The sequence below is a fragment of the Gymnodraco acuticeps genome, unplaced genomic scaffold (genome assembly GCF_902827175.1).
Source record: "Gymnodraco acuticeps unplaced genomic scaffold, fGymAcu1.1, whole genome shotgun sequence".
NCBI lineage: Eukaryota > Metazoa > Chordata > Actinopteri > Perciformes > Bathydraconidae > Gymnodraco > Gymnodraco acuticeps.
This window is the reverse complement of record NW_022991403.1, coordinates 162,249-234,337: the sequence shown is the minus strand read 5'-3', so window position 1 is coordinate 234,337 and position 72,089 is coordinate 162,249. Positions and strand designations below refer to the sequence as shown.

General features: G+C 43.1%; 2 protein-coding genes across 2 annotated transcripts in view; both read right to left on the bottom strand.

Annotated features, from left to right (window-relative positions):
• znrf1 (zinc and ring finger 1) overlaps nt 1-12,259 on the bottom strand; it is a 138,531-nt gene extending 126,272 nt beyond the window's left edge. Inside the window, exon 1 of the mRNA XM_034195737.1 lies at nt 11,153-12,259. Coding sequence (XP_034051628.1) covers nt 11,153-11,543 — 391 coding nt within the window. The 5' untranslated portion in view covers nt 11,544-12,259. The remainder of the gene's footprint in view (nt 1-11,152) is intronic.
• A 10,471-nt stretch (nt 12,260-22,730) lies between these two features.
• ldhd (lactate dehydrogenase D) lies at nt 22,731-70,369 on the bottom strand. Its single transcript, XM_034195753.1, has 11 exons — nt 70,177-70,369; nt 50,671-50,783; nt 50,188-50,329; nt 49,630-49,771; nt 48,952-49,111; nt 48,658-48,857; nt 46,714-46,842; nt 45,654-45,781; nt 45,283-45,373; nt 24,926-25,037; nt 22,731-24,316 (listed from the first exon to the last, which is right to left on the bottom strand). Exons 1-11 carry the CDS (start codon nt 70,267-70,269, stop codon nt 24,148-24,150), a joined length of 1,479 nt encoding a protein of 492 aa, XP_034051644.1. The 5' UTR covers nt 70,270-70,369; the 3' UTR covers nt 22,731-24,147.
• Nucleotides 70,370-72,089: the final 1,720 nt, after the last annotated feature.

The following is a 72,089-nucleotide window of genomic DNA, read 5'->3' as shown; positions in this document are numbered from 1 at the left end:
TCACAGATGTTCCCCCGATCCTTCTTTTTCAAAGTGAAATCCAGCCACAACACGACGGTGTGTGTTCAGCCGCTCTGACGCCGTGTTTTTATTTGTTTTTGTGTGCTGCAGCAGTGTGTGTGTGTGTGTGTGTGTGTGTATGTGTGTGTGTGTGTGTGTGTGTGTGTGTGTGTGTGTGTGTGTGTGTGTGTGTGTGTGTGTGTGTGTGTGTGTGTGTGTGTGTGTGTGTGTGAGGATCTGTGCTTAAGGAAGCCCTGTAATGATTTTTGCCCTGACATGTCAATAATCTGTATCTGATAGGATGGTTCCCTTTATTCCTCCAAGTCCTGAACCTGATGATTCAGGCAGAGGAGGAGCAGCAGAGAGTTATTTCAGGCCAAAGACCTTTAATCATTCTGTCTGTAGCAAAGGGAACTGGGATGTTTGTCCTTACGCTCATCCAGTAGGACATACAGCAGATATACTGTATATATATACTTTATTAAAGCTGTCAACTTTAACGTGTTAATGTCGCAAAAAAAAAAAAAAACCTAAACAAATATTTCTTTATTTTATGAAACGCCTCCATTGGACTCCTTTGTTTACTTCAGTAATGTAGTGACATCACTATAACATCCACGCTTCTATTGGCTAGCACTCCAACACATTGTACGTGATAGGCCAAGAGGCGGGACATCTCTTAGCGGTTGACCAATCACAACCGAGTCGGTCAGCTAACCAATCAGAGCAGACTGAGCTCTGGTTTCAGACAGAGGGTGAAAAGAGGTGCTGCAGCACAGGCAGTATGACATTAAAGCACGGAGACATGTCGAGGCACTAAATCAGGGGTCTCCAACCTTTTTCGGATGAGAGCTACTTTCAACAAATAAAACAAGTTGTGAGCTCCTCTTTTTTCTTTTTTTCTTTTTTTTTTTGCAGTGTATATATTTATCACATTGTAACATTATTATATGCTGACCTTTAACCTCTGTGTGCTGTTTGGGTCTGTGGGACCCGTTTGCAGTGTTTACTAAAAGAACATGTATGCAATTTAATTATTTTAACCTGCTTTATTTGGGGGTGGACCTCACATCCTCTAGGGGGGGACCTCACCTCCTCTAGGGGGGGGACCTCACCTCCTCTAGGGGGGGGACCTCACCTCCTCTAGGGGGGGACCTCACCTCCTCTAGGGGGGGACCTCACATCCTCTAGGGAGGGACCTCACCTCCTCTAGGGGGGGGACCTCACCTCCTCTAGGGGGGGCCTCACCTCCTCTAGTCTAAATGTTTAAGTGAAAAGCATCAATCTGGTGCACTTTGAGCACAACATGAATGTATGGATACAGCTCTCAACACTCAGATGAAAGGGAGCTGTATACTTTTCAATAATCCAAACATCTTTAGAATATGATCACAACCAATAACAAATCATTTAAACATTTGTATTCTTATCTTATGTTACCTATAGTTAGTATTCCTTCTTTTTATTTATGCATATTTTACTAATCACTCCCCTTGTAAACTGTATTTTGTGTTACTGTCCTATAGAACAATAATAATAAACATATTTGTAAAGTGGGGGACGCAAACGGGATTTCGAAAAGTGGGGGGGACATGTCTCCCCTGTCCCCAGTGGAAATTACGCCATGCGTGTGTGTGCATCAAGTGCAATAAATATATATGCAAGTTGCAACACACAGAGTAAAACTGCCCCTCATGTGCTGTATAGGCTGGCACGACTAGGCTGTTCAATGGGGCTGATGTGTTGTGTAGATTCTGCCAGAAGGGAAATCACGGTCAAACTCCTTATGAAGTGGTGAGGTGCCACATTGCTTTTCTTCCCGACTGCAACGCTGGTCCCGCAAATTAAGCAAGAACGTGATTGGTCGATATTCATTGTGGGGGGTGGGGGGGTGTTAGATAGATATAGAGTTGTAGTAAGTAGATAGAGTTCGCTATGATGTAGGTTTCGTTCATGCATAGGGTAGATTATTTTAATTACCTTTCCTTTTTTTTGGTTTATATCTTTTACATTTTGGATTTGTTTGGCGAGCTACTTATTGAGGGCTTGCGAGCTACCGGTAGCTCGTGATCGACGTGTTGGAGACCCCTGCACTAAATACTGTTATGAACCTGTACATGAGTATAGGAGGGCCCCTTTAAGTTTGATCCCAAGTTTCTCCTGTAATTCCATCGCGGATGATTACCATTAATCCCATGGCAGTAAAAAAACAAAGAAAGCGGAGGAATCGTCAAAAGCTTCATCTAATGCACCAACTGTAGACCACTGGACGTCAGTAAGAACCATCCCTACCTCTGTAACGGAACACCTGATCCATCACTAATGTTCTGGTTCTCTAGGTGAGGTGGAAACAGAGTGAGCATTTACAACATGTTTTATGGGAATGTGACAGTGTCCTGTCTGTCCCGTTACATCTGTTAAAGAGGAGTGGGGACGCTTCAGAGAGAAACTAGTGTAGTTTCTCTTTGCAGTAGTAGAGCCGATGCTCTGTTTTGAATATTTTCAGTGTGTGGCCGGAGGTGAATTAACATTTATGCACACTTTTATGCTCGCTCAGGTCTCATTGTCAATCTCTTCGCCCAATTTGGTCTCTCTACAGAAATGCACACGTGTTATGTCTTTGTAAATGTGTTGATGTTTTCAGAACCAAATAAAATAGATAAAAGAGAAGGGAACTGGCCAATAACTTCATAAAACGTTTAAAGATTAAAATGACAGCAAACCTTTACATTAAAGGTCACCTATCGTGCTATTTTTAGGCAATAGCATAGGTCTCAGATATATACAAATATATAAAAAACATGTCTATGAAGTGTTTTGCTCAAAATACCAAACAGATCCCCCGTTTTAGCCATGCCTCATATCCCTCTAATTTACCCCTGTGACTAAAGCGATGATTCGGGGTATAAAGCTTTAAAAAAAAGAAATTGAAAATAAAAGAAAAAAGAAGGGGCGGAGCTTATGCCTGCTCATGCGGACCCGGCAGATACTGTCTAAATGCTGCGGGGATGAAACGCCAAAACCACCTCAAGGATTATTTCATTATGGAGCTCGAATGCTTATTCTCTTGCCGGTTATACCACAAGGTGAGTTCCTTTTTATATTCTGCTTTTTTACACATATTCTCTCCATTACTTGTCACTTGTTATACGCTTTTATCCAAAGCGACTTACATACTCAATAGTGTGGCTAATCCCCACAGGAGCAATTTCGGGTGAAGTGTCTCAGGGACACAACGACATGCTGACTGCAGTGGGGTTTGAACCTGTGCAACCCTGATCCGAACACCAACGCACAGTCCACTACACCACACGCCACCCTCCAGTACAGCTTAGCTCTGAGTGCTAGCGATGCTTGCTAATGCAAACAGATCACCAACGGAGACGAGGCGGCGTACAGAGAGGAGGTCGGAAACCTGACATCTTGGTGCCAGGATAACAACCATCTCCACGTCAGCAAAACCAAGGAGCTGATTGTGGATTACAGGAAGCAGCAGAGAGAGGGTCGCGCCACCATCACCATCAATGGGACTACGGTGGAGAGAGTCAGCAGCTTCAGGTTCTTCAGTGTCCACATCACTGAGGACCTGACATGGACTCATCACTGAGGACCTGACATGGACTCTTCACACCAACACCATCACCAAAAAAGCTAGACAGTGGCTCTTCTTCCTCCGCAGGCTGAGGAGGTTCAACATGGACTCCAGGATACTCTGCAACTTCTACAGGTGCACCATAGAGAGGATCCTGACCTTCTACAGGAGCACCATAGAGAGCATCCTGACCTTTTACAGGTGCACCATACAGAGGATCCTGACCTTCTACAGGTGCACCATAGAGAGCATCCTGACCTTCTACAGGTGCACCATAGAGAGTATCCTGACCTTCTACAGGAGCACCATAGAGAGGATCCTGACCTTCTACAGGAGCACCATAGAGAGTATCCTGACCTTCTACAGGAGCACCATATCAGAGGATCCTGACCTTCTACAGGTGCACCATAGAGAGCATCCTGACCTTCTACAGGTGCACCATAGAGAGGATCCTGACCTTCTACAGGTGCACCATAGAGAGGATCCTGACCTTCTACAGGTGCACCGTAGAGAGCATCCTGACCTTCTACAGGTGCACCGTAGAGAGGATCCTGACCTTCTACAGGTGCACCGTAGAGAGGATCCTGACCTTCTACAGGTGCACCGTAGAGAGGATCCTGACCTTCTACAGGTGCACCGTAGAGAGGATCCTGACTGGCTGCATCACGGCCTGGTACGGCAGCTGCACCGCCCTCAACCGTAAGGCTCTACAGAGGGTGGTTAAAACTGCACAGCACATCACCAGGACGGAGCTGCCATCCATGGAGGACATCTACTCCCAGCGGCTCAGGAAGAAAGCCCTCAGGATTATCAAAGACCCCCATCACCCCAGCCACAAACTGTTCAGTCTGCTGCCGTCTGGCAGGCGTTACCGTAGCATCCGGACTAAAACCACCAGACTCAGGGAAAATGTTATCCCACAGGCCATAAGACTATTAAACACCTGAACTAAGAACTTCCATAACATTCACCTTTTTGCAACTTACAAATTATGTATCACTTGTATATAGAGTCTTATGGCACTACTTCTATTCTATTCTATTTTATTGTATGTATTTGCACTATTGTATCTGTTTTGTTGTGTTGCACTGTTTGAGGAGCCTGGGACCTAAGATTTTCATCGACATAACTACACTGTAGCTATGTACGAATGTCAATAAAAGCCTTGAATCTTGAAAAAAAACTTTTTGAGTAAGCTCATGAACTCTAGCCATGATGCTACTGTCATTGGACTGCTCTTCCTCCCTGACAGGTCTGATTCACACAGAGGCAGTGGTATGGTATCTCAGCAGAGATATAGTGTGATAGAGACAGGACCCAAAATAAAGCTGTAGTAAAAACAAGAATTAAAGCTAAATCCTCAACCTCGACAAGCCGCAGCCATTTAATGCGCCCCGGCAAGGATGGTTTGACCTCTACCTGCACCGGACGGAAGATGGATGAGAGGAGGAGGCAACCTGACTGTGTGTGTCTGTGTTTGTGTTGTGTTGTGGTGTGTGTGTGTGTGTGTGTGTGGCCTAGCATTACTATACTTGTGGGGACCTACATCTGTTTTCACAGTCACGTGTGGGGACTCGCCTCACTTATGGGGACAAAATGGAGGTCCCCATGAGGGGCATCATTAATTTTAGGGTGAAGACTTGGTTTAGGGTAAGGTTAAGGGTTAGGGTTAGGCATGTGTTGGTTATGGTTAAGGTTAGGATAAGTCTCCAGGAGATGCATGTAAGTCAATGTAATGTCCCCTGAAGTGATGTATACATGGTATGTGTGTGTGTCAGGGTAGGATTTTCACCGGCGGCCTCGGTCTGGCCGTGAAGCCCCGAAAATAATTGTAGGTCCTACGGCCACCATGGCATGTGTGCCCCTCATACGGCCCGTCCACACAGCAGCGTGCGTTGGCGCTTGCCAGCAGGCGTGTCTGAAACTCGACCAACAACCAATCACATGAATCTCCCGCCCCTGACACACAAGCAGCGGTTTGATTGGCTAGAGCTTGTACTGGCATATGATTCGATTGGCTGACGCTTCTGCCGAGGCGTCAAAAGTTGAACATTGCTCAACTTTTGCAGTGAGCCACGCCAGCAACGCTCCGCGTCGCTTCCCACGATGCAGTTCGGTGCAAAGTGACGTCACCCCATTCAAAGTGAATGGTGAAGCGTCAACGCACGCCGCTGTGTGAACGGGCCGATACTGTTAAAATCTCGAAGTTGCTTTAAAAGCGTCAGTACAGTGGTTTCTGAACTGCATTATGCTGCGTTCACAACGGACGCGATGCGAATATACTCATCGCTCTAACCGCTGAAGGTTCACCGCAGCTTTCAGCTGTGTTTACTCCTGTCATTCAAACAGGATGCGCTGGAGAGGGGGCGGGGCTTATATCCATGTAAATATAGGTTAATAATAACGAAAATACTGATAACGGTTAGTAAAAACCATGCTTTGACAAGTGTGCAGACAAGACGGCAGGCGAAACACTTTTAAAATGCGTGTTCTCTGAATGGAGCGATCTCCATTCGATCAGATCAGGCTAAACTAACCTGTGTCTGCTCCGTCCAAACTCACAACCACGTCCTAAAGACAGAATTAAAGCAGCGACTGTATTCGCCACGACACAGACAGTCTGTGGTTTGTACATGTTTAACTTTTGTCTAGTTTCTGAACAGATATGAGGAGCTGTGAGGAGTTGATTAAAGAGACTCTCACACACACACACACACACACACTTTCTGTTTCTTCTGCTCTGAAATGGAATATATTTGTTACATATTAATATCATTTTAGATTTTTTGATTTGATTTTCGATTTGTGAATAGGAGAAGTAGTAGATGTAAAAAATACCAAACACTAATTATTCAAAGTAGTGTATTTAATTTGATATACGGTAATACTAAGGAGGCCTATATGATGATATAATGCTTGACATTATTGATATTAAAAAAGTGATTTGTGTGTTTTTCTTATCAGAAAGTGAAGTTATTTATTCGTAAGCTCCAAATCCAAATGTTTCCCTCAATGGCCTTTGTGCCCTGAAAAAATGTGTGACACCAAAGGCGTGTGTGTGTGTGTGTGTGTGTGTGTGTGTGTGTGTGTGTGTGTGTGTGTGTGTGTGTGTGTGTGTGTGTGTGTGTGTGTGTGTGTGTGTGTGTGTGTGTGTGTGTGTGTGTGTGTGTGTGTGTGTGTGTGTGTGTGTGTGTGTGTGTGTGTGTGTGTGTGTGTGTGTGAGTGAGAGAGGAAGCAAGGATCAAGGTGAGGCCATGTGAGGCTACATTACAAACGCAATTGCAGGATTCTTACTGGTTTATGTTGTGATTAACATTAACCTTCTAAATGCATCTCTGAGTGGATGACCGTTAACACACACACACATATTTATGTATCACCACTGGCCTTTGTCTTGATATTTAAAAAGCAACAATCTGTTTTTATGTTTTTCTTCCATGGGAAGATAATTTTGAGTTTTGTAAACACACACACACACCAACGTCCCAAGGGCAAACAGTGTGAGAGGCACCTGCGGCCTGTCTGATTAACAGCCATTACATAGAGAGGCTAAAGTGTTTTCAGAACAGCAGCGTCAAGTGTCTTCTGAGAATCCATCTAAGACTGATAAGTGTGTGTGTGTGTGTGTGTGTGTGTGTGTGTGTGTGTGTGTGTGTGTGTGTGTGTGTGACTACATGTCAACCATAGTCTCTCCTTAAATTATCAGCAACTGCTTTGTGATGATAGAATTTGATGGTCAAGGTCTAATGACACGCACTCGTCATTTAAAAAAATACCTTTTTCTCAACATGGATTCTGGTAAACATGGCCCATTACCTGTGACATGCTGGAGCAGCAACATTCCTGTCATAAGAAATTATGAACTTTTTGTATGTCAGTAACACTACACAGCAAACTTGAAAAGAACAAGTATTCAAACTACATAGTACCATGTTATTGACAGGCCATACCAGTGGTGGCTGCTTTTTGGTGGTGCATAATGCCTAACAAATGTTAAATTACAAAAGGGCAACTCATGTGACACATATGATAGTGAGGCTGGTCTGTGGAGTGGGATACTCTTTGTAATCCAGCCTTGGTCCTCATGGATATTAATGGATTCACTTTGTTTTTAGAGATAAACATTATACTGTGTACATTTCATAACAACACATATTCCCTGAATGCATTATTTATCTCCCTTACTTAAAGTAAGACAGTCTTTGGAAAAAAATAGTTTATCAATCAGATATCATTTACCAGGTTTGAACTAAATCATGTAGTTAACAATAATCAACAATACCTTCTGGTTTTCATTTGAGTGGAAACTGTTGTATGACTTAAGTAAAATATCATACCATCATTCACCTGCAGCCTCGCATCATTTTGTTAATAGGTCAATAAATGAATCTTTCCTGAATCTTCCTTGTCTTCTGCAACATCCGAACATTCTATGACCCAATCGAATGCAAAGGCAAGAAAACACCTCACATAAAAACAGCTGTCGTGGTTGTTGGCAGTCTCCATCTTATTTGTTTTTTCAACAAAGAAGAGTTAAGTACAACCGAGAGCTAAACAAGATATTTCTTCTCAAGCAAAATGTCACAGTTAACTTTTACAGTGTATAGACACACTTTTTTAAAAAGGGCAATATGTTCTTATACAAAAACAAGAACAAGACCTAAACTGGACAACCCTGGCCTGCGGTACCGATCTGTCAATCACATAGAAGCCTCGCTTAAAAGCTTTATCGTCTTTAAATCGGGGCTACTAAATGGAACATCATGTACAAAATGAACATCATGCTGAATTCAGGAATATATAGCGATTAAAGCAGATGATGTGCACAATGTTTAAGTCAAGTGGGAGGTATAGGGTAACTCTCTCATAGACTTCTATTCAACCTGAGTTCTTTTTGCAATTAGTCGCCCCCTGCTGGCCTTTGAAATAATGCAGGTTCAAGGCACTTGCTACAGCTAAAATTGAACTAGGATGAGTTTCGTTGGCCACAGTGGTTTCTCTAAAATAAATACTAATCCTTGATTTTTTTTAAACATCGCAGGTTTCCAGAAAAGATCTCATTCACCTCCAGAAACCCCCTGAGAGAGTAACCTTTCTGCTGGAAGGAAAGGTCATGTTAACCCGGTTGGAGCAGAGGTCTGAGGATGAAAAGGGGCAGAACTGCTTTATAAGAGCATCAGTCTTTTTATTAGAGCATTACATATTTGACATTTTGGTCTGAGCAGCCTCTGTCTGATAATTTCGTTTATCGGGTTATTTGCCTCCACCCTTGACTGCACACATTCCAATACTAAAAAAAAGAATAACAGTTTGAATGCGCCGATGTTGACTGACACAGGAAGAGTATTGTCAGTCACATCTCAGATGGTCAAGTTCTCGACCCAACACGTGTTACTCATCCTGATGGGCTGTCTATCGGTTGTATGTGATCTTTCCTGGCTGAGGTGTGAGGCATCCATCACCAACAAGCCTCCAGCGCCAAAATCCACATCAGTTTTTTAAATAAACGTGCATGCCTCCATTATAGTCTAGTTGCCAGCCGAGTGAACACAAACATGTTGAGTGACCCAAGGTTTTATGTTAGAAATGTATAGTACGGGTCCCCAGCACATAGAAACTACAGGATGCTAACTGTTGGGCAATTTGCACAATTAGCATGAGTTGCATTCATTAACATTCATTAGCAATGCAGACAATATATACACAAATGCATGGACAATTTTGGTCCGATATTTGAGGTATATTGAGGATGTTAAATCAATTTCTGACATTTTTAGGAATACAAAATCACATTTTGAGTCCCCTAAAATATTCAAACGTCAAAATCTAAATCAGCCATTTTTGTTCCTGAAAATGTCAGAAATTGACTCAACATCCACAATATCGTCCGAAATCACTCTAAAATGTTCCAAATTGGCCAAGTCATTTTCAGCTATTGTCTGCACATGCAACTTTTGTCTGTAATGCAACTTTTAATGCAAGTTAGCATCCTCCAGTTTCTGTGTGCTTGGGACCCATACTTTTTCTAACTTAAAACGTTGGTGTACTCAACATGTTTGCCTTCACTATAACACTCTATGAGCTGGCAAACAATATTAACATATGCGATGACTTCCTGCAATGTGGCGGCCAGTAGCCTCACCTCTTTAGCCCCAACAAGCTAGCTGCTGACCACACCCTTAGGAAAAAAGAAAATGGTCCACTTTCCCACAATTCCACCACACACAATTTGATTTATTGCTGCATTTGTACATTACCAATTTCATACAGGCCTCTCTTTTGTCAGCTTGCACAATTTTTTCGAGCTTTAGTTGATCCCCACCACCTTTCCTGCTCTCCTCCCACTGATATGAAGTCATCAGGGTCGCTATGACTATGATGTAGTCAGGGGAAAACAGCTGAGATGTTGATGTCCAACTTTCTATTTTTCTCCTGCTGTGAGTCGGGCAGGGCTTTGGTAATGAGAGCCTGGGGACCTTGCTATGCTGTGTGTGTGTGTGTGTGTGTGTGTGTGTGTGTGTGTGTGTGTGTGTGTGTGTGTGTGTGTGTGTGTGTGTGTGTGTGTGTGTGTGTGGTGTGTGTGTGTGTGTGTGTGGTGTGTGTGTGCGTGTGCTGTGTGTGTGTGGTGTGTGTGTGTGGGTGTGTGTGAGTGGGTGTGTGGGTGGGTGTGTGTGTGTGTGTGTGTGTATAATCCTCCTTAAAAAAAAGTGATCACTGAGTGTTTCTGAAAGGAAACCAGTTGTTGCCATGTTGTTATCGATGTGTCTATAAGAGTTTGTGTGTACAGGTTGTAAAGTGAGTGCTAAGCCGATGATAAGCATGAACGCCCCCAAACCCTTTATCCTCTCCCTCCTTCCCTCCTTCCTTTTCCTTCCCTGCCTCACCTTCCTCCATCCCTTATCTTTCCTTGTTTCCCCTCCTCCCGTTCTCCTCTCTTATCGCCGGGCTAATTGACTCAGCCAGATTTGGCAACAGGCGTATTAGTGTCATTTCGCACAAGGAGTGACCTATGCAGAAAGTGCAGCGTGACAAGACCTGCAATGCAATGATCGCTAAATCCAATTTCCCATACATGCAAACGACATAGGCCTATAGTTTCCCTCAATGTATCTAATTACCTTTAACAACTTTTCTCTGAGTGGTGGACCAGAATTTATCAACATTGTGTGTGTTTTTTTAAAAGAATGTTTAGAATTCAGATTCAGAGCAAGTCAAATATAAAGTGTTAAGAAGCTGAATTATTTCCAAAAACAGGGCAGGAACCTGAGGGAAACATATGTTGTTACAAGGGTCTGCTTATATTTAGGCCTAAAGCTAAAACAAATTGTAAATCTGCTGTGTTTCTCTCTCTCTTAGCATCCTCAGACTGGTCTGAACTTCTCTACACAGCCATGCAATTTAATGACACTGCAAAGGTGTCCTTCCTCCCGCAGGTAAAGAAGGTGTGCGTGAGTCAAGGTGTCGGAGTGATTTGTGTGAGGATTTCTGCGATGATTAATCCTCCAGCGTCACTAAAAGTATGCGTGTGTGCGCGTGCGTGTGTGCAGAGCTCACGCTTACCGCTGTGCGCGCTGAACCAGCGGGGCGCGATGTGCAGGGGCAAGGTGTCAGCCAGCGACCCCCGGGAACCCAGATAGAGCACCCCCTCCGTGTGGTGCCCTCCCCCAGTGTCCTGGTAGCCGGTACCGTGGAGGGCGGCGGTAGTGCCCCTTGACCCCCCCACGGCTCTGTCCGAGTCTGTCCCTCTGGGGGTGTAGAAGCCGAAGGGCATGGCGGGGCTGTGGTCGATGCCCATCCCGGCCACGGAGCTCACCGAGCGACTGCGTAGGCCCATGGGGCCGCTAGGCCGGTAGTGGCCGAAGTGGGCCGAGGGTGGCACTGCGCTGTCATCTGTAGAGACACCGGGGAAAGCACCCCGGGGCCGGCCCGCCGTGCTTTGCTTTCCTCCCATCCAAAGCAGGAAATAGGTGGGTTCTGTTCGGAAACAGGAGGGGGCTCGGCTCGATCCGCACAGGGTCGAGAGAGCCGAAACAGGCTGTCGCCCCCCTCCCCTCGCTCCTGTCTGTCTCTCGGCCTGCTGTCTGTCTGTCTGTCTGTCTGTCTGTCTGTCTGTCTGTCTGTCCTTGTGTCTCGGCAGCAGGCTCGTCAGCTCTGACTCTCTGCAGACGCAACAGCCCGCTCCGCTGCCGAGCGGAACATGAGCCCGCCCCGAAGTCTGGATTCAGCTCACCCGCAGACACAACCGGGGGATGTCTGAGGAGCCGAGTGAAGCCGATAGTCCTGAATGACACAACGATGTTACAGCTCACTCCCTCGCTGTCCCAGGTGGTTAGCACGGCGGTATCATCGCAGGCGGGACGCGGCAGCAACACGTTTATCCCGCCCGGCCGGGAGCACAGCAGCGCCGCAGTGTTCGCTCCTCTGCTCCCGCCTCATCTGATCTCAGACATCGTGACAACTGTTGCTGCCTGTCTGACCGACGACAGTCTGCCTTTGAAAAAAAAAACAATGACGTCTGGTCCGTGATGTCTGTCCGGTGTTGTCCGAACAGCTGTCGCTTTTTCTCGCGGGGATCGGGTCACAGTGAAGCCGCTCCCCTGCGCTCACATCGGCCCTCCGCTGCTCTCCGCTCCGCCGCCGCTGCTTCTGCTGCTGCTGGCCAGACAATGGAGGCGCTCAGTGCGCAAGCCCGGATCATAAATAGCCTAGAGACAGGATAGGAGACAGTAGGCTGCTGAGAGAAGGCAAATACACTTTGCTTTAATTCACAATCAATAGGGATGTTGACTGCAGTGTGACCTTAAAGTCATCTGAATCATGGGGCATTTATTTTAGGAGGTGACGAGGTGAGGCAGTGGACACACCAGGTAGACCTCTTCTACAGCAATAGCCTACTAGATCCTAAATAGTTTTGACTTTATTTATGTTAGTAAGAGCAAGACTATAAGCAAAACAATATATAGCTCTAAAAACAGATGTCCATCTGCATATCCAATTTTACAATATTCGTTATGGAATTGGAAATATTTGAAGGGCAAGGAAATCCCCTCTGAGTTTGTATATATATATTTTTTTTATTCTTTATTTGGGGTCACATTATAATACAATTACAGTTTTTCAAATCATATATTTTTAGAGACCCGAAAGTGACAAATGAAATAGCAAACAAAATTAGCCAAAATAAAATAAAAACGAAAAAGTTTACAGGGGTTGTTTGAAATAACAAATGTCATATGCATATCAACATACATACAATACACACATACATACACATCTATACATATACATTCAATCGGTGTTTAGAAACACAGTCAAACAAGGGATGGTCGTCTTTGGGATATGTAAATTCTCCACTTTTTCCATATTTCTTCAAATGTATTTTCCTGAAGCCTCATTGAGAAGGTGATTATTTCCATAACATAGATTTCATGGATTTTGTTGTACCAGTTGTCAAGAGAAGGGATATCCGCTTTGAGACATTTTCTAGTTATTGCTTTTTTTGCTGCAACAGTAAGAATTCCAAATAATTGTTTTGTTTTGGAGTTTGTGTGGATTGAATGTACGAGCCCATAGAAATTCGTCCCATGGGATTTTTTCCTGTAGTACTATTTCAATTTCTATATGGATCTTTTGCCAAAAAGTTACTATTAAAGGGCAAGCCCAAAAGAAATGTTAGTGATGTGCTAGCTGAGAACCACATTTCCTCCAGCAGCTGGGGGGCCTAATGTGATGACTGAGCAGGGCTGAAAAAGTACCTGCTCAGCATCTTCCAACTAAACATTCTGCAGGTGCCTGAGCTCGAGATCTTCCATTGAAAAGTACAGTAATTTGTCCAGACTTCGTCAGGGATGTTTTTTTTTGTTTCGTTGTCCCATTTGTGTTTTATATAGAAAGTATTTTCCTTTTTAATATCTTGAAGAGCTTGGTAAAGTTTTGAGATTACTTTCATCCCTGTGTCTGATGTGTATGCACTGGTGAAAACTATTAATAAAGGGTTTTCAAGGGCCTTCTGGCTGTCTGACAGGGAAGTATTTAAGTAATGGTGTACCTGTAGAAATCTAAAAAAATCACCGTTATTCAATCCATATCGTTTTTTTAGTGTTAGAAAATCAAACATGGTTCCTTTGCTGAAAAATGTGCAATATGAAGTAAGGCCATGTTTGGCCCAACCTTTACATTTTGTATCTAGCTTGCTCGGGGTGAAATCAAGATCATGTGAGCACCATCTTAATATCTTCATTTCCTCCAGCAAGTCACTCCTGGTAAGGACCCTTAACCATCATTTTAAGGAGAGGTTGATCCAGCGGTTATCTTTTTCCAGTACGTTTTTAACATGTCTTTTATCCCCTAACCTTGCCTTGATTGGTACTCCCCCTGATACATTATTCTCAATGTCTTTCCATCTAGCTCTGTAGTCTGGCTTGCACCAGCAGAACAAGCTTCTTAATTGGGCTGATATAGTCCTTCAAGCAGGGGAGCGCTACTCCTCCCTTGTTTTTTGCTAGTTGAAGAGTACAGAATCTAATCCTTGGTTTCTTCCCTTGCCAAATGTACCTTGATATGGTTTTATCCTTTTCGTTAAACTGCTTGTCTGTGATTTCAATTGGTAGATTCTGGAAAAGGTATAAGAGTCTAGGATGTGAGTTTATTTCTTAACCCTTATGCTGTGTTCGGGTCTCCCGTGACACGTTTCAAGTTAAAAGAATATAATAACTATGCACTAGTTTTTTTGTATCGGAACAAGGCTTCATGATATCATCAACAACAGCTATATAAACACTACAAAACTGATTTTGACAATTTTAGCGAAGTCTGAAGGTCTCTAAAAAAAAAAAGTGTATCATTTGGTGTTCGGGTCTGGGAAGACCCAGCAACATTGTTGTGGGTGACTCTGGGTCAAATTTGGCCCAATCAAGATTGACTTTAGACTTTAGAAGAAAATACATAAAGCTCCTGATCTTGCTCTTCCCACCATACTACCAAGCCCCCAGCCAGCATATAATTGTCCTTACAAGTTATTCACATATTTTCCCACCATATTTGCTAAATTATTGCGATTACTGCACCGTAAAATATTACCATGATTTCACAATATTTAGCTGTAATATTTTACAATAAATGACTGTTTTACCACTTTACAGTCTTTACCTGTAATGTTCACAATATAATACTGTAATTTTGAATTTCACAGTGAAATCAACGCAGGCACGGTTACTTACTGTGAATGTACAGGATAAATGATTACCAGGATTTCACAACATGTTACTGTATTATTTCACAGTAAAATACTGTATTCAGACCATCCTCTGTGATAACACAACACATGAATTGATTTTATTGCTTTTATCGCTCTTGCTTGGCTTTAAATACTAATTTATTTCTTTGGTGCAGGTTTTACTTCAATTGAAAGGGGCACCGCTGCATGTGCCTTAAAATAAACGATGCAACATATAAATCAGGGGTCGGCAACAAGCGGACCTATATTCAATACATTAATAGGGGATTTCAATTTTGACGGGGTGATTCTATTTTAACCGCTGCCGACAGGGGGCGAAAGAGACGAGTGAGCGATACAGGGAGAGAAACACAGAAGAAGAGACGAGAGCGCGGCAGAGAGAAGCGGAGAGGAAAGTGAGTGAAGAGAATAATAATTAGCGATACAGAGAGAGAAGACGGAGAGGAGAGTGAACAGGCGTGTTAGCGGCAGACAGGGAGAGACAAATAATTACACATGGCGCTCTCCAAGAAGAGGAAAGTGGACAGTGAGAACAGAGCTTTTAACCCTGAGTGGACGGACTCATTCATGTTCATCCTGCCCATGGGAGCACAGAACCAGTTTTGTCTCATTTGTTCAGAGACCGTGGCGCTCATTAAAAGTGCCAAAACGCCACTATGAGACAAAAAAAAGTGTTTGACCAAACATTCCCTCTCAAGTCAGAACTGAGGTCACAAAAAATTAGCAGTCTCAGAGCCCGATATGATCAGTCCACCAGGATCAAAATTAAAACTAAATATCGCTCCAGGGCAGGTTAACCGAGGCTAACCAATGAGCACCTGCATGTGTGTATGAGAATGGCCCTGACACCATTTCAGCCCAGATTGAATCTCCTGGCAGGACAAGCTTGAGCTCAATTCTCGCACTGAATTAAAAAAAAGTGAGTGAGGGACTGCAATATAAGAGGGAAAGAAAGAGAAACTTTAAAACTGTTCAATTGTTATGATGTGTAAAGACTGATATTGTTCTGTAATCGGCTGAAACAAGTAATGATGTGAAACGGTTAACAAAGAAAAAGGGACCCTCGAGCTGCTGCTACACTTTATTTATTCATCTAAAATTAAGCACTTTTGAGGTACACACATTTTCAAAAGCTATTTTATTTATTTTCTCTATTTTATTTTTAAATGCAGCCCGAGAGGAACATTACACATATCCACAGTATTTACTGTATATCTGTATAGTTCAATGTTAATTGACAATAAATATTGTTGTTTTTTAATTGTACTTTCTTTATTTGATTGGCAGTCAGTTGTTGATTACATGCAGACGTTGATAAAGCTACAGGCTACTTCAATATATATCACACTAATTCATAAAGCAAGTTAGACATTTTGAAGTTCCGGACCTTTGCATGGGGAGATTTTCTCTAACTGGACCTCGTTGAATTTTAGTTGAATACCCCTGATATAAATCTATGTAAAATTGAAATTGTTGTCTTGGCTTATTGTTTTCAGGTGCTTCCTGGGCATTAATCCTGAGACGGGCTCGAAAGCCAAAAAGAGGCATGGCAATTTAAACCCCCATGTCAGCACATTCTTCAGAAAAATTGTTGCCTTCGAGTGGATGTCTGTGTAGACATGTGTTACGTGCTCCCCTCCAGGTGAGCAGCCTTCACCCGGTCCACCGAGACGTGCTCGGCTCTGCCACCCAAGCCACGCACTCACCAGCCCAAGTCCTCACGTCCTTTTTCAGCCCCCACTAGACGAACTTCGCGATCACCAAGCGCACCGAAGGCTTACCGCCGGGGTGTGACAGGTCGTGCACTGCCTCAAACACGGAGCGCCTACAACTGGCGGGAACGACTGGCCGCGGCAGGCCCGTGGAGACGTCACACAGGAGAGTACCGCCCGCGTCGCCGAACACCACGTCCTCCAAGCGCAGCCCCATGCCCTCCTCCTTCAGGGCCTGGACGCCGGGGTCTGTGACCTGGTCCGCCGGCATGCGGGTATAGTCCAGGACCAACTGGATGGCTCCGAATACGACTCTGGAGAGGCAATCTGCGACAAGGTTTGATTTGCCAGCCACGTGCTTAATGTCTGTGGTGAACTCCGTGATGTAAGACAGCTGCCGCTGCTGACGTGCAGACCAAGGCTCTGCCACTTTTGACATGGCGAACGTGAGCGGCTTGTGGTCAACAAACGCCGTAAATTCACGGCCCTCCAGCAAAAAACGGATGTCCCGCACGCAGTACTGTGGCATGGGGAAAAATGAGCCACTCTCGAGCCGAAACTCTAATAATCATTCATTCACAAACTAAATCAGGGGACCTTTAACGTTTTACGTCCGATTCGCTCCTTTTCAGCTCCACTTTGGGCATTGGCCTGTCATCAGATTTAATTTTGAATTGCTGCTGTAGCGGAGGTTCAGTTCAATTATTTTTGATTAAATACTCCAAATCCCCACCCTCCATAATTGCACTTGTTTCAGTTGCTTGCTACTTTCTAACGGCGGTGAGAGTGGTGCAGTGACACTATCTATCTATCGATTAGATTTATGATTAGAAAATTATAAAAGTAGAGTAGACATGTGGATATTATCCGGCTGAACAAAACGTGCATTTATCAAACTGGTTCGTTTTCCACAGACCTTATTTCGAGCTATTTTCCAAAATCCTATGGAGAAATCCCATTGCTTTTTTTTCCCGAGGGAACGCGAGGCGCTGGCGACGAGTATGTCGTCCAGGTAGACGAACACAAACGGCAGGTCCCGTAGCGCCGAATCCATCAGGCGCTGGAACGTTTGAGCGGCGTTCTTGAGCCCAAAAGGCATCCGCAGGAACTCGAAAAGTCCAAACGGCGTTATCACTGCCATCTTGGGAACGTCCAGGGGATGCATGGGCACCTGGTGGTATCCGCGCACCAGGTCCACTTTAGAAAACACCAACGTACCGGCCAGATGTGCTGAAAAGTCTTGAATGTGCGGCACCGGGTCGCTACCCGGTCAGGCGTCGTGGCGTCGTTGAGGCGGCGGTAATCCCCGCACAGGCGCCAACCACTGTTCGGCTTGGGAACGACGTGTAGAGGAGAGGTCCAAGGACTGTCAGAACGGCGGACGATACCCAGGCGTTCCATGGTTGAAAACTCCGCCCTAGCTACGTGTCCCCCACAAGCGACGTCTTCCCTCGACGCAGGAACAACACTCCGTTGAGCTCCTGTGTCACACAGAAACAAGCTTCCTGAGATTCTGTCGCTGATGAAGAGAAGCCTGCTCGTGCCGCCAACACTCAGGGCCACTACTGAGCGCCAGCTCCTCCGTTTCCCGGAAGCTTGTAACTGCAGGGAGCGACACACACTTCTTCGCCCCGGCCCCGAACCGCGCGTGGTAAAAACACTCTTCTGTGTCCCCACGCCGGCTTGGTACCGTCACGTCCAGCCTCCGCCGAGCGTCACAGCTAGCGCCTCTGCACCGGACTGCTGGGTAGCCAGGAAAAAACGGTCTTCCTCCTCAGCCAAGGCACGGGGCTCCGTAATGGACGTGTTGGCTAGCGCCGTCTGAACCCGGAAAGGCAAGTGGCGCAGGAACGTCTATATGAACAAATCTGGGGATCTTCCCCCCCTAGCAGATTTTGCATTTTCTCGATTAGCTGAGATGGCTTGCTGTCTCCTAGGCCTTGAATGTCAAGTATCTGGCGGGCCCTCTCCTTAGCAGATAAGCTAAATGTCTTAAGGAGAAGGGCCTTAATCGCCTCATATTTGCCATGGTGCGGGACGTCTGCGATAAATCCCACCAACCTGGATGACGTGGAGCTTCCCATCGCAGCTACCACGTGGAAATATTTCAAATCCCCGTAACGGATTTGGCGGCAGGCAAAGTGTGCCTCCACGTGTGCGAAACACGCCGCAGCGGCATGCTCCCAAAACTCCGGCAGATTTAAAAAACATTGCGATCAGCCATGTTCATTGAGTCTTCGGAAACTTTCACGAAAACGTCAGGGTCACCAGTGTAGAGCCGATGAAAGGGAGTCGGAGGCGGTGTATTCAGAATGGACTTCCACACTTTATTATCCGTTAATACACAAGAGGTAAGTACATGTGCTGCTCTGTATGATAAGCTAGCATGAATACCCCCAAACCCCGTTACCCTCACTAACCGGTCCGGGTTTCAACATACACTATATGACTCAGTGAATGATGTCCCGTAACTGTCACCACAATATCTGCTTTATCATTAGCGATTTTTGTGCATGAAAATCCATCACACTTTATTTGTATTTGATCATAAGTGACATTCATTATGTTTTAAGATGATTATTATCAAGTATGAATAATTATGAATGCTTTATAATTCACTATGAATGCTGTTGATAATGCACCATAGATGTGGAAATAGAAAGTGTCACCATATTTCCTGAACTCTTTATAATGGTTTAAATTCTGTCATGATGGAGAATTTGACCTCATCGTTTAATTTTGATCTGCTTAGATCAGGCAACATTTTAAAGATATAAGTCCATCAAATAACAGAACTGACCTTTAAAAACCCAGCGAGTTTAAATACGTGTGTGTTGGTGAAATGTTATGCATGCATAAAGCTCCAAATGCACAGAAATACAATTGAAGACATAACCTTGGTGTCCTCAACAGATCAGATAATGTGCATGGATTCATTATTGTGTTTCTAATGTTCATTTCAGCTATGATAATAATATTTACAGGATAATAAAGGCAGGAGGTAGCTAACAGCATTTGATAGTATCCATCTTTAAAACATTGCATGTCCCCCCACAGTCTGACTGGGGCACAGCTCAGTATTACTTCTTCTCTGTGACAGGGCCGGATCAAGTAAATACAAACAGCCTGACTGCTGAGTCAGCACATCTCCTTTCTGTCCAGTTCAATGTCCATGGGAGCATGATGTGAAAGCAGACTGACAGCCTGGAAACATCTGAATCAATCTGAAGCATAATTTGTCTTGCAAAGAAAGCCATTTAGTAAAAATCTCTATGTTTTGCAATGCCACAGGAAGGTTAATTGACATTCTAATCATTTTTTATTTAGCATGCTGTTGTGCAGCTCTCTGATACCAACATGTACAAGTGTGACTATTGCTGAGTCACCTACCAGTTTCTATAAGTAGAGCGAGGTCATAACAGCATTCTGTAGCTGCTGACATGAGGTGCATACTGTCTGTAGGGGAGATCAGACTCATTACTGATGTAGCTTGTTTGCTGACATTATAACTCAGAATAGGATTGCTTTATATATTTCACTTTATGTCAAAGCCTGAAAAATAAAATTGGAAATTGATATTTCAAGTGATGTACTTGTTGTGCAAGACTTAGAAACCTGGAAGAAAACTTGGAGTCACATTTCTAATCAGTTTCCCCTGCTAGCTGCTCGGCTGCTGCTAACGTTTGCTTAGCTTGTTTCTCAAAAATCTTACGATTCAGACGTCCCGTGACAAAAATCCTTAATTTGGGTAAATATTAGTCAGCGAAACAACCAAGATCAAAATAATGTGAGGTAAAAATATGGCTTAAAACTGGATATAAAATACATGTACGACAGCTTCTGACGCTGATGCGTGCCCAAAGGAGATACGACACCAATACAATGAGACAGTTTGAAAATGGTTGAAATAATTTGAAATAATACAGGTATTCAACTCAAAAAAGTATACATAATATGTATAATACATTCTCTGAGGAATTGTAAACATTTAAACAGTTTAAATGTAGTACACTCAATCACTCTGTCCATAGGTGAGACCAGAGCCATAATAGAAGAGTTACGACATCTCCGTTCACTCCAATGGACCAGTTTTTTACAGCAATGGCGGATCGTGGAGCCTCTCAATAGTTCCCCGGAAGTTAGCTTGCCGCTAACATCCGGGAACTATTGAGAGGATCTGCGGCTAGCAGTCTATGGTTGCAGCATAATAGACCGTTCGTGATGGACTTTTGAAGGTAAGAAGATGTTTAAAGATTTATATTGCGGATATTATCAGAACATCTGAATCAAATTAACTACACATGTGTATTAAAGGATGTTAGTGGATTATCCCTTCAATCAGTATATTTAACGTTTACAGATTAGGCTAGAATGCCGGATAAAGTTATCAACACACGCCTCGAACAGCCTATTAATCCGTTCTCTTAATGTTATTTCCTCCAACGTTGTGGAATTAGAGAAGCGGGGCTTCTTAACCTGCTTTTATCCGGGGTGGAGGGAGTTACATATTAGTTAAATATAACATTGGGGCGTGTGATTGTAGTGGGTGGTGAAATGAGGATATCCATCTTGGAGTTCAAGCTAGTATAATATAGTTAACGTTACACAATAATAAGGAAGATAGCTATTTTTGTGATACATCGCTATTGATATGGATTTAGAGTGGATATTTGAGACTTCTAAACAGTAAACTAAAACATAACTTATGGGTGAGTGTTTTTAGCAGAGCCATATAATGTCTTTGTGATTCTGTTGATTATTACCTGTCTGTATTATGTTGCAGCTAAGCTGATTTTGGATTGATGGCAAAGGGAGAGGGACTTAAGTGAGAGTGAAAACACAAGGTAAGTTTCAAATAGGTCAGCAATTTCCCACCCTATTGCTAGATGTATCTAACCCTTTCTCCTGTCTCCCTCTTTCAGCACAAGAACCCCAGGGGGGAACTCCCAGAGTTCTGCAAGCCTCTCCCTGTTCCTTATTTTTTATTAAACAGACATTAAGCTTCCCAATGGTGTGGTCTTCGTTTTGTGAAAAATATGATTACCTCACATATGTTGTTGCTGCTGTTGTCTTTTGTGATAGTTAAATTGCTCTTGCTGACTTGAGCCAGACATTCTTTCCTCCTCTCTGTGTCAGTGGGGAAACCTTACATGTGTACTCCTTTCTCTGAGCGATTAGAGCATCCCCCGGCAGCACAGCAAACCATGGGGGAGACTATATGCCAGGACAACACAGAGGAAAAGGCACAGACAAACTGCATGATATGCTATTCAATGTTTATTGAATTCCATGTATTTGCAATGGATGTTCCTAAAACAACACATTTAACATCATCATCATCATCATGCTGCTGCTGCTGCTGCTAGTCCTTTGATAGTCACCTGTCGGTCTCCTGTCCTTTCTGAAAGCCATAAAGATGACATTAGTCATTTAGATAACTTGTGTCCTCAATTACCATGGGATTACTGAAACTACCATGAATTTAAGAAAATGGTAGAAATTAATCTAATCTGAATTTTAAAGCATTACTTTAGATCCCCTCCCTCTAAATATATCAATAAACATTAGAAAGTGATGCTCCTGACTACCATACAAGTTTAAGAAGATAATATTGGTTTTAAAGAATTCAAAGCTATAAATAAACAGCAACAGGCTCTTTAACCAAGGCACTGTTAGCCAAATATGTAAACTAGTTGTTCACACTAATCCTAATATTATCACTTAATATTAGCAAATTCTATTTTATTTTTTAAAACATATTGATGTAAATACATACACATATCGATTTGTTGTATAAATATTGCAAATCAAAACCTTTATTCACTAATAATTACCAAAAATCGTAGTTCTATCTCCTGTTATCAATGCATTCACATTGCCCGCCATGAACTTCCGAGGAACGATCCTCGTCTACATGAACCACGTGACGATAACCGTTTTTTGGACTTCCGTTGTCGTAACTCTTCTATCTATATGGCGCTGGGTGAGATGATACCAGTCTGATAGTTGGAGCCGGTTAGCTTAGCTTAACTAGCATCATTCTTTGGCCCACTGGAAAAAGGGGAACCAGCTAATATGGCATGCGTACAATAATATACAACAGAGGAGAAGCAAATACTAGCATTTTTGCTAAATATCAAACAAGAATGATCACGATATGCAGGAACAAAGTGAGGACAGATTCAAAGGATTCAGTAACTGGTGGTTTATTTTGTTGTACTGTTTGGTAATAAAGTGGGAATAGGCTTTTTATTAGCAGGCAATTATGCAAATCAGTCCTAATTCAAATACAGCTTTATAATATTAGCATGAAAAACCCACATAGAGAGTACAGCAATGGACTGCCACTATTTTTAATTAAAAACATTCTTGATTGACTTGAATTCATAGAACAAATGTTGATTTTCCTTTTTAAAGTGAATGTACAGAAGTAAATAATGAAATGAAGATGGCCGCTTTGATTTCAGTTTCCTGGTACAGGGCCTTGTCGCTGACGCATGTCACTACACTGAACATGTTGTTAGTGTTCTTAGAAACACCCGGGCTTTTCTTGCTATGACAGGTCGTAAAGGCCCCCAGTGAATTACTTGCTTAGCTGAATACTCAATTCTTATTGGCCTATTTGCTATTTGAACATTCTGTGGTCTGCTCTTTGTATTGATAGCAAACCATTGCTAAGGATAACAGACTGTTGCTAGAAGGACGCTCTGATAAAGGGATAATGTGCAGATGCCTCAATCCGCAGAAAAAAGTCCTGTCATTTTAACGTCAGTAGTGGCCAAAAAAACGAGTTCCATCCGAAACACCATGGAATCATTGTTGGATTCAAGATGGCTACACTCTCACCAGTAAGGAAAAGAAAAAGACAACAATAAAACAAGAGAAAGAAAGAGGTTAAGAGCACTGGATGTGAGAGAAATCAGCAGAAGAAGACAGACAGGAAGCAAACACTAAAGGGAACAGCAAACGAAGACAGACAGGAAGTAAACACTAACGGGAACAGCAGAAGACAGACAGATAGTAAACACTAACGGGAACAGCAGAAGAAGACAGACAGGAAGTAAACACTAACGGGAACAGCAGAAGACAGACAGATAGTAAACACTAACGGGAACAGCAGAAGAAGACAGACAGGAAGTAAACACTAACGGGAACAGCAGAAGAAGACAGACAGATAGTAAACACTAACGGGAACAGCAGAAGAAGACAGACAGGAAGTAAACACTAACGGGAACAGTAGAAGAAGACAGACAGGAAGTAAACACTAACGGGAACAGCAGAAGAAGACAGACAGGAAGTAAACATTAACAGGAACACATTATGGGCTCTGTCAGTGTTTAAAGACTGGTTCATGGAAAATAAACTCTGAACAGACTTGGACAGTTACAGAAAACCTCCATAAGTGCTGCCGTCATTTTAAATGACGTTGTTGTTGTTGCCGCAGTTCAGCCGTCGCTACGAAATAGAAAACACTTTTTTTTTTCTTTGCAGAAGCAATACGATTTTTAAATAATTAGAATCATCAAAAATATATTTGAGAACAAATCATTGATTGATTTAGTCAGTAGCCGAGATTCTTTATGTTTCTGTCTTTCCCTCAGACTCCATCACTGCAGAATCTTCCCAGGGTTCATCAGGTTCTTGGGGTCCAGGCTGTCCTTGAGGCGCTGCATGACCTTCACAGCCTCTGGGCCCACCTCTTCACACAGCAGTGCTCTCTTACCCAGGCCCACCCCGTGCTCCCCTGTGCAGGTCCCGTCCAGGGCCAGGGCCCGCCTGGGGGGGCACACACACACACACACACACACACACACACACACACACACACACACACACACACACACACACACACACACACACACACACACACACACACACACACACACACACACACACACACACACACAGAATGATACAACACATGTATACAACTAAACACATCAGTAAGGTTTCAATTATTCTGCTTATGGTTGCAGAATAAAAAAAGAGATTTGAAAAAATAAATACAAATTGTGTTATTTGAAAGCATATAAAAGTAAATACAAGCTTTAACTGAGTTTTCTCTTAAGGTTTTCTACATGTGTTACTGAAAGCGATACTCATAATTTTGCTGTTTGGTATTGCAGCGCTGTCTTGTTATTCCCATGCGGAAAGGGCCAAATGTTAAGCATGACATGAATAAAGACTAGCCAATTAAAAGGTGCATACTGATGATCATTTACCGTTTGGACCAGCAGACTACATACATTTATTTCTGGAGGTTCAAATGGCAGGGCACTTGCATTTGTCAATTCATTTAAATATATATCTTAAATGTCCTTTAACAACCCTGGAATAACAGATTCATGTTTTGATGATCAGTAGTTCAGTTCTGCGTTGATTTACCTGGCCAGCCTCTCAGTGAACAGGTGGACCCTGTGCAGCTCCTCGGGGTCGCTGGGCTCCACCACCATGAGGCAGTGGAAGTTACCGTCACCCACATGACCTGCTATCGGACCTGAGGACCAGAGGACAGCACTCATTACTCTGACTGAATAATATCTGTCCTCACTTCATTCTGTCACCAAGAATCACTGCTGCTTTTCTACTGTGTGTGAGGTCAGCTTTCTGTTGTCTTTTGGGAAGTACATTAAGACTTTTTGATTGTAATGTCAAATCAGCAATATAACATCCTCTTTGTTAATTCAATACTTTCAGATCCTGATGGTTCATGAAGCTTGAAGATAGGTCAGGGCGGGGCCCTTTGTCTAGCCATTAACTATGGAAGTATGAACAAAATAACAGAATACATATGGAAATAAATAATACAGTAATTAAATACATTTAAGAATAAATATACAGTATGTTGAAAATAAATACAAAAAGGAATGAATCCTGAAATAAATTCATGATTATATTAAAAAATAATAAATAAATGAATGCTGAGATAAATATGAAAATGAATAAATAAAAGAGTAAATGTCTAAGAAGAAACAGGACATATTAGTAAACAGTATATAGTATGAGAGTATATATCTATATTATACATTTATTACCAACTGGATATATATGTATTCCTATCTTTGTTAAACTGCTGCCACACTGCCAGGTCAACATCAAGTATACTGTATTTCTCATTTTTGGCCACACCTATTTAATTCCCACATCAAATGGTCAACATAAGGTAGATGCTTGATTTTGAATATAATTAAAGGTTCCATGTCATGCTTCTCTGGTTATTACCCGTCCCCTTGTGTGTTATGAAGCTTTTTCTGCATGTAAACGGTCTGCAGAGTCACAAACCCTCAAAGTACTCCCTGTAGCGAGTAAAACTCTAACACAGAGAAGACCTGTCTATGCTGCCCCAGAACGCCTCGTTGGAGATTTCTCTTTTTCCATTGTTTTCTTCCTGGGTACAGTGACGTGCCCATACCCAAATGGACCAATCCGTGGAGCTCCTCACACACACACACACACACTCACTCAGCCTTATATTTTCTCAGCCGCAGTTCCGCACACACACACTTGCTGTCTCGCAGACCCCACACAGCAACCAGGAAACGACACCAGTAATCCAGCTCACACTGTCCGCTCCTCGAGCCTCAAAGGGTGTTGTAACTTATTTTATTTAAGGCAGTAGAAACATTTGTTTATTTTCTTCTTGATAGAAGTTAAGGGTAAAATGTTTCACAGGAAATGCTTTTATTTTGACGTGCAAGTATGTGTCCTGCTCTGACAGCTTCCTGTTTTTGATATGGAAATTGAATGCGAGCATGTCGAGTGCATTTTCTCTGTCTTCCACCGTTCTTGTTGGAAACTGTTAAATTAATATAAAGTAAAAGTTCAGTTTGGACAAGATGTCGCTTGGTTCTTCATTCGAAGCTTCTATTACACAACATTTTGGTGCCGAAACCAGGGAAGATGCTATGTGTGCCTTGGCCCAAAACACATAGCACAATTCTGCAAAGTCAAGGGTGTTTCATGTGCCTTGTGTAGTCGCAGACATCACCAGTCAGTTTGTGATCAAAGTGAAGCTAAACCAGATGCCGACAGTGGAAGTACTGATGCTGTGGTATCCGCTGTGTCAAGCACAGTTAAAATGAAAGCTGTCCAGAACACAGTCCTGCTCCAGACAGTCAAGGCGTGGACAGAGGGCCCAGCAGGGAGGAAAGTCATACGCTGTCTGTTGGATGGAGGCAGCCAGAGAAGCTTCGTTCATGAGAGTGTAGTTAACGCACTAAGACTACCAGTGGTAAGGCAGGAGACGCTACATCTCCACACCTTTGGAGCCACCTCTCCAATAACAGTACAGCGCAACATTGTGTCCCTAAAAAATGTGTGGAATTCACAGCAAGGAATAGAGATCGAAGCAGTGGAAACCCCTCAAGTGTGCAGTGCTGTGATAAAGGTGCCAGGCGAACCAATCCAAAACGATTTAAAGAAAAGGAGTCTGCAGCTTGCTGATTTTCCACTCCCTAAATGACTGTTTGCTGACGGGTCCAACCCTTAAGTTCAGACTCCACCAGAAAGCCTTTACTGCAGATATTACCAAGGCTTTCTTGCAGATAGCTCTAGCAGAAAAGGATAAAGATGATGTTTGGTTCCTGTGGCTACATGGGCCTCCAACCAAAGACTGTAAAGATGAGCTGCTATATCATGAGAATGAATAGAGTGACATTTGGAGTGTCACCAACCCTTTCCTGTTAGCTGCAACAATAATAAATCATATCAAGCAGTATGAAACAGAGCAGCCTAGAGCAGTGGAAGCACTGAGAGAGTCTCTCTATGTTGATGATTTCATTTCCAGCTCATGTGATGTGGATGAAGCCTTTTCAGTTACCACAACAGCAAAGGAGATTCTGTCTCACGCCGGCATGAACCTGTGCACACGGGTGACACATTCACCAGATCTGAGAGTCAAGTGGACAGAAAGTGGAGTGGAGCACACAACAGAAACAGCCACTTGTGGAAATGTACTGAAGGTGTTAGGGTTAGTATGGAAAGCAGAGATGGATCATTTTGTATTTGATGTAAAGGGACTGCTGGACATTTTAAAAAGGCAAATAAAATACAAAGAGAAGTGTACTTGTGGCATACAGAGCCATTAGTGGGTTGATATACCTACATTATTAGCCTGTTTTTAAGGTTTCAGGCTCGAAAATGCTATGCCCAAAACAAATGACTATAACTTAACTTCTAAAAGGGTTATATGAATAATTTCTTTTATCAAAGCAAGGTTACATCTGTGAGTTGGATGTAGAAGTGTCAGAATCAATATAGATATGTCTCAGTCAGAGTAAATTCAGATGGAACATAGTAAAAAAAGGTAAATTCTTACCCCCGCCTAAAACAAACCCATTACTTATAGTGAAAACTACCCTTGAATGATGGGATAGTAGACTAAAAGCTTTAGGAATCCAAAGTATAACATATAATAAGTACCCTGTATCAAGATTGAGGCAAAACAAGTTAAATTTGACCTTTTTAGAGAGGTTTAGTTAAAAGTAGTCCAGGCGGACTGACCTTTGGGCACATTTGGATACCATCAGTGCCATTTGACCTTTTTCAGGTACCATACTGTAAAAATAATTGTATTATCACTACAGGTAATCATTCCATCCAAATGAAAGTGTTTTTAAAAAAATTAAATTAAATTTTTTTGTATGTAAATGGTCTGTGTGTGTCTGTGTGTGGACTTTGCCACAGCCCTTACATGTTTATCACCCGACTAACACTTCTAGGAAGGTTTACTTACACAATAACAATTAGGAAACATAGGATACACTTGTCTCTTGTCTTGAGCAGATTTATTTCCATGCTCCCTGATTTATTTCCCTGCTCCCTGAAGGACTTCTGGGTGTGTGGCTTCGTCCTGCCGGGGTCACCCCTCATCTTGTGCAGCTCCTTGTGGAGAAGGAAGCTGTTCACCACTGCAATGTCCAGAAAATGGTAAAAAAAAGGTCTTGTACCATTTCATGGTTTTGTGGTGAACGCTGTAGTACCCAATCAAAGCATCGGACATATCCACGCAGCCCATGCTTCTGTTGTAGTCCACCACAGCGTCAGGAACGGTAACAACCTTAGTCTTCCAAACACCAGCCCGTTTCACTTTCCTCCTGACATTCTGTCCACTGAATCAGAAGATGCAGAGGGAGGCTGAGTTAGTACTGGTGCAGACGTCCAGCGGCGTAGCTTGGATGTTGATGGCTCTGGGGCAACTGTATGCTGATCTGATGCACGTCGTAGCTCGGATGAGGCAGATGTTGATGGCTGTGATCTAGAAGCCATTTGATACTTGTCTTCCTCACTGTGAAAACAAATGTGGAAAAAACAATTACTTGAAAAAATGTAACTCAAATCAGAAATAATTCCTCCATTTAGCGTGTGTGAAATAACAGTATACATACATATATATATATATATATATATATACATACATATATATATATATATATATGTGTGTATACTGTTATTTCATATATATATATATACTATAGCGTGTGTGAAATAACCGTATACATATATACTGTTATTTCACACACGCTATAGTATATATATATATATATATATATATACTATAGCGTGTGTGAAATATATATATACTATAGCGTGTGTGAAATATATATATATATATAGACTGATATACAATACAGCTTTATTTATAATCTGCTAATAGTCAATGTCTGTAGAACTACAAAACAGCATCCATTTGGCGTGTGTGGAATAACAGTATATATATACTGGGTTGATATACAATACAGCTTTATTTATATACTGCCGTGTTATAGTCACGAAATACAATTAATCTATTTATACGTTCACCAACATGATGTTGCCATTGTTTTAGTTTCTCACTGAACGATAACGCTACAACAACAAAGCGGCGTCCATTTTGTATTTTGCGAGTGTGGAATTACTATAGATTACACCAAATACACAACTAATAGATACAAACAGAGAGAGTACATACCTTTCCTGAAGTTCCTAATCAGGGTTTCCTGCTGTTGTCTCTGTTCGCTGTGTTCTCTGTTCGCTGTGTTCGTTGCTGCTGTGCTGGAGCGGTTGTGCGGCTGCTTCGGCTACGTCTGTGCGTAAAGCAGCCGCTGCTGGCATTATTCATACTATGCAGGATCCTATCTCTGGAAGCCATAGGTCGATTTGGGTGATTGACACCTTTTTTGAAACTTTGGAGCCAATAGAATCGAGGGGGGGTTAGTAAATCCCGCTTTACACTTACGTCAAGGAGAGAGAGGCTTGCGTAAACAGCACTTGAGAAAGCCTAAACCCGGACTGCAAAACTTTATACCTACGATGCGGCCAGGAATGTAATGATGGCTTCTCAGGAACAATTCTAAAGTGACTAAGAGACATTGGATTAACCTTGAGCAGCGTTTTTATTCCCTTGAACACGACTTTTGATCACAAAACAGCAACGGTAAGACATAATTATTGTTATGCTTTAGAACACTGTTGTTGTTTTCTTGCTCTGTTCTGGCTGCTCGCTCAGTGAGTTTGTGTCCTACAGTGATGATACTTATATACAAATAATCTGTGGAGTATCAGCTTTCAGCTGATATGTAGTTTGTGCAGAACATATTAAGTTTTAAAGATCGTTTTTGCTAGTTAGCACCGGAAGTAGCATCAGCCTGTTTTCACTAAGGGCTAATGCTAACGCTTCTTGTGAGACTTGATTGATTGATTGAAAAGTTTATTAACAGCTTGTATATTGGGTACAGTACAGTACAGCTCAAAACATACAATTGTTAAGGGGATGCAGACCAGAGAAAGACTTTCGTCTTGTTTACATCAGGGTCCCCCATTTCCAATTCATCATGTCATTTAAGACATATAAGACATACAAGACATACAGATGGCTTATTTACAATTTACATACAGGTGGTTTTTTTACATACAGATTGCTTGTTTACAATTTTCATTTTAGATTTCGTTCTAATACATCCTAACCGGACATTTAAGACATACCAAGTCTACAGATATAGCCTACAGTTAGTAACAGAGTCTAAAATGTGAGTATATACATAGATGGGGGGGGGGGGAAGCTGTCCATTGAACGACAGGTTGAGATTTGTACCATTACCGGGGCCAGTTTTGCAATGCTCTCCCCCGAAGGTGCTCTTTAAGACAGGTTTTGAAGGTAAGTATAGTTTTACTTTCCTTTACAGTTGTGGGAAGAGCGTTCCACCTTGATGTGGCATAATTGCGAAACGTGTATTCCCCCTTTTTTGTGCCAAATCTGGGTTTCACATGATTTGTGGAGCTCCCTCTGGTGTTATGATCATGGTATTCCTTGACCTTTGGGAAGAATTTTGACATGTACATGGGTACCATAGAGGTGTAGTGGATCTTGTAGACCAGGCCCATTGCAAGTAGCTGTACTCTGTCGTCTACTCTAAGCCATCCTAGGTTGTCAAAGTGGGCAGAGGTGAGGTGGGTTCTAGATGAAAGATCAAGCAGTAGTCTGACCAGTTTATTTTGCGATGTTTGAAGTTTTATTTTTAGCGCCTTGGAGGTGCTATGGTACCATGACGTGCAAGCATAGTCATAGTACCCTTGAATGAGTGCTCCTGCCAGAGTTTTCAGGGTGTTTTTGTTTACCAGAGAGGAGATCCGGTATAGGAATCTAGTTCTTTGATTGACTTTTTTTATTACATTGGATGCAGGAGAGGTTTGCCTCAAGAATAGATCCTAGGTATGTAATTTCCTTCTTACTTGTGACAATAATGTCGCCCACTGCAACTGAGAAGTCGTCGGATTTGCTGAGATTATGTTTCGAACCGAAGAGAATGGACTCTGTTTTACCCAGGTGTAATGATAATTTATTATCGGCGAGCCAGGTGCAGATTCTGCCGAGCTCGGAGCTGAGGGTTTTTTCAACCTGCAACCTGTTCCTGCCAGAGACCAGCAGGGCTGAGTCGTCCGCGAACAGGAACAAGTTGCAGTCACATGCTGATGACATGTCATTTACATAAATTAGGAACAGTAACGGACCTAATATGCTTCCTTGTGGAACACCACAGCTCACTGGGAGGGGGGGGGACAGAGTACCGTTTACCTCCACCATCTGTTCTCTCCCCTCCAGGTAGGATTGCATCCAGCTCACCGATAGTTTATCAAAACCAATTGCTTTTAGCTTGTCAATCAGAATGGGGTGATTGACAGTGTCGAAAGCCTTTTGTAGGTCCAGCATCACCATGCCGCAGTACTTGCCCTCGTCCACCTCTTGTTTGATGTGGTCGCTCAAATAAAGAAGGCATGTGTCAGTGGAGTGGGATGTTCTAAAGCCAGATTGAAATTCATAGATTAGTTTCTTTTCCGCGAGGTACTTTTCGACCTGTTCATATACTATTTTTTCCATGACTTTCGAGATGGAGGTAAGTATAGAAACAGGGCGGTAGTTGCCTGGGTCCAATTTGCTGCCCTTTTTGTGCAGGGGGGTTACTCTTGCAATTTTGAAGTCTTTGGGTACTTTCCCCTGTTTTATGGAGAGGTTAATTATGTGAGCTATGACTGGTGAGATGGCGGTTGCTGTGTCTCTGAGGAATTTGGAGGGGATATTGTCGTGGCCAGTGGCCTTGTTAGGTTGGAGGGCGCTCAGTTTAATGAGTACCTCTGCTGTTGTTACCCTTGCTTGACTGAAATCATCTTTGCGTACCCCTAGGTTTTTGTAGTAGGTCATGATGTGATCTACTCCAAAAAGCCCTGAGTGGGAGGGTAATTTATTTACAAGAGTTGTGGCTATGTTTGTGAAAAAAATGTTCAAGTACTTGGCCACATCCAGTTTGTCTGTGATTAGCCTGTTATCTGTCTTTATGTTTAAGTTAGAAAATCTCGTTTTGAGTTTTTTACTGCAGCCAAGCTGGATATTGAGTAATTTCCAAAGTTCACGGGGTTTATTTTTGTTTTCCTCAGTTTTGACATTGATGAAATTCTTTTTGGCAGTTTTGATCATGGAGCTTACGTCATTTCTTAGTCTGTTTCTTTCAATTTTGAGTTCAGTCACGTGGGCCTGGAGTTCACTGCTCGTGCTTTTGGAAAGTATTGACTGACTTTTATGGAACTCAGAGCATTTTTTGTCTCTGGTTTTCATGGCGGTCAGTATGCCGGAGTGCATCCACGGCTCAGCGCGATTTTTTACCCTGGTTGTTCTTAGGGGGGCCAAATCATTGAGTATTGCAGAGAATTTGTTTTTGAAACCAAGCCATGTTTCTTCAACTTGTGTACCACTGAGCTCATCTGACCAGTCCAGGCTCTCCAGTTCTAGGTTAAAGGCCTCGCTAGAGTAGTTTTTGAGGTCTCTAGATATGACTGTTTTGTGACAGCCGGCCCTTTGTTTTAGCTTTTTGCGGGTACAGAATATCATATAATGATCACTTAACCCGCATGCTATAACCCCTTTACTGGAGATCCTGGACTTGTCAGAGGTCAGAATGAGATCAATGGTAGTTTGTGTTGTTTCACATACCCGGGTGGGTTGGGTGATTAGCTGGCTGAAGCCGTGCAGATCACAAATCCTACTGAAGGACTTGAAGACGGACGTGTCTTTACGTTGCATATCCGTGTTCCAGTCTCCAATAATAATTGTCTCTACATCCCCCACATCAGCCAAACACCCATCTAATGTATCATAAAAGTCACTCTGTTCCGGTGGTCTATAGATTGTCCCGACTATTACAGATTTAGCATTGTCAAAAATAATTTGAACCCACACAGATTCAATATTTTCATGATGCAGGTCAGTACGGTTTTTGAAATTGGTGTCTTTATGTATGTACATGCAGACACCACCTCCATTCACATTCCTGTCCCTTCTCACTACAAGATAATCTTCAATTTCAATCTCTGAATCTGTAATGGAATTGTCCAATTTGGTCTCAGAAAAGCATAATATGCTTGCCTTACCGTTCATGAATAGCTGCCTGAGTTCAGCCAGTTTGTGTCTCAGGCTGTTAGTGTTCAGATGAAAAATATGTAGTCCATGTAGTCCATTTTTGTTGCTTAAATGCACAATGTCGTCAGCTTGCAGATATTTGTCTTTGTCCGTTACAGCAACCGGCTTGTCGTGGTGGGGTGGTGGTGTGGGGTGGTGGTGGTGGTGGGGGGGGGAGGGAGGCTCCGTTGCAGCTTTAGCCGTTGATATGCTAGCAGGGTGGCTAACAACATGGCGGATATTTGTTCCCTCGGATCTCGGTTCTCTTCCTCTCGTCACTGCCTCATGCGTGTCTGTCTGCCGAGGCGTCCCCGGGGGAATCTCGAAGTCTCCGTTTATTCCTTGGTCTCCGGTGTCTCCACGGTCTCTGTTGTCGTCGCGTAGTTGTTGTTGCAGCGGAAGAGATGCTAGTTCTGATGCTAATTGAGATGCTAGCTGCTCGAGCCTGCAGGACTGTCTTCTTGTCTGCACCGGGCCCGGATTCAGATGGATGTCTCCCGCTAACAATAAGACCAAGACGATCATACTTCTTCGGTCTAGTTTGCCTGACGGGGGTAAGTACTTTCGCGTCGGGTTTGCAGTTAATAACGCATGAATGCTTGCACTTCCAAAAGCAAGGTGTTTCCTTTCCCAGCCGTTGAGAAGGTAAAAGTCATTGTTGTTCATTTTATCCCCGCTTTCATTACTCTCCTTCTCTAAGTGATGTTGTCTCATCGATGAGTTGAGGTAGGAGTCCATAATCCATATTGTCAGGAGGATGAAATATGTAAAAAAATCGTGAGGAATAACCGCCAAAGCGGGAGCTCTCGAAAATGCGACCACTCATAGTGAAACCGGATGTTGCTGACCCACTTGTGTTTTGTTTCGGTAAAAATGGCTCATATCATTAGGTTGCTGAGTTTTTTCCCGTTATTTGAGTATAAGACATTCATAGGTTTTTAAATATTAAGAAGCCCCCAGACGCTGTCTCCTGCAGTGACGTGTTTTTCCGCCCGGTATCGGGGGGGCCGGGTTTAAGAGGTTAATGTGACAATGATTGGCTGACTGTGTATCGGAGCAACAAATTGATATTGAATGTACAAGATGAAACTGGTCTGGAATAGCAATGCAACAGACATGATTATTGTTTGGATGTTGATGCAGATGTTCATTTTGTTTCTGTGTTAGTATAGTAAATACGTTCAGAGAACGTAAACATACACTTGAGTGAAGTCACGGTGTGTGTGTGTGTGGCGAACTGTGATAATAATATATATATTTTGGCTCTTTGCAGAACAAAATAAAAGACTTTCAAATTAAATGTCTAGTGGAGGGCTACTTCACTCTGTACCACGCTACATACTGCAGACATCAGCTCGAGTATTTGACCCCATCGGTTTCCTGACTCCCTTCACTATAAGAGTCAAGTGCCTGTTTCAAGAACTGTGGGAGAGGGGAATCGGATGGGATGAGCAGCTGCCTTCAGACCTGGCTGAAAAATGGGATCAGTGGTGTGCAGAGCTGCCAAAGCTCCACCTGGTGGCCATTCCGAGGTGGTACCAAATTGAGATCCAACCAAACTCACAGACAATCAAACTGCATGTCTTCTGCGATGCCAGCGAAAAGGCATACAGTGCTGTTGCCTATCTGCAAGGACAAAATAAAGATGGAGAGTGGCCTCCAAGTCAAAGGTAGCTTAATTGAAGAAAATGACTTTACCCCGCTTGGAGCTTATGGGTGCACTGATCGGGGCAAGGTTAGGGCACCCATCCTCAAGCCACTCAACATGGAAAAGATTCAGCTTTACATGTGGACAGATTCGATGATCGTTTTCCATTGGATTCGCAGCTCAGCACAAAGGTGGAAGCCCTTTGTGTCAAACAGAGTGACTGAAATACAAGGACTCACAAATCCAGAGTCGTGGGCTCACTGCAGCGGCAAAATCAATCCTGCTGATTTACCCACCAGAGGCCAGAGTGTCGAGAACCTCATCCAAAGCAAGCTGTGGTGGAGTGGACCCACTTCACTGTCATCCACAGATGGAGCAGAAGTCATTGATGAGAGCTGTGATGCAGATGAGGTTGTAACAGGACAGGGGAAAAAGTAAACACACTCCTACAGATTCCCTGAGAAGAAGGGGAGTGGCTAATCAAGCCACCCCTGAGAGAAGCTGGAGGAAACCAATCAAGGAAATGATGGGCACCGGTGTGCTGTTAAAAGGTGGACAGCATGTCATTCAACAGAAAGAGAGAAAGAACCAAGAGGAAGTCGGATCCAGCAAGAGTGGATTCTTATGGACTTCATCAGAGAAATCAGGCTATTTCTGGGAGTTTTGCCACTGAACCCAGGAGCTGTTGGGGAAACATTTAACTTTCCCCTTCCCAGTTAAAACCTGCAACCCAGTGATCTACTCTGGCCTGTCACCCTCAGAAAAGTTATTCTCACTACACCAATACCATTTCCCCTCCTCTTGCACTCTACAAAAAAAAATCAGGCATATCTTGCCTCAAAACGATGCAGAGAAACTAGTCCATGTATTTGTTACTTCTAGGCTGGATTATTGTAACTCCTTATTATCAGGATGTACCAAGAAGTCAGTCAAGTCGCTTCAGCTGATTCAAAATGCTGCAGCTCGTGTACTAACCAGAGTTAGGAAAAGGGACCACATTACTCATGTTCTGGCTGCCTTACACTGGCTCCCTATAGAACACAGGATAGAATTTAAAATTCTTCTTCTCGCCTACAAAGCCCTTAATGGGCAGGCGCCATCTTACCTTAAATAACTCATTATACCCTACTGTCCTACTAGGGCATTGCGTTCCAAGAATGCAGGGTTGTTGGTTGTTCCTAGAGTCTCTAAAAGTACAATGGGAGCCAGAGCCTTTTCTTATCAAGCTCCACATTTGTGGAATCAGCTTCCAGTTTGTGTTCGGGCGGCAGACACCCTATCCGTTTTTAAGAGTGCGCTTAAGACCTTCCTTTTTGATAAAGCTTATAGTTAGGGCTGATTAGATTCAGCCCCTAGTTTTGCTGATATAGGCTTAGTTTGTCAGGGGACATCTTACTTCTACCTTCTCTCTGTCTATACCTGTGTACTCTCATGTTCCGATTAACCCAGCTTCCCCAAATGTCTTTCTTTTTGGTGTCTATATACGCTGGGATCCGGAGACATGGATGATCCTGCGGTCCTGTGTCCTGGATCGCGAGCCCTGGATCTTGAGTCATGAATGTGGTCCTGGATCATAGGTCCTGGATGTATATCCTCGTGGATTCATCTTCCTATTATACACACATGCATTTCCAAATATTTGTACTACCTATGTTGCAAATGTATTATCTTTTCAATTTACACACGGCATCTATTGCACGTCTGTCCGTCCTGGGAGAGGGATCCCTCCTCTGTTGCTCTCCCTGAGGTTTATCCCATTTTTCCCTTTAAACTGTGGGTTTTCTCTGGAAGTTTTTCCTTGTACGATGTGAGGGTCTAAGGACAGAGGGTGTCGTATTGTCATACTGATATTCTGTACAAACTGTGAAGTCCACTGAGACAAATGTAACATTTGTGATATTGGGCTATATAAATAAACATTGATTGATTGATTGATTGATTGATTGATACACCCCACACTCTTTCACACATCCCTATCCCCTGAACTACACTCTTACCCTGAGTGACCCCCACACTCACTCACAGTCAATCCCCATGATGTAAACAATCGTAGGCTCTCGGAGTCACATAAGTGATTGATGTTTTGTGAGTTCATTTGACTTATTTGTTTGTGTTTTTGTATCTATTGGATTTAAGTTTTTCTGATAAATGGTCTGTGACATGAGTTGTTTGTTTAATGTACTGATTATTATTTGGGGCTAAAAATACAGACATTTTATGTTGAAAGTGACTTGGTTGATTATTATTTTTCCCTTGTAAACTTCAGTAGCTAGGTCACCGGGCTATCCCTCTGTTTCTGCGTGTTTAAGCATATCATTCTTTTGATGGCTGGCTATAGTAAATATGCCTCTGTCTGGCGCCCAAATTAAATGTATTGGTTCAGGGATAAGACCTATGCTACAAGGTGAACGCTGAGCTTAGGTCTAAGTTTCAGGCTGTAGTACAGTTTACTAGCACTGAAGAAGCTGAGCCACTACTAGACTTACGGCCCGTCTACACAGCGGCGTGCGTTGAAGCTTCAACGCTTCTGCCCGTCCACTTTGAATGGGGTGACGTCACGCTTCGCCGAACTGCATTGTGGGAGCGTCTCGCTGCAAAAGTTGAGCAATGTTCAACTTTTGAAGCTTCGACGGAAGCGTCAGCCAATCGAATCATATGCCAGTATAAGCTCTAGCCAATCAAACTGCGTGCTTGTGTGTCAGGAGCGGGAGATTCATGTGATTGGTTGTTGGTCGAGTTTCAGACATGCCCGCCGGCAAGCTTCAATGCACGCCGCTGTGTGGGCGGGCCGTTAGAGAAGTAAGGTTAAAAGCCGTATAATGATTAGAACGGGCTAATGCTAATGCCCGTTCTAATCAAAAAGATTCAGGGAGAGCTAACTTCAGAAGAGCTCACAGCAGCAGAAGTGTACTGGGCAAAGGTAACCCAAGAGCAACATTTCAGCCAGGAAATGTGTCAGCTGAAATCTGGACAAGACATAAAGAGAGATTCGAAAATCAAAGACTTGAAACCATTCTTAGATGAAAATGGCCTTATGAGTGTAGGAGGTAGGCTACAGCACTCTGATTTCAGTTTTAGGGAGAAACACAGATACACTGAGCTACTAGTTAGGCGCTGGCATGAGAGAGTGATGCATTCAGGGGTCAGAGATCTAGTTGAGGTGAGAGAGAGATACTGGATTTTAAGGGGGAGACAGCAAGTCAAGCGGGTGGTATCTGTAGTGTCCCGTCAATTATGTTAAGTTTTGTCATGTTTGTGTTCATCTTGTTCATATTAGTTTAGTTTATGTTCCACTTCCTGTTTTATTTTGTACTCACCTTGTCTCATTCCAGGTCCCTTTACTTCCTGCTCTGGTTTCTTTTCCCGCCATCGTCAGTGTCTGCCCCGCCCCTGATTGTTTCCACCTGTGCCCACTTACCTCATGTATATATTGTCCTGTCTCCCCTTGTTAGTTGTCGGTTCGTCTTGTTCATTGTCCCAAGAAGCCAGATCCAAGCCATTGCTTAAAGAGATTCAGTGTTTTGCCCTTTTCCGTCCATGAGAGCGCTTTACTTTTGTCAGTTTGTTATTTCCTCTAAAAGAGTGATTTTGTTTTTTGCAAGTAAAGATTATTTTTCTTCAAACCTTTTTTTGTCTCTGGGTTGTGCATTTGAGTCCTCCAAGCTATTGAGTCAAGGTTCCTAACAGAACGAACCGACCAGTATGGACTCAGCCAACCCCAAGATGCTCCAGACCGCCCTGTCTGCACAGGGAAACATCATCCATCAGCACCAGGAGCAGCTAAAGACCATTACCCATGGAGTGAAAGACCTTTCAGATCGCCAGGAGGATTTCCAAACCTCTGTCACGTCACAGGTGAACCATCTTGCAGAACAGCTTCACAGAGTCCTCATTCATCTAGAGACAACTTCTACAGCTCTGATTCCTGCTACGCCACCTGATGCCAATCCTGCTGCTAATCAGGCCGAGGTCAGTTTCTCTCCTGTCCCACTGCGGTTGGCATCGCCAGAGAAATATTCAGGTGAATCTGGCAACTGCAGAACCTTCCTAGTCCAGTGTGACCTGCATTACAAACTTAACCCAGCTGCGTTTGTGTCAGATTAGGCTAAAATAGCATTTATGGTCTCCCATTTAACTGGCAGAGCTGCCGCATGGGCCATGGTCAAGAGACTCCAGTATATGTGGATCTTTCACAGCATTCAAAGACACTATGAGCAGGATTTTTGATCTTACCTCACCTGCCGGTGATGCCACCCGTGTACTCATGCAGCTCAAACAGCACCCACGGCCAGTATTAGATTATGCCATAGAGTTCCGTACCATAGCCATAGACAGTGGCTGGAACACCCCAGCATTAATAGCATTAATAGACGCCTTCCGGAATGGACTCTCTGAAACCATCAAAGACCACCTGGCTCCATTAGAACTACCACAAGACCTTGAATCTCTGATTTCCATGTCTATCCGAGTTGATAACCGCCTCAGAGAAAGAGAGAGAGAACGGCGCCAAACTGCAACAAGACATCCCAGCCACCAGGGGCGCTCTCTGGATAAGCAGCCTTCATGGGATCCCTTGTTTCACTCTTCATCAGGCCCGGCAGGAACAGCGCCATCACAGGCACCGGAGGAGCCAATGCAGCTCGGGAGAACAAGGATTTCTCCAGAGGAAAGACGGCGCCGCCTGCAGGAGGGATGCTGCTTTTACTGTGGCCAATCGGGTCACCAGCAGGCGACATGCCCGGGAAAAAGGCATGCTCACCAACCACGAGGAGGGCGCTGGTGAGCAAGATTTCCTCTGACTATCCTCCTCGCACACTCACCCAGGTTAAAGTCACAGCTAACAGTCAAACACATACTCTTGGGGCGCTAATTGACTCTGGGGCTGATGAAAGCCTCATAGACTGGGGTTTAGCTAAACGCCTTAATATTAAGACTGTCCCTCTCAAGCATCCCGTCAATGCCAGCGCCCTAGATGGCAGACTAATGTGTAAAGTAACTGATATTACGGAACCCATTCAAGTGACAATTGATAATAATGATGTGGAAATAATGCAGTTTCATCTATTCAATTCAGCACAACATCCGCTGATTTTGGGGTTTCCTCGGTTAAAAACACATAACCCACATATTGATTGGTGTTCAGGACAAATTAAGGGATGGGGAGGGAATTGTGAACAGACCTGTAAGTCCGGCTATTTTATCCACCATGCTGTCACCAAAGCCCCAGTAACCCAACTCAGCTCAGAGACTATGTCCTGTAGAGTCCCACAAACTGTTGCAGTTTCTGATAGAAGCTCAGATTGTCCTGACCTTTCCAAGGTCCCCTCATGCTACCATGACCTTAAAGAGGTTTTTAATAAAACCAAAGCTCTGTCACTGCCCCCTCATCGTCCTTTTGACTGTGCCATCGACCTGCTGCCTGGTGTATCTGGACGATATTTCGATTTTCTCCCCAGATAGTCAGTCTCATGTCATGCATGTCTGCCAAGTTCTCCAGAAGCTTCTTGAGAATCAGTTGTATGTGAAAGCTGAAAAGTGTGACTTCCATGCAACTACTGTCTCCTTCCTGGGCTACATTGTCACCGCCAATCAGGTGCAGATGGATCCATCCAAGGTCAGTGCGGTGGCCAACTGGCCCACTCCTGATAGCAGCAAAAGAGTTCAGCAATTCCTGGGGTTTGCCAACTTTTACCGGAAGTTTATACGCAACTTCAGTTCTGTAGCCGCACCTTTGCATGCTCTCACCTCCTCTAAAGTTTCCTTTCAGTGGACCTCCCAGGCCGAGTCCGCCTTCCAATGCCTCAAGAAAAGATTCACCACGGCACCTGTACTCACTGTTCCCGGATCCCCAGAGACAGTTTGTGGTTGAGGTTGACGCATCCAACGAGGGCATAGGGGCTGTGTTGTCCCAGAGATCCTCTGAGGATAACAGGATGCACCCCTGTGCCTATCTATCGCGTAAGTTGACCTCAGCTGAAAGAAATTATGATGTGGGGAACAAGGAGTTACTAGCTGTCAAAGCAGCATTGGAGGAGTGGAGACACTGGTTAGAAGGGGAGGAGCAACCATTTCTTGTTTGGACTGACCACAAGAATTTAGAATATGATAGGAAAGCCAAGCGACTAAATTCACGTCAGGCCCGGTGGACTCTGTTCTTCAGCAGATTTAACTTCACATTATCTTTTTGGCCCGGTACACAGGTAAGCCAGATGCACTGTCTCGTCTCTTTGAGCCTGAACATAATGCCAAGGAACCAATATCAATCCTTCCACTGAACTGTGTGGTTGGGTCGGTAACATGGCAGATAGAAACAGATGTGAAGCAGGCGAATGTTGTGAGCCCGGCACCCAGCGAGTGTCCAGGCAACCGCTTGTTTGTCCCTGTGTCTTTACGCTTTCAGGTAATCCACTGGGCTCACACGTCCAAGTTCACATGCCATCCGGGCGTCCGACGAACAATGTTTGCCATAAAGCAGCGGTTCTGGTGGCTGGCCATGAAAAAAGAGGTCTCCGAGTACGTGGCGGCCTGTCCAGTGTGTGCCCGGAATAAGACCTCGTCCCAGGCCCAGATGGGTCTGCTCCAGCCCCTCCCAGTGCCCCAGCGACCATGGTCGCACATCTCCATGGACTTTGTGACTGGACTACCGCCCTCCAAAGGTAACACTACCGTCCTGACGGTGGTAGACCGTTTCTCAAAGATGGCACATTTCATTCCTCTGCTCACACTTCCCTCTGCCAAGAAGACGGCAGAGGTCATGTTAACTCACGTGTTCAGAATCCATGGTTTCCCCAGTGACATAGTCTCTGACAGAGGACCACAGTTCATTTCCAACTTCTGGAAGGAGTTTTGCCAGCTCCTCGGCGCCACAGTCAGCTTATCTTCCGGTTATCACCCGCAGTCCAACGGTCAGACAGAGCGCCTGAACCAAGACCTCGAAACTTGCCTCAGGTGCCTTGTGTCCCAGAAGCAGACCACTTGGAGCGATCAGCTTACCTGGGTAGAGTATGCCCACAACACTCTCCCCTCGGCTGCCACGGGTCTTTCCCTTTTCCAGTGTGCTAACGGGTACCAGCCTCCTCTCTTCCCTGCTAATGAGGAAGAAGTCAAAGTTCCATCCGCGCACGCCATGGTCCGGCACTGTCGGCGGGTTTGGGCCGGTGCTCGGCAGGCGCTACTCCGGACCTCGACCCGGATGAAGTCAGTGGCAGATCGTCACCGGCGTGCGGCCCCCCTCTACAGGGCGGGCCAGAAAGCCTGGCTCTCCACCAAGGATCTACCCCTACACGTTCACTCCAAGAAGTTGGCACCGAGGTTTGTGGGTCCTTTCCCAATTTCAAGAGTCATTAACCCTGTCTCTGTGCGCCTCAAACTCCCCAGATCTTTGAGGGTCCATCCCACGTTTCACGTGAGCAAACTCAAGCCAGTTCGAGAGAGCACTCTGGTTCCCGCCTCCAAGCCCCCTCCACCACCCCGGATCATTGAAGGTGGCCCGGTGTACACAGTCAAGAAACTTCTGGCGGTCCGCAAACGGGGCCGAGGACGAAAATTCTTGGTCGATGGGAGGGTTACGGCACTGAGGAGCGTTGTTGGGTCTCCTCAACTTTCATTGTGGACAAGACACTCATCAGTGACTTCTATGATCGTCACCCTGAGCAGCCTGGGCCGTCGGGAGTCGGCCCTAGAAGGGGGGGTACTGTAGTGTCCCGTCAATTATGTTAAGTTTTGTCATGTTTGTGTTCGTCTTGCTCATGTTTGTTTAGTTTATGTTCCACTTCCTGTTTTATTTTGTACTCACCTTGTCTCATTCCAGGTCCCTTTACTTCCTGCACTGGTTCCTTTTCCCGCCATCGTCAGTGTCTGCCCCTGATTGTTTCCACCTGTGCCCACTTACCTCATGTATATATTGTCCTGTCTCCCCTTGTTAGTTGTCAGTTCGTCTTGTTCATTGTCCCAAGAAGCCAGATCCAAACCATTGCTTAAAGAGATTCAGTGTTTTGCCTTTTTCCCTCCATGAGAGCGCTTTACTTTTGTCATTTTGTTATTTCCTCTAAAAGAGTGATTTAGTTTTTTGCAAGTAAAGATTATTTTTCTTCAAACCTTTTTTTGTCTCTGGGTTGTGCATTTGAGTCCTCCAAGCTATTGAGTCAAGGTTCCTAACAGTATCACATTGTTACATTTGTCGGAGACTGAAAGTTAAACCAGCACAGCAGGTTACAACTCCACTACCCAGAGACAGTGACTGAGTCTCCACCTTTTGAAGTAACTGGGGTAGATTTTGCAGGGCCATTGTATGTCAAGTCTAGCGGTCAGGCTAAGAAGGCATATATTGCACTTGTGCTGTCACCAGGGCAGTGCATTTAGAGTTAGTGTCAGATCAGACCACAGACAATTTCCTCTTAGCCTTAAAGAGATTTATAGCAAGACGAGGACTGTGTAAAGTTATTTACTCAGACAATGCTAAAACATTTAAACGAGCAGACCAAGATCTAAAGGAACTATGGAAGTCATTCAAGGGCTCAGAGCTCAGAGTTTTTCACTGACAAGGGGATCACCTGGAAGTTTATTGCCGAGTGAGCTGCTTGGTGGGGCGGCTTCTGGGAGAGACTAGTGAGATCTGTTAAAACATGTTTAAAGAGGGTCATGGGGAAGGCTTCACTGAACTTTGAAGAGCTAACAACAATGCTTTCAGAGGTTGAGGCTGTGTTGAACTCCAGGCCTCTATCCTATGTACACAATGATGCATCAGAGCCTCAGCCACTTACCCCCTCTCACTTCCTGGTGGGGAAAAGACTAACCTCTCTGCCACCAAAAACTTTGCTTCCACCATCTCAGGCAAACAATAGGAGCAGAGAGGACATGAGCCGGAGATGGCGGTACCGGCAGAGACTCTTAACCAGCTTTTGGAACAGCTGGAAAAATGACTACTTGATGGAGTTGAAATCAGCTCACAGGTGTGAAACACCTACACCCACTTTGCTGAAGGTGGGAGATGTCATCCTGATCGGAGAGGACAACACTTCCAGGCAGAATTGGAAAATGGGCAGGATAACAGACCTGTTTCCAGGGAGAGATGGACTCATTCGTTCCTGCGCTGTCCGGACTTCTACGGGCAGTTTGTTGAGGAGACCTGTTCAGTTAATATATCCATTAGAGATAATGAATGGACTGAAAAGTGATGAAAGACTGTTCATCGGGCAGGAGAATGTTGTAACTTTTATTTAAGGCAGTAGAAACATTTGTTTATTTTCTTCTTGATAGAAGTTAAGGGTAAAATGTTTCACAGGAAATGCTTTTATTTTGATGTGCAAGCATGTCGAGTGCATTTTCTCCGTCTTCCACCGTTCTTGTTGGAAACTGTTAAATTCAGTTTGAACAAGATTTTGATTGGTTATTCATTCGAAGCTTCTATTACACAACAAAGGGCGGAGCAGCGAGCCCAGCACCGTCCCGCCAACACGGCACCCAGACCCCACGCAGCATTCTCATCTGTTTGTCATTACTGGTGTCATTTTCTGGTTGCTAACAAACGCCATTGTAACACATAATCACTGATGTTCCGCTGTAACGGTGGTGGACTCATCAGAACAGAGTGGGCGAGCTGACCAATCAGAGCACAGTGGGCTCATAAGGGGGGGGGCAGGAGCTCCAACAAGCCGTTTAGGACAGAGAGTGAATACACAGACTATACAGAGATACTGTATGAGAAACCAATGTGATTTTGGAACATTGAACAATGTAAATCTATTCTAGTAGACCTCAACAATGGAATTATGATCAGTAGAAATGGCCATGACATGGGACCTTTAACTTATTTGAATAGATGTATTAAAATGGCACCAGGAACACATACCGTTATGTTTTATTAACACTTTATCTAAAAGTAATTTTGAAGGTGTATAACCGCGTGTTAGATAAAGCATTAGTTCAGATCATTAAAAACACTATCAAATGTAAATCATAATTTAATTATAATCATGAGCAGTGATTTATTTTACTCAACAGTCATGTGAGTGAAATGTAATATCTGTGAGGTTTCTGCAGTTAGTGTAAATGCATGGATGTTATAATTACAATACTTTCAGAGGTTAACAATGATATGAACCATTGTTGACATATACACTAAGTGTACTTGGTGTAGACACAGGTATTTGTGTTCCTGCAGCTCACCTGTCAGTCTGTTCTCCATCAGGTCCTGCTTCGTCTCCACGATGATCTGAGGCAGGCGAGACAGAGGGACACACACATCTGTAGCGTAAGCCTGTAGGACGGACGGACACACACACACACACACACACGCACACATTTTATGACAGCTTCTGGTGCAGACGTATGTTCAAAGGGGATACGACCCCATAACAGATGAAACGCACCATGACCTTGATTAGAATTACAGATTTCTTATTGTTTGTAATTGTTGAAAACATTTGGGATAGTGGAGGTACATAACTCAAAAAAGTAAATAGCATTTGCCTGTTCTTTGGACATTGACATGAGGAAATGTTACATATGAAACCTTTAAGTGGCAGAGGCCTCCTCACCTTGCAGCCGGGCCTCAGGGCCAGAGCAGCGTACCAGGCATCATGGCGAGCCTTCCACAGCCGCTCCCGTGATCCTGCATCTCGAGCCCACTGGAAATCTGATCCACCGTTACTCTGAGTGATGTCCTCTGTAGAAACACACACACAAATACACACGCAATATTTAATTTTTTTAAACTGCAAAAAAGTCTCATATGTTATTTGGCTGACACTTCTATCCAAAATCAACTAACACACACTAGAATACCGTAGACCTACGGGAGACATTCGGGGGGGTTGAGTATCTTGCCTCAGGACACTTGGACACAGGGTGACCAGGTGTCCAGCTTTGTGCGGGACTGCACAGCATTTTTCCCGTGTCTCACAAATTGAGACAATGTCCCGTATTTGATTGACAGTCGCTCAGAAAGTTGAAACTTTGCTTTTGTCCAATGGCTGTTGAGAAAGTGTTCAAATGTAGTTTTTTGGCAGGAGACTTTGTTCAGATTTAGTTTGAAATTATGTTGACCCTAAACAAGAAACGTATCCTAGCAGTAATAAAGGATGTTTTTTTATTACAGTAAATGATAGAGAACTGTTCAATTTCCATAGTAGGCTACTGCTGATAACTATATAATATTGGGACTGGGGAACACAAATATCTACCACCACATTTTCATGAAATAATTAAAAAAGCAATAAATGAATATTGTGGTAACAGATCAGCGGCTAAAATCAATATTTATTTTCTCCATGCTGCATGACTCGAGCATCCTGTCTGTGTGATGCATTACAAGATCACACCTAGATATTTCATAATTCTGTTAACGTTACTTATTTACAAGTAAAAATTCCTAATTTCATTAATATTCATAATGAATGTAGAGGTCAATTGTATTAAAATGTAGGTTTCTGTCCAAGAGCAGTCCTGTATGACTTCTTACCTGTGTGTAGGGTGTGTGTGTGTGTGTGTGTGTGTGTGTGTGTGTGTGTGTGTGTGTGTGTGTGTGTGTGTGTGTGTGTGTGTGTGTGTGTGTGTGTGTGTGTGTGTGTGTGTGTGTGTGTGTGTACCCTCACACACCAGCGGTGAGCACCTGTTCCTCCAGGCTTCGCTCCGAGCCGTGGAACTCCAGGAAGAGGGTGGGGCTCACAGCGTAGGATAAAGAGCTGAACCTGTTACAGGCATCCATCATCACATCGTCCAGGAACTCTGCGCACGTGCGCACGCGCGCGCACACCCACACCCACACACACACACACACACACACACACACACACACACACACACACACACACACACACACACACACACACACACACACACACACACACACACACACACACACACACACACACACAGATGTCAGTGTGATGCATCTAACCAGGTCATTCTTCTGACATCTGTAAACTTTACTAATGGGTAAAGACACATTTTTCAAATTCCAATAATTGATATTGATTTAATTTCTCACACGTGTATTCTATTATCGTCATGCAGGAAGCTTCTCAGAGCGGGCTCAATAAAGTTGACTCTTTGCCTTCTTTAAAAGCAGTTCTCCCACACATGTTCACTGTCTCTTCATCTCTTAATGGCTGCTGTATAACAGCTTATTGCAGGAGGGACACATTAACATGGCTGACACTTCACACATATTTTAGCCTTCAGTGTTTTATATGCGTTCCCCTACAGTTTATTTGTATAAAACAGATCTTCAGTCCTGCCACTGGCTGTGAGGAAAGAGGAGATTATTGAAGAAATTAACTGAAAACTTGCCCAAACTATTTAGTCATAGCTCCTCGACAATCTTTATCACACTCAAAATATCAACCATCCCAATGAAAGTTTATTACATTGCATTTTACTGTGTCTGTACTCACAAGTACAAGTACTCAGATCTTGTACTTGAGTAAAAGTAGAAGTACTCAGATCTTGTACTTGAGTAAAAGTAGAAGTACCAGAGTGAAGGAATACTCTGTCACAGTAAAAGTCCTGCATTCAAAATGTTCCTCAAGTAAAAGTAGAAAAGTATGATCATCAAAATATAGTGAAAGTAGCGACAGTAAAAGTAGTCGTTGTGCAGATTGGTCCATTTCAGAATAATATATATGATATGTTTTATAATGATTGATCATGAAAGTGTTCTCAAAGCTGGTGAAGGTGCAGCTAGTTTGAATGACTTTGTATACTGCAGGGTAGCTGGTGGATTTACTCCAGGTGGAACTAAAGTCTGATTTAACACTTGATTAGATTTCACATCATTCATCCACATCTGTGAAGTAACTAAAGGTATTAATACATGTAGAGGAGTAAAAGTACACCATTTAGTTTCTGAGAAAATACATTTTTAAAAAAACATTTCTGAAATGTTTCTGATTTACCTAAGAGAGGTATCAAATCTGATAACATCACAGATCAAATCTCTCATTTACAGCGTGTCACTCTTAAATGAGACTGCTAATTATCATTACGCTTAACATTAGCCGCCTTTAGCTTAGCGGTGGTGATGTGAGGTCATGTGACCGTGATGTGGTTCCTTTATAGCCTAATGTTGATTTGTACATCTGCCACTGAAAAGTCATAAAGTGGTGTTAATGTGTGGAGATTATACTGCTGATTATTCTGCTGAACAAAACGTGTAAGTATTATAAACGTGTGTTTGCCACAGAGCTTAGTTTCTGCAATATTTTGAAATCCAATGGAAAGATCCCATTGCTTTTTGTGGAGGGAGCCCTGGGGATGCTAACTTCAAGGTCGGCCCACATCATCACTGCCTCACTCTATACTGCTTATAGCAACTAAACCTGAAGTCATGTGACCATGAGGTAGTTATATAATAGTATAATGATTTTAATTCCGGAGATTGCTTAAATGCCTAAACGATCATAACAGTGGTGTTAATATGTGGAGATTTTCACATTTGTAGGTATTATAAAAGTGTGTTTTCCACAGATCTTATTTTCTGCAAACATCACATTGCTTATGTGGACGGGTCTCTTGAGTGTGGATGAGGGGCTCCCTCCTCACCGATGCGGGCGATGGGCACCCCCGCCTGGAGGATCTGCACCGTGCTGTCCACAGCGGCCTGCACCGAGGGGAAGGAGCACACGGCCGACACCATGGCCTCTGGGATGCCGTACAGGCGCAGGGTTGCCTTGGTGATGATCCCCAGGGTGCCCTCCGACCCAACCAACAGGTTGGTCAGGTTGTACCCGGCGGCTGTCTTCCTGAACAATGACACAGACAGAAAAGAAGGGTAAGACTGTTTAAGATGCACTGGGCTATGTCGCATATTTGTGGGTGAAAATCTCTGAGGTGCACCTGGGGCGCCGCCCCCTCCCAGCCGTGTGTAGGACCGTCCCATCAGCCAGCACCACCTCCAGGTTCAGAACGTTCTCCCTCATGGTCCCATAACGCACTGCGTTGGTACCGGACGCACTGGTGGCCGCCATGCCACACAGAGAGGCATCGGCCCCGGGGTCTGAGGACATAAAGGAACATTAGTGGTGTTTTTTAACAGAACATTGAAACCAGCTATAATCCTGTCACACATCTCTAGACGCTTGACCTACATTTTGAAAAGTGAACTGTTTTTGAAGTGTAGTCTTTTTCCCACCTATCCTGACTATGTTTTTTATAAAGTTGGAACACACTTTGGGCTCGAGATTTCTTTCTCAATATCACCCCCTGCTGGACGTGTACATTAAAACTACTTTAATGTCAGCAGGAAACTAATTGGAAAAATGGTTTTATCTTTTCCACACAGAACTTTTGGCTACTTCTGAATCCAGGGACATGTGGGAACTTGATTCAAATCTAAAGTCCTGTCACTACAGCGGAGGGATTTGTGTTTCGGGGCTTTACAGAACATCAGTGCAGATTTAGCTCTCCATGCTACTATACCGTTTGATTTTATATAACTAGCCATGACATTTTAAATGCTGGTGTGACCAGGCCTGTGTTCCACTCACTGAACCAAAAGATCTGAGTGTGACTGACCAACAGGAAACCACAGGCCGGTGTCTCTCAGGTAGGAGTTGAGGGCCTTGCGGGTCACACCGGGCTCCACCGCCACATCAAAGTCCTCCGGGTGGAGGTCCAGAACCTGGTCCATGTTCCTCAGACTGAAACACACGCCACCCTGAGGGCAGGAAGAAGACCCAATGTGACTGCCTTTACTATTCTACTCCAGTTAGAAAATAAGATCTTTTGCAAACAAACATTTATAATACTTACACGTTTTGTTCAGCAGAATTATATACACTTGTTAACACTACTTTATGATTTTTGAAGTGTAAATGCTATCGATAGAAGTAAAAAGCTAACATTATGCTATAAACAAACTACAAGACTGTCACATGGGTTCACGTAAACACCGCTAAGATAAAGGCTAATGTTCGGTGTGATGAGGTTTAGTGGTCTCATTTAGCCATTTGTTTAGTAACTGTAACCAGACAGAGACACACACACACACACACACACACACACACACACACACACACACACACACACACACACACACACACACACACTTCAGGGTCTTCCTCTCTCTCTCACCTTGACTGCACTAACCCCTCCCTCCAGACCGGTTCCAGTGCCAAAGGGGATGATGGGAAGGTTGTGCTGGTGGCAGACCTTGGCCAGGGCGCTGACCTCCTCCACACAACGAGGAAACACCACCACATCTGGAGGACAGCATCTGCACCGCATCACACAAACACATTCTCCATATCTCTCCACTTAACTATTTTATAAGGGGTCACAAGCCAAGAAGAGGAAACCACTGGTTAAATATTCAACGATTTGTTGTATTTGATATAACATTAGCTTACTCTGAAATGTAGGTACAATCTGCAGCAGTCAGATAAATGGAGTTAATCGTACAGTTTCTCTGAAATGTAATGGAGTATATATCTGTATCTATCAACCACTGGTATTCTTACCTTTTTTTATTCTAACACAACTATCTTTTTGCTATACATTTTGTGGTATTGAAACATGACTGCCTTTAGATATTATGTGAGTGTGACAGGGACTGACCTGTGTATCGACTCGTCCCTGCCGTGTTGTTCTCTCACAGCTGCACCAAATGAGACGCCACCCTCTCCACATATAGACCTGAGAGCAGAGAGCACGCTGCCCACAGCAGCACTCTATGCACACACACACACACACACACACACACACACACACACACACACACACACACACACACACACACCACACACACACACACACACACACACACACACACACACACACACACACACACACACACACACACACACACACACACACACACACACACACACACACACACACACACACACACACACACACACACACACACACACACACACACACACACACACACACACACACACACACACACACACACACACACACACACACACACACACACACACACTTTATTTGTATAATTTAATGGCATGTCTTAGAAGAACTACTTGGGAAAAACAGAATGTAGCAGTGGGATATTTTCACATTTACATTTTTGAGTTTAGGGTTTATTTAGACTAACCACATTAGGGAATTGTCCAAAAATTGACTTCTACCAGAAATAAAATGAAGTACTTTCAGAGTCCCCTCCATTGTAGGCTACATAATGCATGTTTTTCTGCTATCTTTGACGAGTGATACAAATACAATGTTACCATTAGTTCTTAATGAAATTGAGACTGTTTAAGATAAGATAAGATAGAGCTTTATTGTCTCCCTTAGGAGAAATTTGTCTTGGGCATCGAGATAATACACATAAAACATTCAGGTCAATCAGTCATAGATACAGAACAGAGATCACATATCACATGGCAAAGAAACAAACAAGAAATATACAGGTACAGCACAGTTTGACTTTGTATTAGTTACCCTACTACTACATTGAAGTACTTTTACTGTGTATTCTTTTAGTAATACTCTGTCAAAGTCCCCTGCTGAGAACAACATCAAGCCACTTCTGCTAAGTTTGATGAGGGAATTATTTTTTGTTGCCATTAGTTTTTCGTGAGATTGATCCTGTCGGACTCAGTACTACTGAAACTACCCCCCACAAGTACTATGAAGTACTTACTGTGTACTTTTCCTGTACTCCTCTGTCAATGTCCCCTCCTGAGAACAAGAATGCATGTTTCTCTGCTATTTTGAATCAGCGTTAAAAAACATTTCTTCATGAGACTGATATTGTTGGACAGAGTATTTTAAGAGGATGGTAGACTTGATATCAGCAATACTTCCAGTCAGTACTCCGGCAGCAGCATTTTTAACCCTTGGAAAGTCTTTAGAGTCTGGCCTGGATAGCTGGTCACAACTATCCTTCAGCACACTGACACACCCTTGTGACTCTGGTTGGCCTCTTATGATGCTGCTGTCTTTTAAATAGGATTATTTCTCTGCCCCTGGTTCATTCCTCTCAGAGTTTCTTCCATCAGTCCCAGTCATTGCATGTCAGTCAATAGAGCTTCGTTTTTTTGTGAGTGAAGGCCAGAGCTAAATTATAGAGTGTTTGATTGTGTAATTACAAGGTGAGAGAAAATAAATCCACATCCTCCTACTAAACTTATTTTATTTACTTTTCCATGTTGTACATATACTTACTTGTATTACATGTTGAACTACATGCTGATATATCTTCCCCAGCCTCAAGGAAATACAATAAAATAAATGGATTCATAATTTCAAAAATTAATAAAAATTAATAAATTAATAATGTTGTGTGCAAACAATTCAAATTTAAATATTATTTTTTTTACTTTTGAAATGATTTCTCGCAAAAACCTTTCTAAATTATAGTAAATTATTAAAAAAGGTTTAGTCAATATACGTTTTTCTGCCTAAAATAGTTGAAATTGAACGTAAACTATATCAAACACCACATCCATGGCAATTAACCAATTTTTGACCGCTATTTAAATTGACTTTGGATGAAGTTAATAACAATATATAGATAGCATTTCACTGATGCAGTCTTTCTGAACACTTTTAAAATAAAATACTGCAAATGAAGAATATTTTAAATGTTCTGCACAGATAGGCCTTAACTTACAGCAGATGAAAAGATTTGTGGAAGGATACATTCTTCATGGGCTTCAATGGCTCTCTAGATAAAGGGCGTTTTATGGTTGCTTGTATTTTCCTCAGATAGTGGTTTGTTTAAAAAACTAGTGACATTTTAATAAATATTTCAAAAAAGGGCTCCAAAAAAGGCATATATATATATATATATATATATACTGTATATATATATATAACCTGGCCGGCTTAGCCAGTGTGTATTTCTTCAAGCACCACAAGATTCAGAGTTTATAAAGTACAGTTCTGGGCCATTGATTGTGTCATTTCTCCAAACACATACAGTAAAAATGCCTGTTTTGAAGCCTTCAAATGGGGCAGGAAAAGGACTTTACATTGGGTTATACTTAAAGACAGGACTATTCAGTTAAGAGAAAAGAAAAAAGGAAAGCAAATTGTTATAATGGGTGATGTAACATTAATGACAGACATAATAGTGGATTTTTCCACCTAGTATAAGACATAGAAAGAGGAGAATTTGTTAACATGAAATAAAATATAAATATACGTATTACTAGATATAACAACCACTAGGTTAACAGAAAATTGCTATTAACCAGTTTCAGCTGCAACTATCCTATCTTTGTTCGAAAGAGAACATACGTTGCATTTACAATTAATATTAAGAAAGTTCACAATTGATTAATAATTATAATAGAAAGAAAACATAGGCCTACTCTTGAGTCAATGTGCATTGTTGTGATCTGTTAGTATGCTCTCTGCTGGTTTTTACTGTTGTTCTAAGTAACAGTGAGATTTAAAATATTGGACAATATGTGGAGATTTTCTTCTTGTGTGAAATATATGGAGCTTGAAATATGTGAGTATTTCATTTATAGGAGAAAATGGTTTACTGAAGGAGTTGTTTTGAGTAAATATGTTACAAATGGTTGAAATAATGTTTTTACGGACTTCTGTAATATCATTAGGAGACATTCATTTTGGCATTTAACAACCAAGACAGATAGTATGATTAGAAAAAGACAGAGTGGAAAGGGTTGGATTTATTTAACCTCAGTGTGCTAGAATTTCTATAGGTAATGCGTCCCGAGACCTGGACTCTCTCTCTCGGCCTGTCAGACGGCTAAGACCCCGACCCGCCTGAGCAAACAAAGACCTATCCCAAGCAGAAGACTGCTCCTTCTCAATAGACCAGACAGAGAACCAGAGCTGAACCAACAACAACAACAACAACAACAAGACTGCATCCAGAACAATCTCCACCTGTGGCAGCCAGAACCAAAGCTCCATAAAGCAGCAAAGACACTGTAAAGGAGGAGATGAAATGCAAAGCAGTACAAGAACAGTGGCATGATGGGGGCTGCAGATGTAACTGGGCAGATGGCTGCCTCAAAGAGTTACAGCGAATGGATTCAAGAGCTGATGGACAAAGGGGGAGGAGTCAGAATCAGAGGAGTTGGTCGAGCAGAATGTGCGGAGGCCGGGGTCACGGCTCGAGATAAACCAGAGGAGACGGGAAGGGAATCAATCGGAATGAGTGAGTTTGCACATAAACACACTTATTCAAATTAAAAGAACCAAATTTAAAGAAATTGAATTGACTTGATAAATAAGTAAAGATAACAAGTTGTATTACCCATGAATTAATCAATTGGTAAATAAAAAATAGCAGTAAAGAGGAAACTATTAAAGTAAAATGAGGAAATAAACCTAAACACACTGAGGGTACTGTGGGATAAAGGGGAAGACATGATGGAAATATTCACTACACTTTAAGCAGTGGGTGTTTTGGAGTTAGGAGTACAGAGTAGAACATATTCTTCAATCTTTTCATCATGTGGACAAATTATTCTTTTAGAGTTTTTATTCATGTGTGAATTTGGTAGTGTTTTACTTTGTTACAGTATTGATCAGTTCAAAGGGAGAGTTTTAGTAACCACTCTATAAGATCAGACAAATATTTATTTATATAGGTCATGTTAAAGGGAAAGCTAGTTCTAAGCAAAATAATAGTATTTCAAGCTGAGGTATTGGTTTCTCCATTGTGGCATATATTACTACAGGAGAACTTTTTATGGGAAATAACTGTTGTTTGTCGTTCAAAATATAGAGTTTAAAATTAAAATAAAAACAGCACATTTAATTTAAAAAAAGCAATTTCATTGGAAATAATGTGGGGCCTTCAAGCACCCATTGTAATGGTGCATATTGTTGACGACCAATAGGGAAAAGGGGTCACTCGACCCACCCTGCAGTGGTTTTTAAAATCTTACTTGCAGCTTCACAGGGAGCGCACGGCACCAGATTATGAGTTTAAAAGACAAGCGTCACCACCTCCTAATGGACATCCATTTAATTAGTAATTAACTGACATTTAGAGATGTTAAAAAGTAAAAACATACCTACCATAAGTAATCATTCCTAAATTCAACTACAAACCATTGATTAAATGACTTCTGTTTTTAAATCCTTGATAAAGGAAGGAGTGATTGTTACATATTCCGACACCCAAGGTTCCACGCACTGTTAGGGAAGTTAACATTGTTCTTTAAGTGGACCAGATTTGAAGATAAATGAATATGAGTTATGAAATACATAGCAGAGCTTTACAGATCCTAGTAATGGTTTGACTCAAGATAATAATTATATGCACAAGTTTCTGAAATAGATCTATTAGACATTTTAATATAGATTAGGTGTTAATAAACTCAGTAGTAGTACTATGAGGAAGTGACATTTTTGGCTAACACTTTTCAGGGAATGTGGGAAGCAGCTGTCTCAATGAAAAGTTAGAGATATCTTGAACATTATAGTTGTAATTATGAATTAATAAATGATGGCGCTCCATATATGACAGATTTTTGTAGACAAAGGATACTGGCCTATGCTGAAATATCAAAGTCTCTGCAGAGCACGACACATGGCCAAAAAGACTGAGACCAAATGACCTTTGACCCTGACCGACAGTGTTACTTGAGAAGGCACTGTGAATGACTGACTCTGGGGTGAACCTGACCAAACTTGACTTTACAACCTGACAGTGTGAGTGTGAGTGTATGTCTGCATGTGATCAGTGCAACTGCATGATTTAAAACAATGACTAATCAAGCATGTTTTTGGACTAACACATTATTCTGGGGCTCTGTGGGAAATGAGAGGTTTCCTAAAATTCCACAAAATTGGAAAACCGCACAGGTGACCCGTTTATAATCTACTTGATGATATTTTACTCCCACAGGAGGTGGCAGGTTGCAAAATGTGAAGCTCAAACTAAAACATGAAGATTCTGTTTCTTTTAGGACTGAAGGATGGAGAGAAACACTTAATTTCACTGAAGTGTTTACTGTGGAAAATGATGGATGTACATTTGTGAATAGTGTTTGGTATTTTCTTATAATCAATTATTACCTGAAGGTTTTCCTCCCATACAGGATTTTGTTGCACATGAGTTCATGTGTAAAAAGGGGGAGTGTGGGTATGATGTATTATATCAACAAGGCTGTCAAATTCACAATCTACATTTTTCATTTAGGGACTGGAAGAAACCTGCCGCCCCAACTCGGATGTTCAATCTGACCATTGATTGACAGTTTTAGAATTAACCTGCTCCATATCTATAAGATACTGTTTGATGAATGTTGACATGTTTCTAAATATTGATTGAATTATAACAGGGATATAATGAAGATGCAGACTCAGTGATCAAGTTCTTAGTCACGCATTACATTCCACTACATGGGTTTCCTAGGAAAGTGAGGTCAGACAATGGCAGCCATTACAAGAACCATGACCTACGCACAGGAGAACAGTCATTAGGACTAAGACACAGTTTCGGAGCCGTCTACCATCCACAGTAACAGGGAAAGGTAGAAAGAATGAACCAGAACATCAAACAGAAACTCAGCAAAGCATGTGAGGAGACAGGCATGAAATGGTTAGACGCTTTGCCTCTGGCTCTTATGTCAATCAGGAGCTCTATCAACCGAGGGACAGATTTCTCCCCATTTGAGCTGACACATGGCCATCAGTTCCCGGGCCCAGGAACCCTGAGCGTAGGAAAGGAAGTAGAGGTCATGAGTTTGAAACCTTATTTCCAGCAACTTGAGGGGTGGGTATCAGACTTCTCCACACAGGTTGCTGACGCCAAAGGGGGACCCGAGAGACACGAGGCCAACACAGCAGAGTTCGTCTGGCTGAAGGTCATCAGGCCTACGTGGCTCAACCCTAGGTTCTCCGGCCCCTACTGAGTCACCCAGAGCAGTGGTTCTCAAAGTGGGGTCCGCGACCCCCCGGGGGTCCGTGGCACTCTGCCAGGGGGTCCGTGAAAAGTTTTCAGATTCATTAATTTAAATTATCATGATATCATTTTTTTTTTTTACAAATTTTTTTATTATTATTTATTATTTTTTATAGTTTAACAAAAAATGTTTTATTTTTTTTATCTAAAATAGTTCATAGATTACGTTCTAATCTAACAAATCTATACATTTAAAAATCATGCGCGTCACCCGTTACCGTGGAAACAACAATAACTGGTACGTCAGTCAGAGAGCACCGCTGCTAGCATCATAGAGATATAACACGACTAGCATACTACGAAGATGGACAGATTTTTAAAACGACCGGTTACGGGTACAAATGAAGTAAATGAAAAACAAAAAACAAAAGTAAGGAAATACGATGAGGAGTATCTCCAATATGGATTTATTGAAGTGGAAGGGAAACCGAAATGTCTGATATGCCTGCGGTGTCTTGCCAATGAGGCGATGAAGCCTGCCAAATTGAAGAGGCACCTCGAGACCAAGCATCCAGATTATGTAAAAAAAGACCGGGCTTTTTTTGAGAGGAAGGGCAAGGACTACCGCCAGAAACAACAACGGATGGTTAATGTTACGTCTGTTTCTGCTAAAGCGCAGCGGGACTCCTACCTGGTAGCGCAGAGGATTGCTAAGGCGCGAAAGCCCCACACAATAGCGGAGGAACTGCTGCTCCCTGCTGCGGTGGATCTGTGTGAGGTGATGGTGGGGAAAGATGCGGCTGCCAAATTGAGAAGTGTACCTCTGTCAAATGACACCATCAGACGACAAATTGAGGACATGTCTGCTGATATCAAATCACAACTGCTGGAAAGACTGAGAGGGTCTAAATTTGCGGTTCAATTGGATGAGTCCACTGATGTGTCCGGCTCTGCGCAGCTCATCGCGCTGGTTCGCTACCCGTGGGAAGGAAGGATTCAGGAAGATTTTTTATTTTGTCAAGAGTTGACGGGGCGAGCAACAGGTGAGGAGATTTTCAATGTTGTAGATATGTTCATGGAGACTGGCAATGTGAGTTGGGAGAATTGCATTGCGATTTGCACGGATGGGGCAGCTTGCCATGGCAAGAGTGGGGTGGTTGCTCGTGCCAAGGAGCGCAATCCAATGATGATAGCTACCCACTGCATGCTGCACAGGCAGGCTCTGGCGTCAAAATCATTGAGTCCTGAGCTACACTCCGTTCTCAGCACGGTGGTATCTGTGGTCAACCACATCAAGTGTAAGCCACTGCAGTCCCGTTTATTCGGCCAGCTCTGCAGGGAGATGGGCGCAGGACAGGACACCCTGCTGTTCCATTCAGAGGTGCATTGGCTCTCCCGTGGAAAAGTGCTACAGCGGGTGTACGAACTGCGCTCAGAGCTGTGTGAGTTCATCCAGAATGACCAACCACTGCAGCACTCTTCTCGGACCCCGAATGGATCGCACAGCTCGCCTACCTCGCAGATGTGTTCAACTTATTGAACGATCTCAGTTTGTCCGTTCAAGGCAGATATGCCTCTATCCTGGAGGTAAGCGACAAAATCAAGGCATTCCGTGCCAAAACAGCGATCTGGAGAAGGCGGGTGCAAAATGGCATTACAGACATGTTCCCCCAACTCACAGAGTTTTTGGACACAAACCAAATAGCAGCTGAGATTGTGAAAAATACAATCGGTTCGCATCTTGCCTCCCTTGGTGACTATTTCACTGACGTTGACACCGATGTCTGGGACTGGGTGCGCGACCCCTTCGTTGCCCATACATCAGCGCGGGGTCTCAGTGGAAAAGCAGAGGAGGAGCTGCTGGACCTGGCATGCGACGGGACGCTGTGAATCCGGTTCGGCCAAGGGGGGCATGTGGGCTTTTGGCCTTCGGTTGAACAGGAGTATCCGGAAATCGCTGCTGTTGCCATGCGGGTGTTGCTCCCCTTTCCAACCACATACCTGTGCGAGTCATCATTCTCAGCGCTGACCTCCATGAAGACCAAGTACAGGGCTCGGATGGAAGTGGAGAACGACCTACGTGTATGCCTCTCATCTACTTCTCCAAGGATGGAGAAGTTGTGCAGCGAGAGACGGGCCCATATCTCACATTAATGGTAAGCTCTCTCTCTCTCTCTCTCAGAAGTGAAATCGCCAATAACAAATAGCTGAGGAGGAGCAACCAACACAACTCCTCCCACAGAATTTGTATTTAAGCTGTCCCAATGTTCATAATCGGGGCTGTCTTCTGACTGACTGTCGTGGTATGTATATCACACGGTAGCAGAATTCAGCCCGGAGCGCTCTGTATTGTACTATTGCAGAGTGCTCTGTATTTGTATTGTTGTTCTATTACCATTAAAACAGATTATTGTTTAACCCTGTATCTGGTGCTTTGAATTCCTTCTTTTATAAATTTGACTAGCTCATTAAAGGACGCGCGGAGCCGAGGTGGGTTTCAGACCATGCTTTGCCCCAACACATCCCAGTCACCTCATGTGTCTTTTTTCTTCCGCCAAAGTGCAATAAGGATTTCATAACTGACATTTCCGACTTTCTGTCCGGGATCATGGTGAAATATGATCGTGTTTTGATTTCCGGAGACTTCGATGTCCATGTGTGTAGGCCTGTCACGATAATTAATTTTGTTGGACGATACATTTTCCTGGAAATTATTGCGATAAACGATAATATTGTCGGCATTGTTGTAAGACCATTTTAGACCACTGACATAATGGTAATATATAATAATAATTCAAGTACATCCTTTCAAACATAGCCTAGTTCTATTTCGTATAAGGCTTCGCCCTCTAAGGCTATCGCTATTGGGTTAAGGGCGAAGCAGGATGTAGTCTACGTCCCACTGGTCCGTCCGTTACCAGAAGCACAAAAACACAACTACTCAATTAATAACCCATGTCAATTTCGCCATGCATAAATGGAGCATCACATTCCCAAGGAATATAGCATTTAAAAAATGAATATTCTCCATACGGGAAAGAAGTATAGGCTAAATAGGCTACCTGTCGTTTATAAAAAGTAGAGACCAAAGTCCCACTTGTTAAAACGATCAAAGAGGGGGAAAAGGGCAGCTCTCTAAGTGCCGACAGGCAGGAGAGAGGGCACGCAGTTGAGTCCCCGACATTACTCACTCTGACAGGACCCTCAGTACTGAGTGTGTCAGAGAGGAATGGGAGACATCCCTCAAAATAAAAGAACAGGAGGAAGACCAAGATGCAGCAGTGCAAATGTCTTCCACTGTCATTCCTCCGTGCCGTGCGCTTTGATGTTCTCCGGGGGATCCAACCCAGCGGAGAAATACACCTGTGACACAGCCTCACACAGCCCGTGTGACAGGCGCTGTGCCGACAGAGGCTGCCCTATTGAGCACTCTCTGTAATGCACAAACAGACGCTGGGAACTGCGTAAAGCAGCCGTGCGTGCAATATAGCATGACAGCGCGCGCACGGGACGGAGGAGATGAGATGTGGCTTCCTCCTCTGATGTGTGAGGAGGAGGAAAGAAGCCATCCAAAGGTATCACTCTCGATCTAAAAGAGCTTGTGATCACCTTTGGCATAAAAGCCGGGTTAGGGCGCAAAACAGCTGAGCTGCCATCTCCTTGGATCTGGAGACATGACGGAGCCACAGAGAGAGCAGACAAATCACTCACCCTTTTAGCTGATGTCAGAGCCAAGAGCAGAGCTACTTTGGCTGACAAGAACTTCAGGGGAACCTGATCTAAAGTTTCAAATGGAGCTTTACTCAGTGCGCGTAACACTAAAGCCGAAACCCATTGAGGCGCCAAAGCGCGTGACACATATCTGAGTCTCTGTACTCCCCGTAGAAAACGTTTTTTCAGCGGGTGACTAAACACCATGCTGACCCCAAACCTACGTGGCAAGATGAAATGGCAGCAGCATATGTTTTTACCGTGCTATAAGCCAATTCCTGTCCAGCAACAGGAACGACAGCACGAGGCAGGGGGCCCAACGGGGTCCAGGCTTTTCCCTACACACCACACGGAATGCTGTCCATTTGGCTGTGTAGGATGTGTATTCAGCAGCTGCGCTGATCGAACACCTCCCTGGCGATTTATGTAGGCCGCTGCTGCTTTGTTGTCTGTTTGAATCAACATATGTTGATTGTACAGCAACTGGACGAAGTGCTGGAGCACTTTCCATACGGAGAGTAATTCCAGCACGTTTATATGAAGAGACATGTGAGCCAGCCACTATCCCCCCACTGCCTGCGACATGCACGTTCCTCAGCCTGCGAGAGATGCGTCTGTGAACACTGCGGTGTGTGACGTCACTCTGCTCAGGGGCACCCCCACTGACAGGACGTGGAGATTTTTCCAGTAGGTCAAATCCAAAACCACGGAAGGAGGAATGTACACCATGCGTCTCCTCTGACGCACGGGGTCGATGCACAGGCGAATAAACCACCTCTGGAGTCTCCTCACTATGAAGGAGACCAAGGGGAATCACCACGTGACCAGCTGACATCATGTCTAACAGCAGCATCACGGAGAGGGGTGTGACGCGCCGGAGGAGAGCTGTCACTTTCTCCCCTCTCCGCTGTGAGAGTCGCGCTCTCATGCGGGCTGAGTTCAATTCCACTCCCAGTTAAAAAGATAACCTGGGAGGGACGAGGACAGCTCTTCTTCCAGTTGATAATAAAACCCAGGTTTGACAGATGAGATACGAACTGTATCGTCTTCCTCCCTTCCTGGAGCGAGCCAGCCACAGCCGGTCGTCCAGGTAAAATAACACTCTCATCCCCATTCTGAGTAGCTGCTCCAACCGTCTCCACCCACTTTGAAAAAGTGTGTGGAGCCAGGAATGAGAAACGCAGGAAATTGCTGTGTTTCGGGATGATGGTTACGTGGAGGAACGCATCCTTCAGGATTATGGATGTGAACCAGTCTCCCTGGTGAACACTCCAGCACCTGTTTGATCGTCAGCATGGGAAAAGGCCATTCCCTTGGACACTGACAGATCGAGGATGGGTCTCATTCCCCCCGCCCCGTCTCCTTCGGGACCAGAAAATACCGGGAGTAAAAAACCCTGATTTTCTTCCCCATGAGGAACCCTGGAAAAAAGCTTTCTTTTAACAAGAGTTCCTGCCGCTCTGCACGGAGCACGAGACACTGGATGACAGGGTTCCCTGTATCCCTGGATCTGTAAATTAGAGGTGAACTCTAAGTGCGGATGAGCTTATCTCCATGTTTGACTCGACATGTACCCTAATACTGGATTCTGTTGCTCCTTTTACGCTTAGACGCAACAAAGTTCGCTCAGAGCCGTGGCTCAATGACTGTACTCGTGCTCTCAGACGCGCTTGCAGACGTGCAGAGAGAAAATGGAAAAAGGATCAACTCCATGTCTCCTTAGAAATCCTTCGTGCTTGCCTTTCCGACTACCAGACGGCAGTCAAAGCAGCCAAAACAGAGCACATTTCTGTTAATCTCCAAAAACAGCCATAAAACTCAGGTTCTTTTTAATGTCCTCAACTCTATTATTAATCCCTGTGATGTTTCTTCAATTGTGCCATCGACTACTCTGTGTGATAAGTTTCTTACATTTTTTATTGAAAAAGTATCTGCGCTTAGGCTAGCCCACACTAGTGCTACCCCAGATCCTGCTCCTTTTCTGTGCCCTGCTGTCCTCGACCACTTTGAGCCTGTATCCCTCTCCTCTCTCTCGGATGTAGTCAAGCACCTGCAGTCGACAAACTGCACCTCAGACAGCATTCCCTCTCGCTTCCTTAGAGATGTTTTTGAATCAGTTGGAGCAAGCATTTTATTACTAATAAACACCTCTCTTAGCTCAGGATGTGTCCCAGCTGCCTTCAAACATGCCGTGGTTAAGCCACTACGTAAAAAGAAAAATCTCGACCCCTCCATTCTCGCAAATTTTAGGCCCATCTCACAGCTACCTTTTTTTTATCTAAAGTCCTGTAGCGAGTAGACTATGTCCAGCTGCAGTCTTTCTTAACCACGCATGGCATTCATGAAAAGTTTCAGTCTGGCTTCAAACCCATGGCACAGCACTGAAACAGCCCTTTTAAGAGTTTTTAATGATCTGCTCCTAGCCGCCGACTCAGGTAGCCCAGAGCTGTCCTGGTGCTGTTAGACCTGACTGCTGCCTTCGACACTGTGGACCATAGCATCCTGTTGTCACGGCTTGAACAGTCCACAGGCATCACAGGCTCTGCCCTTGCATGGTTCAGGTCCTACCTGACAGACCGTAGCTTCTCAGTGCAGCTAGGTGCCTTCTCCTCTGCTAAAGCCCCTCTTACCTGTGGGGTTCCCCAAGGCTCGATTCTGGGCCCCATCCTTTTTTTCCTGTACATACTGCCCCTAGGTTTAATTCTCACAAAACACAACATCCCCTTCCATTGTTACGCTGATGATGTACAGATCTATCTGCCTCTCAATCAAAATGTCAACTCACTACAGCAGTTGATGGACTGCTTGACAGAGATGAAATCCTGGCTGAGCCAATATTTCCTTAACCTCAACGAGAGCAAGACTGAGGTCATCTTGTTTGGACCCCAACCTCCAGCCTCCCCGGTTGATATTCTGGGCTCCCTCAATACAAACATCCTCCCCTCTGTCATGAACCTTGGAGTGACCTTCAATAGTGCTTTTCAATTTGATAATCAGGTCAGCACCGTAGTCAAGACCTGCTTTTTTTTTAAAAATACGTCTATTGTCGTTTTTATCTTTTAAAGACCTAGAAAGGGTTATTAATGCCTTTGTAACCACGAGGCTGGATTACTGGAACGCTCTATACGTGGGTATGGACCAGGCGTCAATTAGACGCCTGCAGCTAGTTCAGAATAGGGCTGCAACAAACAACTAATTTGATAATCGATTAATCTATCGATTAATTAAACGATTAATCGACTATTCGGACTATTATTAGACCCTCCAGAAAAACGCGATTCTGCGATCGCAGAATTTACCGCATAATCAGCTAAATGGCGCAGATTTTCAAAAGGCCGCATATTTATGAAAAGGTCGCATAATCCCCGCATTTTTCCACACAAAGTTGAGGGGAAAAAAATTAACTCGTCTTGACGTGAAGTGATGATGATGATGACGCGACGTCAGCTCGCGCATCACAGAAGGTAAACAACACCGTAGAGTGAACGTGTGGAGCTCACACGAGAGAGAAAACACCAAGATGAAACAATCTAATCCATCTCATTTACCGACGAACATTTCTGCTAAAGACCGGGTATAGCAGTACCCCGATGTCTTGCACGAAAGTGGGGGGAAACTATTCTGCACCCCGTGCAACTGTGTGTTGGAGCATAAGAGAACATTGACGGTGACGACCCACTTTGATTCATTCAAACATTCGAAAATGCTTTCTGCTGCTGCGGACAAGAAAGCCAAACAACTCATGTTCACCGAGGCATCAACCTCCAAAACCCTTTCGAGGGCTACAAGAAACGAAGTGAGAAGCCTACAAGATTGAAGCTGGTCAGATAACGAACGAGTAAATGAAAACAGAATGAGGCGGAGAAGTGTGTGTGTGTGTGTGTGTGTGTGTGTGTGTGTGTGTGTGTGTGTGTGTGTGTGTGTGTGTGTGTGTGAGAGTGTGATTAAAATAGCCCAATTTATTTTACAATAAATAAACATTGAATGTGTTTAATTGAATAGTAAAGGGGTTTAACGTTAGTGGCAGGTTGTGTGTGAGAGAGAATAAATAAATAAATAAGACAGCCCAATATTATTTTTTTTCGCATATTTTGCAATTTCACCGCATAAAATCACATAAAACCTCGCATGTTTCATCGCATAATCAAGGATTTTAGCCCGCGTTTTTCTGGAGGGTCTATCTATATTATGCCTTGCACAATTTCTCAAGCGCTCTTATTTATCAACTTTTAGATTTAGCTTGAGGTTGTTTTAGGCATGTGGAAACTAACAATGAAGACAATAAAGAATACATATATTATTAAATTAACTAAACACATTTTGAACAAAATTAACATTGCTTTTTATTCAAATTAAATAAATAATATTTCACATCAAAAGAAACAACAGTGTTTTAACAAATCGTATTAAATAATCTGATGACAGAACTGTAAACAGAATAGCTGAAACTTTAACAAAATAAAGAGTAACTCTGTTACCTCTAATCATTAACCCATGTTTGTATCATTGAGTTAACTCTGTGTGTAGCTGCTAGCATACATAACACCTGACGTGGAACTCGTGGACGGGGCTACAGAGCTACTAGAAAGACAGTCGAACCCGGTGCATTCCTCCGTCTGAATGTGGAGCACTTTTGCTAAATGTTTAGACAAATTGCTCGTGTTACCGCCCTTACATGCTAAACTCTTATTGCACTTTTAGTAACGAGCATTCTCCACATCGAGACGGGTAAAGTTTAACCACACCTCGAAGCGCGTTCTGTGTTGCATGCTGCTGCCTGTGTGTAAACTGCCCCGCCCCCTCGCACACAGACGGAGGAGATAGATCTCGTCTGATCGAAAATACATCATAGACGCATTTGTTTGTCTTTTTGCATATTAGAAACGAGTTGGTGACACTAAGACTGCGATATAATGTTTTTGTAGCAATAATACACGACATATATTTTTTAAATGTCTCCAGTACCGATAAAAAGACCAATAACGTTGGAGTTTAACGGCGCGTAAAACACACGTGATGACGTCACCAACAAATCTACCACTGAATTAGTTGGCAACTAATTTGGTAAGATTAGTTGTTGCACCCCTAGTTCAGAACGCAGCTGCGCGTCTTCTGACCGGCCACAAAAAGCGTGACCACATCACCCCAATTCTGGCCTCATTGTATTGGCTTCCAATTCGGTTCCAAATTGATTTTAAACTCCTTGTATTTGTTTTTAAAGCACTAAATGGGCTGGCTCCGGACTATATAGCAGAACTCTTCCATCGCTACACTCCAGCCAGAGCTTTAAGGTCGGCTGACCAGCTGCTGCTGGTAGTGCCCAAGACCAGGCTTAAAACACGAGGGCACCGAGCCTTCGCAGCAGCTGGCCCTATAGGCTCTGGAACACTCTGCCCTGTGAGGTCGGCCCAGACCCTAGGGAGTTTTAAATCTACACTAAAGACTCACTTCTTCTCTCTGGCCTTCTAGTCAGAGCGGAGCATGACACCTGACATTTCCCTGTGTTTGATTTTTATATTTGCTGTTGTAATTTATTGTCTTCTGTTTGCTACTGTATTGTAGTAAAGTGTTTTTATTGCATGTACAGCACTTTGGCTCGACCAAAAATCGTTTTAAAAAAGTTCTATATAAATAAAACATGATTTGATTTGATTTGAACATGATGTGTTACTTTGCTGAAGGATATTTGTGACCAGTTATCCAGACCAGTCTCTAAAGACTTTCCAAGGGGTAAAAATGCTGCTGCCGGAGTACTAACTGGAAGTATTGCTGATAATATGTCTACCGTATCCTCTCATGTCCAACAATATCATATCAATAATAACGCTTATTAAAAGAAAACATGCATTCTTGTACTCGGGAGGGGACATTGACAGAGGATTACTGGAAAATTACTTCATAGTACTTGTGGGGGTAGTTTCACTAGTACTGAGTCCAACAGGATCAATCTCACGAAGAACTAAAAATAATTCCCTCGTCAAACTTAGCAGAAGTGGCTTGATTTTGTTCTCAGCAGGGGACTTTGACAGAGGATTACTAAAAGAATACAGAGTAAAAGTACTTCAATGTATTGTAAGTAGTAGGCTAACTCAGGGGTTCCCAAACGTTGCCATGCCAAGGACCCCCATATAGCATTATCCTCTGGCGGGGACCCCCCCTGTTGCAATTTTTTTTTTTTTAAATGATGTGTAAAAGTGCCTCGCGATAGAGCACGCAGTGTGTTGCCACTACATTTGGGGCCTTCTGCCTGATCAAAGCTGTCACTCTTTGTTTGCCTGTCACAGCCCCACTGCCCCATCTGAACACACACCCACACAACGTCCAACCAGTCAAGTCCATTTGAGATGATGTACTCATCTAAAACTTGGAAAATGTCTCTTCAATGTGGTCCTACCTTCCAGTGCTTTGCAAAATAATATTTCCTCAACAAAGTTGTCTTCTGAACAGAGTATAACCGTAGTAGTTAACCGAATATTTTCCATCTATGACGGAATTTTTCCAAGAATGACTGAAGAATCTGAAAGCAGTCCGTCATTTTGACAGATTAGAACACAACTCGGAACAGCGCCAAAATGTCCACCAGCGGCCCACATTATATGACATCCTTAGTGGCCAGGTAGACTGAGGGTGATCTATACTACTGTAACTATTATTTAGTAATTCATACCCCTGTCCAGTTGGTGGCGAGTATGTGCATATTAAGTAGCTATTGTCTAGTCTTGTATTTGACCTCGTTGATTACCTCGTTGTTTAACCGGCTTTAGCAATCGCAAAACGTCACGGCAGCTGAGTGTCCGAAGCTTTTTTAATAAACCCAGTAGTTGTGATGGTGTGGATAAACGAGGTGAAAAAAGAGGGATTGATGCAGTGGAGGATGAAGGACAAGCCAGTAAGACTAAAACTGACAACGTTCAGCCAGCAGCAGAGGGACAAGCAAGTGGCAAAGAAAAATAAATCATTCATATTAGTTTTGACATGAAAAGTGACCGCATGGTCGGTGTCTCTGTTCATCTTTTTTTTTCTCCATGCCCTTAAAAGTTCTATATGAATCATAAAAAAAAAGGAATGAATGAACATTTGCTGCTTAGTATCCAAACATAAATATTAAATATGTCTCATCATTAAAACATGAGAAATAAAATCAAGGGTAATAATGGATTATGACGGAAATGTTACGATCCTGTCCGTCAAAATGACGGACAACGAAAAAGTCTAACGCAACCACTGCTTCTGAAATAAATCTGATGTATGCAAGCAATTCTGCGACATTTGATACATCCGTGCTCTCATCCGGCTGCAGAGCAAAATATTCACTAGCTCTCACTTGCTCCAAAAGCTGAGCAGATACTCAGTTTCACTCTCAGTAGCGGCAGCTCGATTCTGATTAGATTGATGGCGGTCGTGTGATTCAAAAACAAAAAATATTAAAAGATTGGCATCAAAGGACACATAGATTGGTAGATATACAGTTATTAATAACATCTAAAAAAAAACTTTAAAAAAAATAATAATCATGTTTCCCTGGCGGCCCCCGGGGGGTTGGGGCCACTTTGAAAAACACTGGGCTAACTCATACAAAGTCAAACAGTATCAATTTCATTAAGAACTAATGGTAACATTTTATTTGTATCATTCATCAAGCGTCTTTGAGTTTCATGAAAAGCGCTATAAAAGTCCCATGTATTATTATTATTATTAAAGATAGCAGAAAACATGCATTATGGACTCTGACAGAGGATTACTCACAAAGTACACAATAAAAGTACTTCATTTTGTTTTCTGGTAGAAGTCAAACTACCGAGTCCAACAGTGTCAGTTCCCTTAACAACTTGTGGTAAAACACATTTGTATCACTCGTCAAATATAGCAGGAAAAATGAAGAGCAGCTGATTTGAAAAAACAAACTCGAGAGACGGCTGAGTGACCGCAGTGCAGAATCTCTATATAGTTTATATCTCCTAACAATGTTGTCCATTTTAGACACAGGCTTATTATATTTACAGCCCTTAATAACATCCATTTTCTGGGCTCAATGTGTGTCTTGGCTGTTTTCGTTGTGATCGCTAAATTCACCTTGTTTATACTATTGTCACTGTTCCAAGCAAACGAGTACTTTTGTTTTGAAATCACTTCCGTGAGTTTCGCCCCGCCCCTCGCTCCACTGACCATCAGACCATTTAGTATGGTAAAAAGTAAAAAGCAAAAACCCCTCTCAGACGCTCTTCTGTTTACTGTTCCTGAGTCATTAATTTGTATCTTTGGGTTTTTGGAAACATATCTGGACAATGTTATGAACACCACAATTCTATGAATGACCTGCCACTGCAAAATGACCTGCAAGTCAACAAAGTCAACAAGTTTCACAAAACAATGATCTGCCTAGGAACCTCTGACGCAGCCAATCGTCTTCTACAGGAAAACTTCCCCTGTGGAGGAGGAACTGCTCACACCAAACGCTCACTGAGGTCAAGGTCTTCTACCATAGAGGCTTTGGAGAATACATCCTGCAGGCTGGTACAGTATATCCAGTAGAATGGGTCTTTTACCAACTTCCTTAGGAGGAACTAGCACAAGGAAGAGGCTGCAGTAGTGTTTAACCCACAAGGGCACAGCCAGGACAGCTAAACATGTCATTGGTCTGCTGCCCAATGCAATGTTTCCCTTAGACAAATGATTTATTGTAGTTACTGGATAAACTGTATCCTCAGTCGAAATGATTGGTCAAATACCACAAGAGCATGGCCATTGCCAGCTTACTACATATTAGTTTAACAATTAACACAGTGGCATTCAATCACAACAAGATATATATCCTCAGGAGCAGAAGCCAAATTACGTGAATCAATCGCAGCGTCACATGCACACAGCGAAGAAGTACTCAGATACTTTAAAGTTGCAATACTTCATTGTAAAGATAATTTGTTACAAGTAAAAGTCCTGCATTCAAAATCTTCTTAAGTCGTACTACAAAAGTATAGATTAAAATATACTTAAAGTACCAACAATTAAAGGAGTCCTTATGGTATGGGCCCATTCCAAAATCGTATATTGAATGACTGGATTATGATTATTGATGTTTTATGTGTTTATCACAGCTGGTAACGGTAGAGCTAATATTAATTATGTTATACTGCTGCTGGCTTAACCTATATATGTATCATAGTTCTTTCAATAATTAGTTGTATTAGCTAATAATCTAAATCTAAAAAGTAACTAGTAACTACAAGCTATTAAATGTAGTGGAGTGGAAGTATAAAGTAGCTGACTATACACAGGTGAAGTTCAAGTACCTTAAAAATGTACTACAGTACTGCACTTAAGTAAATGTACTTTGTTACGTGTGTGCAAAATATCACTGCCTGCCACAAAACGTCACGTCACTATAAAATATAATAAGAGTTTATCATCCCAAGACCTCTCTGAAGAGATCGACGCAACACTATGTGAATATGTATCTTAATTTATGTCCACCATGCATATACGTTTAGTTATTTTCTAGCTCTGTCACCGTTCATTTTAGCAGGATACTGTCTCTGCAGCCAACTTACTGTGGCGGGGTGTTCTGACTGGACGCAGCGGCTCTGCAGGAGCTGAAGTCGGGGAGACAGCAGCCGGAGGCTCGGTCTGAAGCCCAGCAACATGTTACCGGACACAGATCTATACTGACCCTCACTGACTCTTCATATCACACCGATACCTCTCAACATGTTCCCCATGGCTGTAGAAAGTAGGGCATGATAAAATGCACAACTTCCGGTAAAGTATTTTCAGAATAAAACAACACTAGAGAAAAAGGAAAACTATCGAGTGGCGAAGTCACGCCCATCTACTTCCGGTCCATGGGACCTTATTTCGGAAAAATAATGTATTGAAGTCCATGGAGAGAGAAAACGTATCTTTCGATCCCGTTTGAATTGTGCCATGAATTACACACATGATGTTTGTCAATCTTAAAAAATAATTTCCATGTCAAAAAAGTCACAGTTTGTCGTAAAACTGTTGAAAAATAAGACTATGAAAAATACGCAACTAGAAAGACTACAAATCCCAGAGTCGCGTAAGTGATGTCACAATTGTTTTCCTCCACTAAGAGATAGCTAAGATCAGCGCCATATAGATATAATCTATCTATATGGCGCTGGCTAAAATAAGATAACTTTAACAAGATGCCTGTGTGCTTAGTACCAGATTGTTATCATACCAGCAATGGGTCTTGCTCGTTCTTTCGCTTCCCGTCTGATGAAAGGACCAGGAGTGGCTGGATCAAGTTAGCTACCTAGCTAGTAGCTAGCACGTTAGTTAGCATTCTTTCACACACACATACAGGTTTTGGGCCAAGGGCGACACCGTACTTCCGGTATCCGCCATTTCACACGAGGTGCAAGCAGAATATCATAGTCTATTGCCTTAATCAATATAGTCAACTCTAAAATACCACATATATGCATTGGCATGATAATATTATTGTGACAAGTGGGGTATTCACCTGGTGTTTCCAGAAGATAGACGTAGATGCTGCCAAAATCGACCGAAGGCCACTTTCGAGGGTCGTAATTCCATACATTGTAAGGGCAATCCGACAACCCACACAGCTCTAGTTTACGCTGGTAACGACCTAGAGCACACCCCTCAAGTCCAGAGATGTAATCCGAAGACATGCAGCGATTTCTTCGGTCGTTAATTCAGAAAAAAAACCTAGTGCGCTCTGCCTGGCTACGCTAGCTAGCTGTTTATATTAGCACCTCCAGGATTTTTGCACCTCCAGAAAAATGGCATATTTATATATATATATATGGCGCGCGTTGCATTGTGGGTAGCTCGTGACGTCACTGTGTGTGAAAGAATTACAGCCTTGTCATTTTTATTAGCCTTAATATGTAACCTTAATTAAGTAACCCAAAATGTTAAACAGTAAGAGTAGTAGTCATATTTCGTGAACCCTTTGAAGAGTACTGTCACCGGTGTGATCATTCTATAATACACCATTTAAGCCCGGGGGAGAAATGCTAACGCTAGCATCGGCGATCGCCGATCTTTTCTACTTCATGCTATCTGCACAAATGGTTGACATTAAACATTAAAAAGACCAGGCAGTTCAGAGAGAATCAAAGGAAGGCAGGCAGGCAGCTTTGCATGACATTCTTCTGGATGTGTTTCATTGTGGTGATAGTGAGGGTAGTCAATCGTTTTGTTGACAAGACAGTAGTGACGGCCATCTTGGTGACGTGGGTTGTTCTGCGAGACCAGAGATGTTGTTCATTCAGCGTTTCACACAAAAAAATGTGTTACTTCACAGTTTTAAGACACATTTTTTTTTTTTTACTTGCAAAATTTTCTTTTCAATTGACAAACATCATATGTGTAATTCGTTGCACAATTCAAACGGGATCGAAAGATAATCTTTCTCTCTCCATTGACTTCAATACATAATGTTTTCGAAATAAGGTCCCATGGAGGTCCA

Excerpts from the sequence above, each read along its gene's own strand:
- ldhd (XM_034195753.1), bottom strand. The coding sequence starts at position 70,269 with ATGTTGCTGGGCTTCAGACCGAGCCTCCGGCTGCTGTCTCCCCGACTT. Across the intron at positions 50,784-70,176 it reads AGTCAGAACACCCCGCCACA|AGTGCTGCTGTGGGCAGCGT; the intron begins GTAAGTTGGCTG and ends GTGTGTGCATAG. Across the intron at positions 50,330-50,670 it reads AGGGACGAGTCGATACACAG|ATGCTGTCCTCCAGATGTGG; the intron begins GTCAGTCCCTGT and ends GATGCGGTGCAG.